Genomic DNA, 55,416 nt, shown 5'->3' with positions numbered 1-55,416 from the left:
ATGTATGTACATAACAGCATTACCATCAGCTACCACATAAGTCTTATAGCGGGTGTGTGTGCAAAGGGGAAACAACTTTATGTACTTCTCGTGTGTGACGAATAAAGAGTATTTCGCGAAGGGAGAGAAAATCATTTGAACCGTAAATGTTGTTGGCTGTGGGACACAAACGTACCATAGGAATGTTATACCTTATAAAAATATGAAAAGAAAAAATTGATTTTTAGCCACCTCCCTTGTTACACATTTTACTTATCGCATTAGCGCAAATGGGCAGCCTACATATTTTTCTCCCCTCGCGTGACAATGTCCACAAATAAATTATAAGTACTATAATATACCATCCCCCTCGCGCAGTATTTAATTACAATTTATATGGGTCAATTCTAAAAAAAAAAAATAAAACTGTGTATATTTCCTGAAAATTCCTCAAGAAAGTCGCCTTGGAATAACGCTATACTCGGCACGTCACCGTTTAAAGAAAGCGAAGAAAGTGATTGAAACTATTGTTCCGACAAATTCTAATAATAATATAATAAAAACGTACTTGCTACAATGCTTGATGATAAATTTATAAAAAAAAAAAATTCAAGTCAAAGATCAAAACTACTTGTTTTATAGACTTTTAATTAGGGCCGTATTTATAGTCAGTTATTAAGCAATGCTTATTCTTAAGAATTGACTATAAATACGGCCCTTAATGTGGTTTTCTTAACACTAAAAAATCTATAAACGTATACCTACATTGCAGAGTTACCTGTGTACCTGTATTATATATATCTGTATTAATTTAATAGCATTAAAAAGACCAGGAAATATATTACCTAATGTTGCCTTAGTAGTATATAATTATATACTACTTGCCTTTTTTTTCGAGAAAATAAAAATATCAGTGTACAAAAAACCTATGTTATTGAGCCCAGCCAAACATTTTTTTATCACTTTGTTTTTTTTTTTTATTTAACCTGTTGTGGTTAGTAATTGTATATCATGTTATTGTTAAATGTATCGTAGTTTTCAACCGTGTTAAAAGCAATAAAAACCATTTTTTTTTTGTTTACAAAATAAAAAAAAAGTGTATTTTAATTTTACAAAAATATTTAAGAGCTCAACATTTTATGTCTTATACATTTTTTTTTGTTTTCAATAATTAAGCAAATGCGGAAGAAAGTAAGTAAGCTCAAGCTCAATGAGATAAATTTTAAAACACTTAAAGCAAAATCACCGAAGCGAAACTAAGTTATATGGTTAATTAGGGCCCAATTATTATTGTATTAAAATTATACAAACTTGAAGTGTTTGAATAAGACTGTAAAGCGATGGGATTTCGAGTGAAGCGAAAATAACGGGACTTTTTTATTATTATTATTATTTACAACCTTTAAAAGGAACGGTATTGATTTTATTAAAAATGTGTTAATAGCAAGCCTTTGCCGTGTTTATTGAGTTGCCTAAACATTAAACCGTTAGGGGATTATTAAAACGTGTGACTCAAAATAATTATGAGCTTATAAAGGCTCGTTAAAAAAATACCATACCGTTTTGAACAAAAAAGTAATGACTGAGTATTTAGTGAATTTCAAATATTTAAATATATTTTATCCGATACATATATTTTTGCACGTTGAGTTAAAGCGATTGTTAGTATTTTTTTTTCACGAATGCGTTTCGAAATTATTCGGAAAACGTTACAAAACAATTTCAATTCAAACCAAACGATGGTTATCCTATTCGGGTCCTCGCTTTGTATAATGTTGTATACTTTATATTACATTTAACGCTATTGTAAAAGTTTTTGAATGGCATTACCGAAAACTGACAAAAATATATTATTGAAACGAAATTGCGTAACGTTTGTCAACTGTGAAAATAATGAATAATTCTTTACAAAACACACACACCAAAAGTAATGAAAAGTCATTTTGTTATGTAAAATACAGCGTGGGTTATATTATTACTGCCTGCTGGAATAATAAACATCTCTAGTGTACCTAAACCACTGGCCGATTTATCAACAAAACGAAAATCTCTTGTTTCAATGAGTCAGTATATTATTATTATTATTTTTGTCTGGCGCGTTTCGTTTAACACTCAAACAATGGTAATAAGACTCTCAAAATATTTTTCAAAAAAGTACTTTGTGCCCAAGTGTTCGAGTCAAATTAACAAAATAATATAATGTTTATTGTTGTGGTAAAAATAGCGCATAAAAGGAAAATTGCTAAATCTTGTGTAACCCATGTAACTACCTAGTTAAGTTGGCACTTACTTAGTTGTCGGATACCAATGTAAGCGTGTGCCCCTGCTAAGAATAATATTATAGGTACCTACCTCCTATTTTTTAACACCTCAGTAGGTCAAACATATTTTATCATTTAATTAATGACGCAGTTGAGTTTGATGAAAATCCAAAGTTTACTAAGGTAAAAGCACACTTGTTTTGTCTAAGGGTTTCATTTGAACCGTAAAAACTTGCAAACGAAATCATACAAACCATAAAAAAACTTACTTACAAATTAAAAACAAAACATCCCTTAAACTTGACAACAAACCGAAACCAACCGTTCGTTGTAAAATTCCAATCACAATTTAAAACCAAATGATGTTTAAACTATTTCCAGTAAATTTGATTACCCATGTGACTTGACTAAACTTCAAACAAGTCACATGGTGGCTAAACGGTCTCTTGTCAAGGATACAACTTAAACTGTATTAAATGAACAGAGAAAAAAGTGATAAAACATATTTTTTAAATAATTTTTTACATACTTACGCATAACGGATTTGTTCTTTTTATACCGTTCTACAAATCGAATAAAGATAAAACGTTTTTATATAAAAATTCACTTAGAAGTTAAAATTAAATAAAAAAACTTGATTTTAGAATCAATTAATTGTATATTGATTAATGGCAACAAGAAAATAACTAGCTAAGTTTAAAATTAAAAATCAACTCCACTTTTATACTTATTAGCGCGCTCAAGCCCAAACTTGTAGATATAGAATAAAAAATATAGGATATATTATCCAAAAATGACAAGTCTAAGTATAAGTTTATAAAAACAAAATCTAGAAACAATGTTTTAAGAACTTGGTCAATGTGTGTTACAACGTTGAATCAATTAAAAATAATATATGGTTAATTACATTGAAATATGTAATTAACCATATATTATTTTTATAATCATTTTTAATGAATCATTTCACTTTAATTTTGAATTCAGGGATTTTAATATTGTTTCACAGTATTCTAGTATAATGTTGGATAAGATATGAAAAATATTGATAATTTTTTTAGGCACTTTCTTGAAACAGCTACAAAATAAAATATTAATTAAATTAAATTAAAAAATAAATAAAGACCAAACAAATTGATGACTATAACTGTTAGTATTCTGGTCGTGTGCTTATGTTTTTAACTATCATGAAAAGTCGAAAACACTTGACACGTTAAAAAAAATTACACAACAACTGTTAGCAAAAATGATGAACAACAATACATTTGAGTACCTACTTAACTGTACTTAACATTTGCACTAGGCACAATACCGTGTTTTAGTTTTACAATCAGAGATTTGCACCTCGCTTGTTAAAAACGATTAAATAACGCAATAATATAGATAACAGTCATGTGATTACCCAGCAGGTTTATGTAAACAAAGCCTAGTCTATCTTTACTATTCAAATAATTAGATATGTTTGTTAAAAATCAAAAGCACTTTTTATTATTTTTAATTAACGCACCTATTAATATTTGCTCATCAAAAAATCATTTTCTTTAAATAATAATAATCATTTATTATTCAAATGATAAGAAGGCCGGTTATAACAGAGTATAAGCAAGTAAAATAAAACTTCAACTTATAAACAAAATTTACAATTTATTTTTTATTTCAATGAAGTTTTGTAATTTATACAAATTGCCCGTGCCGATAGTATTTTATAAATTACTTAAATAGATTGTTATGATTCGTTTTAATATAATTTTCAGATAAAAACTGTTCCACAGTTTAAATAAGTTTAAATTGTGTTAATTAAAAAAAAAATGCAAAGTTACTTATTGTAAAATGATAACCAAATTAACGAAGATTATTTTTAAGTAGTTTGAAAAATAATTATATATTTTCAGTTTTAAAGTCATTGCATATTTCTTTTATTATGAAATAACAAAATTTTTATGCCGACCATAATATCATTTTTTATTATTTTTGTTTACCATTTTGAAAATATTTAATTAAGAACATTTTTTTTGTCCGGGAACTTAATTATGGAGTTTTTTTTTTATAAGCGGTACACAATTAGTATAACATATGCAAACCTGATATTTGGAAGAATTGTATTGTGTACTTTTTAATGGAAATACAATTTTCAATGTAACTTTGATATATTTTTTAAAAAAACTAGTCGAGTTGAGAATGCAAATCAAAAACTGTCTGTTAGCGTCTGATAATCTTCGCTAAACTCTACCATTCAATGTGATACCTACTCAAAATGTATTTTAAAGATTATTAGGAGCTTGTTGTATCAATAGACAACCCTTTTTAATCCTTTTACTAGATTATAACATAGGCGGTAGGTACACAGATAGGTAATATTATAGGTAATAATCAAAACTAAAAACGCACATACAATCGTCCGACCAATCGAGTGGAAGTTTAATAATGGTTTTTTTATTTCTGTAATTTAAATTTGACGGTTATTACAAAATAAGTACTTAACTCCAAACTAAAGGAAACATTAGCCGTTTGTGTAGCATTAACAAAATGTTTGTTCGTAAAAACAAAACAAATATTAATCAATTTTTTAAAAAAAATTTTTTTTTACAAAAGTGTTTCCGTTCACAATATTTGTTATTACATTGATAAAATAGTTTAGTACATAATAATATAATAATTAGGTATTACATCATTGATAGTTCATACAGACATAATAGTATCAGATAATAATTGTATAGGTCTAATGTATTAACAAATGCTTTTTTTTTTCACAGTATAGTTACTGTAAAAATTATTAGTAAGTTTTTTTGACCGTTAAATACGTTTTTGATTAAGATGGGCTAGTACATAAATATAACACATTACATTTGAGCATTATCCTTTTGGGTGAACGTGAATTACATTACTAATACTATAATTGTTATTATAATATTAGATAAATTGATTTCAATTGAAAATGAATAAGTAAGCGAAGAGATTTGATTTAATTGTAGGTGCTGCAGCAATAGGGAATTATTTAAAAAAAAATGTAAAATATCGGTTTCCTTAATTTAAAACTGTATTATATAAATATTTTTTTTTTGTAATTTTATTATGACACATATATATTTTAGATTAAGTAATTAAAATTATTGTGCGTTTCATTATGCAACAACAAAGTGTTGTTGATCGGTATAAGTATACTCTATATAAGACGAGATCACAGATCTATAAAAAAAAAAAAAAAAAGGAGAATAAAAATAAACAACTCATCTTGTAAACGTTATAATAATATTATTCCACAGCAGATACAGACAGAGGTAATTGGCCAGGCCGTCATAAGATTATCACACTTGAAACGGTTCTACCCAGTTGCTTAATGGTTTACAGTTATTTTATGGCACCCTGTTTTCTAAATGTATTTTTTTTTCTCTTGCTCGGTTTTATAACAAAAAACAAATCAAAATCAATACGTCGTGACAGTAGGGAAATAATAATATAAACTGTTTATGATGATCCGAGTGCCATTTTTAAAACGTCACGTGGATGACGGTTGTGTAGGTATACATATTTTTTCATTCTGGTGAGACATACTTAAAAAGAACAAAAAAAAAAGAATGATAATCGATTAAACGTATTGGGTTAGCGTATCGGCCAAGAGGCCTAAGAGTAACTCTAAAGATATTTAACTACAGTAAATAATTGCACTAATTACACGAAGAAAAAAAAATTGGGTACGGACTACGTTGAACAAACTACTATAGTATAATATTATTTAACTTAATGATAATAATCTATAATTAATTATTATGCAACAAACATGGGCACAATAAACTGTTCAATAATATATGGTATGATTTACACAACTACCATGATAGTTAATAGCAATAATAATAATATCATTATTATTTGGGGGTTTCAATGTGATATGATTCAACACGTATACGTTGGATATGTCCTTGAAAATTACCGACAAAACGGTATGGATAACAATGAGATTCTGAGGGTAGAGTAGAATCTCAAAGTAATATTGTAAGTTATAATAAGTTTTGTAATAACATTGTATTATATCACGGTGACTTTTACAGGTGTTTTTAAATAAATAGGTTCCAGCAATCCACGTGGACACGTTCATTACTTTATCAGTGAAAAATGTGCAAAACGTGAACGGTCAACATAAATGAAAATAAAATAGTAATAACACTAAAAAAAAAAAAAAAACGTTTTCGAACGATCTATACGACTATAAATAGAATATATAATAATATATTTTGATCGATATTTCAAAAAGCTTGCCGAACTTATACTCAGTCGTTTGATCACACAAAAAAAAAAATTCAATAAAATAATATTATATCGTTCGGCTCGTAAACAAAACAGAATCCGATTTGATTTGATTGATTGATTATTATTATTTTTTGGGTTGGACACACTGATTAATGTGTCAAACATCACGCAGGTGGCGGCCATATTGGGGGAAAAAATGCTTTTCCGTGTTGGGAAATACCAGACCGGGTTATAAGAATTGGCCGATTTGAATATTTTTAGAGATGACATTTTAATATATTTTATCGTGGAAAATTAACGTAGGATTTCTATTTCCCACGAATTTGCAAACAACATGACTTGAGTTCAGTGGGTTGGACACACTGAAAATGCAGTCGATTTCTATGACTTTCTAGTGACAGTGTACACATTTCCGGCGGTTGACTAGCTTGAGACCAACGAAAAATAATACAAAAAAAAAAACTATGTATTACAATATTAAAATATTAATAATTATTAAAAAAAAAAAAACAACATCCAAAGCGGTTGGTATCCGTGTGTATACAATATACGTATATAAGTCGAAATCAGACATGAGTGTGTACACAATGCATGTGGCGATGGTATAAGTAGGTAGGTATAATAATTAGGTATTATATGAGGCGCTCAGATGCCAAACCGATTAACTCCACTTAGCATGGTTGGATAAAAAAAAGTGTATAATTTTCAGTGGCCAAGATAAAAATAACTCCATAGTTGGATGTTTCACCACTAGAGTGCGCCAAGAAAATTGGCAATTGTACTTACATACATTGTTTCAAATAACTTTAACTGCCTGTCCTGATCAAAAAGTTGCATTTTATGGAGATAATCAGTTTGGCTTCTGAGCGGCTCATATTATCGAAATATTAACAGTATTCACAGTATAGATAGCGCAGAAGTAAAAAGAAACAACAAACGATACGTTAATAATAATAATAATAGAAATTAAAAACTAAGAGTAATAATGCTCGGTTTGAAATAAATCAGGCAATACAATTATTAAATATTATGCGTTTGAGCAAATCCAAATAGTAGAACTGGTCGTCTCGACGTGGGGCGATCGCCGGCGACTTTTGGTTTCGCCCTTTTGTGCGCCTTTTTCAGTATGAAAAACAAATCAGCAAAACACACACTGTACAATATTGACATGATGCAAACATCAAACGATGATCCTCTTCAAGTCGATAATATTCGTGTTTTTATACTTGACAACGTCCACTCTCGACGACGGTTCGTTTTTCTTCGTCTGCGTGTGCCACACCAATATCTGTAAATATAAAAAAAAAAATACATTTAAATAAGTTATAATTAAGTTTTGACACGAAATTTAAATGTTTTATACAACATAAAGTTTACATAAAAATGAAAAACTAAAACTTTTGCTGGGAGAGCACTGTTCGCCTCGCTCATCGTTATTAGCACTGTCGTCTCTCTCGTCGATTTGACCCAATCACTTACAATATAGGGTGTCTCAAAAAGAACGCCGGATTTAAATCTGCTATAAATGAAATTGATTTCTCTTAAAAAAACACAACAAATATATCATTCTCTTCAGGAGAAGTTTAGGTTTAACAGTGAAAAACAATATCGGGCATATGACCCCCTACTAGCCCTACAGGCGGTTATTCTTTCCATAAAATTTACCGTCACTCGATCACACATTGCCCCATCAAGTTCGTTGAGGACACTACGAATTTGTTGCTTAAGTTCCAAAAAATTTCGGACTTTGTTCTGGTAAACTCGCGACTTAGTGTATCCCCATAAGAAAAAATCAAAGGCCAAAGAAAATTACTGAGCATAGCACGGTAACGAACCCCATTCACTGCAACAGCATTTCCTTCTTCGTTTCCGAAATAGTAAGGACCGATCAAAACCCCTACTCCAAACCGTAACTCTTTGAGGATGCATTTCTTTTTCTTGGATCACTCTTGGGCTCTCAGATCCCCATATTCGACAAACCTGCTTGTTTACGAACCCGTTTAAATGGAAATGAGCTTCGGTGAAAATAATGCGCTTTGCATCGAGTGATGGTAAATTGTATGGAAAGAATAATCGCCTGTAGGACTAGTAAGGGGCTCATATGCTCGATATTGTTTTTCACTGTTAAACTTGAACTTCTCCTGAAGAGAATGATATACTTGTTTTGTGTTTTTTTAAGAGAAATCAATTTCATTTATAGCAGATTTAAATCCAGCGTTCTTTTTGAGACACCTTATACTTTGTGACACTTTTTTTATATCAACTGATTTCCCTCATTTCCATTTATTGTGTCGCTTTGTCAAAGCAATCTTTTTCGGGGGAATACGATGGCCATAACGAATTATATGTTAAAATAAACTACCCTAAATATTGCTCATTACATTACGAATAAAACATGCTAAATTTTAGTTCCAAGTTAGGTTTTATACCCGAAATTGCCTACAACGAATGTCTTAATAAATAGGACGTGTGGCCTACTCTTTAAAAAATCATCCCTTTTCGATAAATCATCCTTTAACACCTGACCCTCATCAATCAGCCAATGAAGGTCTTTTTCCCGAAAACACAGAACATATTATTATAGTCTACTTTATAATGCGAGAGTAACTTTTGGAATATTTGTATACGGTGAAAACAACACAAAGAGATAAATACAAAAACTCAGGTTCTATAAGTAAATCAATGATACAAAAAAAAAAAATAGATATTATTTGAATTATGCATATTGAATGCAATATAATACAGAAGTGAGTGAAACATGTTGTTTTGTAAATTATCTTATTATAATAATGAAAGTATTAGGGAAATTTTATCTAAAAAAAATTGACTCAACGTTATGATTTGAAGTCACTCTATACTTTAACCTGTATAACACACAGTATCTATACATTATCTAATACATAGTGATCTGGAAGTACTTAACACTTGTTGAAACATTTTTTTCAATTAGATTTTTGGCTTTTTGTAAATATAACATTTTACACGGAGGAGGATTATGGAGGTGAATTAATAGAGATAGTGGATTAGAGAAAATAGATTAGAGATACTAGATTGCAGGATATATCCACGTATTGATGTATCTGCATGAAGTGTGGATACTCTTAATTTTTTTTTATTATAAAATTCCAAATTGCTTAAGCGTAATGGACTGTTTCCACAACGCGTTTGACGACGTTTTTAAAAATGTTTATAACATTTTTTAGATAGATTGTCTAAAATAAATAGTACTAGAAAAATCACAAGCTCATTTTAGATCTTTTAAAAAAAAAACTATGTTTAATTGTTTAAGATTGACTGTTTTTGATTTTTCATATAAAATGTTTCAAGCATATAATTTGCAAAATGTTGTATGAATACTTTGAACATCTTTTCAGTGTTTAAACAACGTTTTTGAAACAATACATTTCGTTTTATGTAGTTATATAATATACATATCGTTAACTCGAGCAAATCGACTCGAATAATTGGATATATTGTAATAAAACAATTAAAATGTTTTACAATAGTGATCATCATATAAGTATTACATCGGTGTGGTACTTAAATGAGACATGGATGGCCGTCATTCTGCTCCAAATAGGCATTTCTTTATTTTTTTGCAGGTTATTATTTCATCCTCCAAGTCTTTTTGTTTGCATATCAAGTTTTTATTCATAACTGGACAATATTGAGTGTACTATACTAGGATAATAATTATTATTCACAATATGTTTGGTTTTGTCCCACATTTCACACTGGTAGTAAGCTTAATTATGTGGAACTTGTGCCAAGTTGTATATTTGTCTACAATAATATAACTATTGGATGTGGGAATTTGACAAAAATCCAACCAATATAAGGACCGCCTTAATGCAGTATAATATAACGTAATCAATGTTTGTAATGTGTAACTAATAAGAATTAATGACTTCGATACTTATGGGATACATACAAAAACAATAAAGCAAATATGATTACATTCAAATGAAGTAATATCGACTACTCTTGCCGGTTTCACTTGGCACCTTTGGATTTCATACTATCAGAGTTCATTTCGACCGTCTCCGGTTCCAACCACTCGGTATGGTTTCTTTGATTTGAACAAAATATGTTGTCGGACTGCGTTTTCACTCAGCAAAGCCGTCAAGCAAACTTTACACGTCCATATAGATTCGTAGCCGCTCACGTTGACGTACCTGACCATGGTTCGTGGACACAACGGTTTAGACTTTCGGGCCCCATCCGAGACCTTTGACCTTTTCGGTTTCTTCTTCTTGGGCGATTTGGATGATGCAATTGGATTCTTTGGCATAGCGATCAAACGAAGCTCAGACAAACAAATCTCACTCCAGTTGGTGTACAACACGGACGCAAAAGTAAGTGATGTTTATCAAACTACAGCTGTTGACAGCAAATTAATATTTTGGCCAGAAATGCAATGATGTCTTACATATACCAATTGTTTGGAAAAAATGTGTTTAAACAATTGATGAACACTGTATGAGTGTGTCGAAGCTTTCATGGATGTCTTCTGTTCTCACAAATCTGACCACGTGCAATCCCCTTAATTGTAGCATGTAAAATGTCTGGTAAAACAATACTGTATAGTATTCTGTTGGCAATTATACAAATACTTTGCAAATATTGTAATACTGTACAACACTTTAGAATCAATGTAACGTATTGTCTAGATAATTATTGGGGAGATACACTTGGCAACGAACAAGCGACTATCACCGAAAATAACGTCTGAAAGTACCTATTGCAAGAGCTGTTGTTTACAGGTATTCGTTGAAAACTTACTTTGGTACAATTGTCCGCTTTCAGTTCTATTTCTCTGGGCTCGAAAGGACTTAGGCTCCTCAAAAATCCGTCTTCTTCGAACCCCGGTTTGTACGGCATCCTAGCGTGTGGTCTCTAAAAAATATTTTCAAAAAAACAAACAAACATAAATTACCATGCAAATACAATATTCTGTTCGGTTACGTTTTTGGAAATGTTCAACTAGTGAACGGACAAAAAAAAAACCATTCGCAAATACCACCGTTCCTAATGCTGCTGGCAATAAATTCAAAACCAAATCTCCCCGTCAACGCTTTTAAAAATTTCAGAGCCGTTTATTATATCACAAGATAACAGTAAGGTTCAAAGCGTTTACCCGCGGCAAATAACACTAGCGCCTGCGGTAAATATAATTGAAATGCAAATAGCTTTATCTAATTATTTATTGTTTGCATAGTTTCTCAGTGATCAAACACGGTTTATATTACACATTACCGTTTGACTGTGCCAGCACTATCTGCGTTTAAACTTCCACTCTTGGAATTCCATTAAGGTGTGTGTCGGGTGTAAACAAAAACGGTGGTAATGGCTTTGGCCGGGAAACAACATTGAGTGTGCGATGCGTGAATTTATTCACTAAAAAAGTTACACCACCGTACTATAGAAAAATGCAGTTTAGAACGGTTCGAGTAGAATTTAAACGTTAAAAAAAAAAAAATGTTTAATCGAACAAATGAATAAAGTTAAAAAAATTGTGCCTGGGCGATTAATAACTATAAGTAAAACACAATCAATATCTCTTCTTAAAATGATAGCGATTTTCCAGTGTTTCTTTGTGAAGAAAAAATGTGTGTTTATGTTATTTAAAAGTATCATAAAACTACTAAATAACCCTCCTTTTTCAGTATTTTTCACAGCTCTATTGACTTTTAAAGCTTAAAAAATATAATAACGCATCTAGGTTAATATTTGCTTTTAAATTAAGAATAATTTGTTGATCATATTCATTGGTCGATAGCCAACTCTTGGATAGTTACTTTAAAAGTTATTTAAGTTCACCATTTAAGACATTTTCTGCGAGGAATTTTATTTATGAGATGAATAAAAATTTATGTTCTATTTTTTTTACTCATAAAACGGTATAGCTTGTTTTGTCCGCTCTTATCGCCACTCTCTCTGTTGTTTGTACATCTTTAATATATAAAGTAAGCATAACGGTATAAAAAAAAAACAAAAAATTGCGGATTCTGGGGTTTTTTTATTTTTATTTTTGCACACCACTTTGAAACGTTTTGAACCAACAACAGATATAAATCGTATCGAAAACCTTTTTTTTTGTTCACCGCAATAAAAAACTGCCAGCTTTAAATCCTCTTATCCTCTTTTCTCTCCTGACCGAATTTCGAGGAATGAATTGTAGTAAAAAAAAAAAAACACTCAAGTTTCAAGATAAACGATTATATTTTTTATTTGCCTCTTTTGGAAAAACGTCAAAGGAATATTACACGTGAATATTTATTTATACTTATTCGGTAAATATTGAAAAAAATAGTATTGTAAAGCATTATAATTATTCATTAGATGGGTCAAAAGGATTTGTCAACAGATTCAAAAAAATTAATAGTATCATTCGAACGACTTTTTCTTGTTTACCTAAAGAGATAAAACTATTCGTTTACCTAGTGACCTAGTATTAGTCATGTTTTTCTAGAGCTGAGATTTTTTAAACTATACATTTGAAAATTTTTTTTAGTATCTAAAGTACGACACATAATTCAAAGTTAGATTTGATCTTTACAATAATCGAAGCGAATAAATTATTTAAAATAATCTAGAAAAATCTTTAAGCAACTTATGGTCGAGAGTGGCAGTATATTCATTTATTTACTATTAAAAATAATTTTTTTTTAAAAAGTGTTATACATATAGATGCAAATTATGTAATAGTTTTGTTGAAAAACAAAAAGTTATTTGCCTATACTTAAAGTATATATTTTGTAATTTTCTTTTTTTTCAACAACATTTTTTCCAATTTTTAACAAAATATATAGTATTTTTATCGACTTTATCGTTTTCATGAAATTTAAAATTACAAAATACATTTTTTTTCTCTACAATTGTAATTGCAGGTGTAGTAGTGATAAATAAAAGATGCAACACCTCATATCTCATTTTTTTTTTACCAGATCAAGTTGGCCATTTGGATTTTGTACAATAATATGTATAGGTAATAATTCATGCGGATACACTGATATGGTCGCGAGACCATAATCAGTATTTTTATAGTTTTTCTATCTGTTTTCATATAGTCTGTGGTTATAATATTTATTTGGATGGTAATTTTATTGATTTTTATCCTGCAAAGTTGAGATATGTGCTGCGGCATCTTAATAGCTACGTTATAACTTATGATATGCACTTACTTCCTGCAAGAACTTTACACTGACTGCGAACCCTGCCATGTCGACCGGGAACTTCCGGCCGGCTATCCAACCGTCGTAGAAACCGACCAGGTTGCCGTTTTCCACGATTGGCGTGCTCAGTCCAGTCTTGGTGCACAGTCCCACTGGCCACATGGATACCTTCTGCGTGTAACGCATCTATATTGAACAACAAAAAAAAAAAACACCGGAATTAGATGGACATATAAAAAGGCAAAGGAGACGATTACTAATGGTCTGGGCGCAAAGCCCGCCCCAGTGGTGTGGGCTTTTCGAAAACAGTACACGGTGATCGACTCAACTCGATACACTCTGACTTTAAAAGGAAAAAAATCTCACGGGCAAATCCAAAGATTTGCATTGAAACGATGTTAAGTAAGCTAAAAAAAAGTCAAGTAAAAAATATTAACTTGACGGGTGGTTTGCAAATGGTAATTGGGTTAAAGCATAGTGTAGCAGCATAGATAAAATTTTAATATGTTATCTATTGAAAGCAGAACGGGGGAATGAAAATAATGACTGGTCGATAGCCATTTTTGAATGAATACGTTTTGAGTAATTAGCGTTTGAAATTTGGACGAGGGAGTGCAGGTGAGTGGTACTCGTGAATATGTACTATACCATTACAGTCTACCAGATAGACTTTATACGCATTTACATTTAAATGGAAATAACTCAAATATTCTTCTAAAACTGGTGAACTATCAGTCGAATGAAAATGTTTTTTCAAAATGAAAAAGCTACAAAGTTTCGATTATTTTCCCAGACGTTCTTTGGACGTACCTATCACGTTAAATTGATCACTGTGTATACAATCTATATATTGTGTGTGTGTGTGTGTGTACACACAAGAGTGCGTTTGACGGATTGCATTTCTTATAATACACAACGGGAGACGCGTTCAGTTCAAAGGAAAATCGTTTTCTTCCTGTTAAGGCAGACGGAAAAATAACATAATGCTCTTACGACGTATTGTGTGTGTTTTTTTTTATTAAGCCAATTTATCCTGGTTATGTCGTATCGCCATCATCTGTCACTGTGAGAGACTATTGGGTATATTCCTTTTTTTTTTTTTTTTAGGTGTAGCTATATCCTTGCCGGTGATGGATTCTGAACGAAATAAAAACATATTGCATCTACATAAAAATAAATAGCTCTCATAAAAAGTAAAAAATAACCGAGAAAAAATATACTATATTATAATAATTATATATTGTATTATAATATATATTTTCGAAACGGAGGCTTACAATAGTTGATTTTGGTCAGATTTTTTTTGAGGAGTCAATCACAATTTTTGTATTCTAATAGAAACAAAATCTTAGGGCATATTAGGTAACATACTTTTGCATGCAATTATTTTGGTAATTAGCATTTTTTTTTTCAATCTGAACTAATGGTACTAATGTTGACAAGGTAATTTTGTGAGTTGTTATTCATCCTAACCGAAAATATGTATAGTGTCATGTAGAGTGATTGACGATTCATAATATCGACGGGTACAGAGTACAATATTTATTTTCAGATAGAAATATTCAACTGTTTTGTTCGGATGGCCAAAAATTTGAAAACCAATTAATCATTTGTTTTTTGTCTAGAATCTAGTCTAATTTATTGACAACATAAAATCATAGATAAATAAAAACTATTCTATAACAGTATTAATAAGAAAATTAATTAAAATTATAAACGTATAATTAACTCAAAACTCAAAAGTTACACGACACTATTCACTATTGGTAAAAAGACTGATGAAGATACTAGCTTTTGTTTCAAATCCATTTTGGATTATTATTAAAAATCGAAATTACGTTAAAAATACCAATAAAACATTGCCTTTTGCATTAAATACAGAATAAAGTAATACTTAAAAGTATCCATTAAGTACAAACGTTTGGAGATTTATTAAACTTAACTGGGCGCACCACATTCATGCCAAAATAATAAGTGTGAACCAACGTCTTAGAACACTCCAACCTCTACTCCATAAAAATGCCTAAACTAACTTGCACACTAAACTCGTAATATACAAAAGCTTTATCAAACCAATGTGGTCTTATGGTATTGAGCTATGGGGTGCAGCAAAAAAATTAAACATTAAAAAAATTCAAGTTCTCCAATCAAAGTGCCTTCACTGAATTCTTAACACCCCACCTTATATCTCAAACGAAACAATACACAAAGACCTTCGCCTTCCTCCTGTAAAACAAACTGCTATCTCCAGATAACCCTCCACGTCGCCTAAAAAGATCCTGGTGTAGAGACCTTTTTCAATAATAAATAATAAGTGTAAATATGTCTGTAATTGTAATTTTCCCAACAATTTAATATAAAATATGTAATTGTAATTTAGTTCAAGTACTCATGTCAATAGGAGTTCCGCCACTGGGCGGTCTCTCCCCAAGTTATTCAAGTTTTGTATATATGAGTTTTTTTTTCAAATACTTATTGTATATTTTATACAGATTGTATTTTATTTTAATTAAAAAAATCTGAATCTGGATAAATATATTAAATTTATTTCAAAACAAGTTAACTGACTGTTCGACTTCGCGTTAAACGCGTTATTTTTTTTTTATCTCGTTTTCTACGGTTCGTTTATGATTTTTATCAAGCAAATACGGTAAATTTGTTCAACGATAACGTAAACCTTAGTTCATTAACCTAATGTCAATCCCCTTACAGCCTACAGCGATTAAACGCGAGCCGGGCCCGACATATTTTCAGAGACAATCGCCGTGACCGTATGTCAAAAGATAAAGAAATAAATGGGCAGGAAAAGAAAAAGAAAAACGCTTACCTCGTTGAAAAGCCTGACGTCGTATGTGTTGTCGTCGTCAGCGAAATACATGATACCGTCGTTGGCGTTCTCGCGTATCCAGCTTAGAGCTCGGTTACGGTTGGCCACTCCTTTGGGCTTAGCTCCCTTGGTTGTCTTGTATCGTTTCGGCATTGGAGCTGGAAAAAAACCACACAGTAACCGTGTAATCAAAAGAGGCTGCTGAGTCAATAATAATAATAATAAAAAAAAAAAGGGACAAAGGAAAAATCTACAACGTTAGCAAAAAATATACATCCCTAAGCCACACTCGTTTGTCACAAACGGGGGAATGATTGTGTATTCAAATTATTGTTTTAATCGAATCTGTTTCGGATTTGCCCAAATCCGATCTCACTCGCAATCACAATGGTTCTAAATAAAAAATAGCCAACGCGATCCCATAGTAGACCCCAATAGTGCGGACGGAGCTTATTGTAGTCAAAAAGATCGAAAGTCTTCAGGAATCATTACAGCTAAAAGTTATAAAAACAAACGTTCAACTGTAAATGGTAAAAATGATTGAACACAAATCATTTTTTCACATAGATGTGCTTATAATCGCGTCATTTGAACTTTGGAGTGTTCTTCAGTTAAACGGTAACATACCTAGGTATTTAAGTATATTTTTAAGCGCATAAAAATCTACTGAACACTTGACTGGTAGATTGAAATTTTTTAAATATTGTAACAAACTTATATGAATATTCCCAAACAAAAAAAAAAAATGTTAAATTTGTCATGGAAAAATATATGAATACTAACAAATAGAAAATAAAAACAAGAGTCGATTTATGTGGATGAATTTTTTTCACATTTTACCTTATACTTTTGGACAATATTTCTGATCTATAAACTGCAGATAAACAAATAAAATAAAAAACAAAACGCATCGTTGTGAGAAAAATACCTACTCGGATACGCATCGAAACTAAAAACAAATAGGTTATGCTCAATCGCTCCCGGACCAACGTTAAGCCAATGCTCATTGTTTGTAATTGACACTTTGACAAGCATTGCCATAGTACGGTACTGATTAAATTAAATGAATCGAACCAACTTTGGATGACTCGACAACATTACAACGAGAACCGTGAAAATCCGGCGTCGCCTAATGCTCACAAAAACGCGGAGAGGATCGAAAAATGTACAAGCGGATTTAGAAGAAGAAAAGAACTCGTTTAAATCGTTCCTCGCAACCCATAGTTCGCGTTGCTTGATGTGTTAATACTTATTCAGAGATGGGTAAATTATTTTTTTAAACCTAGGTAACTTGAAAATTACAAAGTCACCGAATCGGTTGCTGCCATTCACCCAACAACATAGCTACAGCTGAAGATTGTTTTGACTATGATAACACCACCAGTCCACTGAGATGATTAGGATCTCTTTCCGGACTTGTCAGTTTCATAGCGGATCGAATTTCAATTTTGCGTGCCGATTTCAAAAGGGTGTGTTGTCAAGGAACGAGATAAGATTTCAATATAAACTCCACCGCGTTCGCCTCGCAAACTTGATACGGTCAGACACGGGCAAAAACAACAATTTATATTTATTAGTTTCAATTTATCTCGACGTTCCCTTCGGGTGAATATAATCTAGTGTGCCGAGAAAACCGTATTGACCTGATCCTTTTGTGTGCATAAAATACAAATATGCTGCTCCGGAGGGGGGGGGAGGGGTGACAAAAAATCAATGTTTCCAAAAGCGATAATTCAAAGAGGCAATATCCTTCTACTCCTTCGGTCCCAAAGCATACTTGTACAGCTAAGGATGCGGTTGGAAATGCCAACGACGCATACCTCTAACTTCTGGGACGTGCGGAAAACAAAAGGAGACCACAAAAAGAAAAGAAACGGCAACAAAAAAATCCTTTACAGAAACGATAGACCATGAATAATAATTATTATCGTTGTCTACGCCACCAAGCCGTCTCAAAAGAAACAACCCTAGTACAGTGGGGTCGAGGGTGGGTAGTGGGGATGGAAAGGTCTACACAGGTCTACAGAAATTTATAATATAACCGAAAGTGATAAACCACACATAGCAATCTAAAAACCGACTTCGGTCAAAGTGTAATATTTCCCTATTTTTTGGTTTAATAAAAAAAAATGTTTGACTACAGATTTTCGAGGAAATTGTATATTATGTTATAGCCCCATTTTAGATCTGCCTTTGATCTAATTTTCATACCTAAACCTCAAAATAAACTTTGCATGAAAAAGCGAAAGAAATAAAAAAAGTACCTTACAGGTACGATTTCTGATCTTAAGAGCTGCAGCACAGAAGAAATCGGTTCAGTGGCTTTAAAGATATCGTGGGCACAGACACAAAAATAAAAACACATCATTGCAAATACAATACCTTCTCATCGAAGCTAAAAATGTCTCATGACGCCATTGACTCTATATCACAGATTATATGAAAACAGATAACTTATTAGTCGTGTAAACAAAAACCGTGACCCAAAAGGAAATCAGTGTGACCGCACATTCGAGGATAAAATTTCATAATTATACCACAGATTAGATTTAAAAAAAAAAATCGTCCATTCTGTGATAATGCAGTCAGTTATCATTTGAATCGTATCGTTGATAAGGAGTTTGTACAATAATAATATTGTAAAATATCTGCACGATAATTCATACTAATTTATGTGGCTACACTGTCGGCGTTATACTTTTTTTGTTGAGTGCTTTGCAGTATGTTACTTGAGCTTTTGGCGATATTACTACCCGGTTTGGACAAGTCAATCGATTTGATCATAAGGGTTACAATTTATATGAAAATTACTCATTGTTTATGAGAAACGTAAATGAAAGACGGTTACAGTTCCTTTTTAAATGTTATTATTTCTTTTTAGTTGCATTTTGAAATAATTTTTTTGTATATCGATAACAATGTGAGATCAAGTGTGGTAAGTTTAACAATTTTTTTTTTTAGTGTTTTAACATCTTGTAATTAAAATTCAAAATTTTTGGTTATGATAAATGAAAAAATGTCATTTACCTTTAGCCAGCTCGGCGCAGTATTTATGATAGTATATTGTATTTAGTAAAATAATCGGCTAATTTTAAAAGTAGACAATTCTCGACAATGGCTCGAGATGAGAATGTTCACCGAGTACCATTAGTTCAAACACATTCCGCCGTGATTTCTTAATCCACCTATAATGATCCTTATGTACTTTGTTCTACGTTAGTATACGATTGGTAATATTATGTTCATTGGGTTTAGGTTTTAAACGTTGAGCTTTGAAAATCGGTCGTTTTGTGCATGACCTGCCCTGAATTTTTAATGAAATTGAGCTGTTAAATATGAAACGATACATAATATTATACACCGCAACCAGCGGAGCAGATACTTAAGGCTAAGCCGCTTAAAGCTACTTAAGATTTTGGGTGTCTTGTTTGAACGCAATCCGGTCTCTGGGGAAAAATCGATTTGTTTTCTTTCATTTTTTTTTTGTTTACCGCTTAACCGACCACTTTAATATAATATAATAATTGTCCGGGCAAACCTCGGTTGCTCTGGAAAATCAATAAATCCACTAATAAAACAATGCTGTGTTTATACGGTTGTTTCAAACGTTCCCCGAGAACCATTCATTCCGGTCGACAGACGTTCTGTACATTTCTATTAACAACCCGTCGTAGACAACTAATAGCCATAAATTGTCATTGCCAATTTTACACTTGTACTCCGATTGCCATAGTTTTCGGAAAATTGTTCTCAGGCTAGAAAGGCTAGAAATAAAAAAAAGATACAAATTTGGATATCGTCTTAAAGGTCAAACTACAAAATTGCTATTATTTAGGGAGAAAACGAGTGTTTTTTCCCCTTAATGCTACACCCTGTATAGATGTTAAACTTAAACGGTGTTCAAAGTTTGTCGTGTTTGGTTAAATGTAAAATACCAATCTTAGTAATGAAATTCCAAGTTGCAGTCATCAACCGTGGCGTCCGTCCTGTTGCAAGTTATTTCGAGTTAGTTACACAAGTAATAACAACTTTGCTACAACTTTGGTTACCGTTTAATAAATTATATTATGGTAATTAGTTTGTTTTCATAAGTACAAATTGTCCTATATAATTAGTGTACTGACACCAGGGACCAACGAATAATCAGAATCTGAATAATAGCTTAATTATTATGTATTTACACGAAGATTACAGTGAAATTGTATCTAATGACTTGTAAAAAAGAAAGTTAATAATTGTTATGTCGGTATTTCTCTTAAGTATATTAATAGGACTAATAAAAGTTTTGAATCTGGTTACAATGCAGTGCCCCATTCGACATTGGACTAAGCAATATCAAATAAAACTTTATACAAATATCAATCAGCCTAAATCGATTGATTACCTAACATATCAATGTAAATTTTATCAATAAATATTGTTTTATTATAAATGATCATATTAATGTGCTCGAAATGATCAACAGTGGTAACCCTTGTGGCAACGACGGTTATATAAACGCGGTAGCTGAAATTGGAAACCTTGGAAATTTGTTTGTTATCGCACATTAATATTATCATATTACTTATTATTATTGTTATCTAAGTGAACATAATATAATGACCACGGTTTAACCATTGCGGTATCCAGGTTTTTTTTTTAATGTCAAAACCGTTCTGTTGTATTTATTATGGCGGGTACTGTTAACGTTCACAGAGTAGGTCGGGTTTTAATAAATAAAAGTTTTATTTATCTATTTAAAGTTTAAAATCATCATACGATTTTTTTTCTGTTGAGAAATTTGACGTTATCTTTTTTTTTTTTATGATAACATCCGAAATAAGCACATAACTCAGGTTATGTTATCAACCAGGATTTGTATCATTTTTTTTTTTAAACTTGGAATAACGTTCGTCACTTGCCACATGTTATTCAAGACAATTCATATCGACTTACAAGAAAATATGTTAGTCGCGTTAAGCCCAATGAAATATTAGAATTGAAACCAATTTGTATTGCTTCCGATATTGCGATATTAGCTTAACATAATAATTGCCTTGTTATTGTTATTGTTCAGTCGCAGTTTCTAAAGATGATACCGGCTGAATGGTTTTTTACAACGCGGTTCGAAGTTTTTTCTTTTCATACCACACTGACAATGGACTCCATAAGTACATAGGTACCACAAAAGGTTCCTTTAAAAGTCGGGACTGAGAGTAAACCAATACTTGTAGTTGGCACACTGTGCTTTTAAAAACCGTCGTTGGCTGGGCTCCGAATTTGCGATTCATTCCTACGGATTTTATATGGTGGTAAACATTTGACTTTTTCTCGGTATACAAAACCCTAGTTCACTCCGGTCAGGTTAGGTTGGGTTGTCGTTGAACTGTTTGTGATTTCAATGTTGCCAGACATAAGTGTAGGCGTTTTTAGTTGGTTTAGATAAAAGAAATTATTAAAAAATAGAGCTACTAATACGGTCGACGAAATCTGTTAATAATATCGAGAAAAATATATTATATACATAAATACTACCGGTTATTTGATGAATGACAGCCCATTGATAATGATTTTAGTTGTTGGCTTTGAACTAAAATACACTCACGCTTACACTATTATCTTCTGTAATAAAACGCACGCGATAATGGTCGTAAAAAATGAAAAAAAAAAAGACATTGGACGGACACAAGAACATGCTCTCACGGTATTCCGTTTAAATATGTAATATATGTATGTATATATTTTTATAAATACTGTTGCGGAAGTGCAATTGTATTTTATAATAGAAAATGTAGTGTTATTCTTATTGTTGTTATTGAGCGGCACACGACGTCTGAGAAAATAATAATATATTCAAAAGACAAAAACAACCGGTACACGTCGTGAACTTGAATTAATAAAGCGTACCGTTACAGCGTGTGGTTTGTAATTTATGTACAAAAAGCTAAGTGACGAGACGGTGAATGGTGTACTTAACGGTTAACACAATATGGAAACGAATGAGCATTTCAAATCCATTCAGGACGCAAGCCAGTGTAATTCTTCGTCTTTGACTGTCTCCAAAATGTATTTAAGTGGATACACCATACCGTTTTTGCAAGAGAAACACGGAAAATCAGTAATATTTGAAATATTTTTCGGTTTCTGGTTTCTACGCGGTAAATAAAAAAAATAACCCTAAAAATTCCAAAAATGGTCTCCCATAATCGTAGGAAAAGAGTTGGGAAATTTGGTTTCTATCGATTTCAAATATTGTGATCAAAAGTAGACTTTGAGCTGCTATATTAAAATCAGGTCTACTGGCCTTTTACACTAAGTGATCATATTTTATCGTGAACCACTCAATGTCTCATTGAGTTTAATTAATAATTGACATTTGATTTTTTCATAGTGTTTTTATATAATGTGATCCCCCTTTCAAATTAATAATGGTAACGCATACATTTCATTAAATTTTTAAATTGAAAATAATTTACTGAAAATGTTGAATGGTCGATAACCAATTTTGGATAACTATTCTTGAAGTTATTGAAGTTTCAAGTCTAACCCCGTGTTGCATGAAAGTTCACTAAATATTTCCCTAAAGATTGGTTTTATAGAACCATTAAACAACTTTATTGAGCCATTTGTGTTGCATGAACAGTAAAATATAAATGGTTTACAAATAATTCCAAGGTTATGTGTTCGACTGCGAATGTTATCACAACAAAATAATATATGATAATGAGATTGACTCGACAGTTGACTCTTGTGTTCTTGTAATGAATAATATTGTCTTCGTTTATTAGTAATTAGCGTGTTTTACATTGTTATTTGTGATTCGTGTGAGTCGATAAAAACACTAAACAATTTACATAGTATGTTTAAACTTAAAATTATGGCCTGTATGAAAATAGTCGAATGCGCGCTCTAAATTTGTACGGAAAATACAGCAGATATGATTTTCTTAAAAATCAGTTTATTTTCGTGTCATTTTATTCACACAATATAATAATATCTACTTTACGCTTAAAGTAATATTATTATTAACCTGCTGTTTATATGGGACGGAAAATAAATGGTGCTTAAGAAAAGATGAATATCTTATTCTTAAGGTGGGTTATTAGGCCGCATTGAGTCTTCTTTTACAGCGATTTGTTTTCGAGCATTGTGCGTGAGTGTACAATCGGTCGGCAAACAATAACATCTTAATATTCTGAGAAAACGACAACTGAATTTCGTTCATCGATAACAATGCAACATGGCGATCCCGCAAGAACCACGTGTGACTGCCGACGGGGAAAACCCAATAGGGCAACGAGAGCACTTAGAATCGCATAACAGCTCATTTGTGTTTTATAAAAAAAACAAAAATGTAAAAAACAATCGCTACCTATTTTGTAACGACCGAACACAGCAGAGTAATTATTTTATTCCTTGCCTAAGCATCGATATTGTGTTACAAGCGGTTTTCATAAAATGACACTGCAAAATATATACTACCACGTGCACGATACAACATGTAAATATATTGTATTAATATGTGCTATTATGGAACAGACGTGTCAATGTGACAATTTTATTAAAATACGTTTTGATTTTCGGATACGGTTTTAAGTATGAAAATGATTAATTGCAATATTAAAGCCGACAGTATTTCATTTTGATTTCAACGATGCTTTTAACTAGACCAGCGGTTTCCAAACTGTTTTCCTACAAGCCCACCTAACATAACAAGAAATTTTCCTCTAGCCTTATTCCACGAACAGCCTAACTTAACCTAACCTAACCTACGGGGACACGAGTAACAGTAATTAATTAATTCTTTATTATTCAAGTTGTCATGATTATTGTATGTGAAACAACTTAAGTGTCTTGGTGCATTGTCTTATTTAATTTTAATTTTTTTTTTAAGCGGATTTACAGCAAGATTTCCATCGTCATAGAGAGTATATTATCTAAATTGCTTCAGAACACTTGTCTGATTAAGAACACTGGATGTTTGTTTTGTCTATTTTTTGAAGTTGTTTTACAAAATAAAATGCATTGTTCTAATATTTTACGATTTAACCAGATATCGAATAGTAGTTCTTAAAATACAAAGTCGTGTATAATATTATGTTAATGATAATTATTCATAACTAAAAATTAACAGAAGCAGAAGAATTAAATTAACCTAAATTTTTATAGTAAAAAATTACACATAAGTGCATTGTGCAATCTTAAAAATTCTAAAATAATATTCTTTTCTTCTACATAATAACGGAGTCTGTGGACCAAGACTATTACAACTAAATAATATTACCTAATATTATTTCGATTATTTTAAACTTTATTATAGGAGTTCATTATTTTGCCGTTTCATGCGTAGTACAGGACTAAAGTCAGAAAAAAAATACTAAAAACACATCTGCTGTAACCCTATTACAATAACAAGCTCATCGGAAATCGTAAACAAATTTTAGAACAGATACCATGAAAAAAAAAATAATAACTAATAAAATACAATTTTATATTTTACTTTAAAAGGCATACACCATCTAAACTATGCTATAGGTTTATTTAAAAAAAAAAAGTGTTTGCGCTTGTTTAAGCTTGCTTTGTGCTGGCATATGGTGGTTAAGATTATGAGTCTCGAATTACTCTACTTTGCCATTCCATAAATTTTTTTTTTAAGATAATCCTACAATACCCAACTCCACTTTTACGAAATTGTCACTTACACCACAATAGTTTCAACTGCTTTAGTTAGTAATTAACAAATGGCAAAAACAGAGCCATTACAGTGAGCAGGTGCACAGTAGAAACGGATCATGGAAGCTGAGGGGACAAGGGTCGTTAGGAATAAGTATTGTTCTAGTTCCATTCTAGAATTACATTCGGTCTAACTTTCAGACCTATGACGCTAAAACTCCTAAAGCTAAAGACACCTAAACTAAAAAATAAGCTTATTAAAAAAACAAGATGTGTTTTCATCATTCGCATCTAAAATATAAACATGTCAGTACAGATGGGTCGAGGGATAGAGGGGAGGAGAGGTCACAGGTCTTCAAGAATTAGCATAACTGAAAGTGATAAAATCACTTTCAAATAAACGTTTCTAGAGCCTGCGGACACTGCACCTTACTTGAATACTAACTTCATGTGCTTGGATTAGACTGTGCTGGTTTGAACTTACTATCCTCAGCCTCGTATCTCTGTCTCCATATTGGGATCCGTCCCAAATTTGCCACTACTCACTGTGCTGATTCTGTTTTCATTTGTTAATTACTACCAAATGGAGTTAAAACCATAATAAAATTGTTAACAAAACATAAAAAATTAAAGCATCCGACTACTGCTACAATCAATTTTAAAACATTCTCTCTAATGATGGAAATCATAAAAACCGGATTTTCACAAAAATCCTTATTTGAGCCACTTAAAGAATTTAAAAGTATTAAATATTATTGAAATATAAAGCTTTTTACCTAAGATAAATGTTTTCGATGAAAATTTAAAATTAAAACAACACCAAAAAGATTAGGTTTACTTAAGGTACACAGCTGACAGAATTATACTGTAGTGATATTTAATAATTATACGATTTTTAAGTGAACTAAATAGTGTTTTTTTTCTAAATCAAGAATTGTAGATTCCTATCATACATTCTAACATATTTTAACATGTTTTAATTATATTTTTATTTCCGGAGTTTACAATCGAGATTATTTTTAATTTAATTAAAAGTTTTATTTATACATTTCGAAGACCACTTCAAAAGCAAGTTTAAATATATCATCATATAGTTTTAACTAGAGTTTGATTATGAGTGTTTTCCACGGCTCTATATAGGAACTAAGATAAAATAATAGCAAATAATTCATATTAATTTATAGTGATTATTTTAACAAAATTGGTCGAATGTGTGTGGATTTTACCTGATTTTAAATAAAATTACTTTTTATCGTTCCCTTAAAAATGTTTTATGTTGTGAAATTCAGGCCAACCTAGTACAGTTAAAGAATTAGAGTTCCATATTGAAATTGAAAATGTGTTAATAAAACGATAAATCTTGTTAAACGTTGTGTGCAGCACAACTTACGTGTATGAAAAACAAAAAAAATTGTTTACCACGCATACCGTACTGAAATATATATATGCTTTTATAACAAAAGTGTAACAGATATTTCAAAGAATAGTTTGTTACTAGAGTTTATAATATACTAACGTAACCTTTACAATAAAATCGTTCACCCAGAAGAAGTTTATTTTTCCAATCAGTATGAAATTATTTTTGCTGTTGATTTTATTGTGGATTGGTTGGTGTGATTTTACGTTCGCCGAACGTGGAACGAGAAAGGTTTGTGATCTTATAAACAATAAATACTGGATGAAGTACCTGCTCGTGCAAACGTATGACGAGAACTTGTCCATGTGCATTATGTCGAGCAAAGTGGGTTGCCTAGATACATCTAAGTTCAATAGTGCTAAATTAAGTAACGCGCTAATTAAAAAGGCACCTTAAAATGTACAGTGGCTCTTGGAGTGCATTAAATCGAGTATAAAAAAATAATCATTTGGTTATGTACAATGTTGTTAGAAATATTTATTAGTAAATAAACATTAACAATTATTTTATATAAGTCGAGTTTGTTTATAACCATAGAACTATTGATACATATGTATGCCAGATTGTACGGGTTTTAACAAATTAGTAATTTTTACAAAAAAATATGAAACGTAAATTTGTGTGTGTTTATACAAAATTTTTTTAGAAATATTTATTAGTAAATAAACGTTAACAATTATTTTATGTAAGTCGTACAGGTTTTAACAAATTAGTATTTTTACAAAAAAATATGAAACGTAAATTTCTGTGTGTTTATACAATATTCTTTTAAAGGGCCATGATAACTATTCTGACCGCCAAATACAACAACCCAGTGGAGAATATAAATTTCACAGTATTTCGACTAACTTCATGATGTAACCCATCGAAAACTGCAAACATTCCGTAGGGTTCTTTGATCTCTTCTTCCTCAACAATAGTTACACTATATGCCATGACGTCCAGCAAATCGTCTAACACCAAACCCACGTTCTTTTTGCTGACCGGTATTGGGTGAATTTCAACTTCCAAAATATTTCTTAACGTGGCCAAATATATGTCCACCATACATTTTAAATCATATACCCATAAGGTTCCGGCGTTTTTCGGGGGTTCTTCAATGCGTTCGTGTATGTTGTAAATGTTATTCAGAGCACTATTCCTCAAGAAATATGTCATTTTGGCGATCATCAATCGGACACCCAACAAAGGAGCGAATTCCTTTTTGATTTTCTTTGTGAAACGTTCGTTCTCGTTAACCATAACGTATTGTACATAAATCTGCAAGAACTGAGACAAATAAGAAAAAAACGTAACTACGACGGTTCTAACGCTCAACGCGTAGTACATTCGGGCAGTATCGTCACGGTATTCTTTCTGAATCTCATTGTATACTTGGAACACGTCCGTTTTGACTCCGTTCCACAACCACTTGACAATCGTGCCGGGCTTGACAAAGTCAAATGGTTGTATGTTCAATTCGACAAAGATAGCTTGCGGTTGGTATGCCTGTTCGGGATGATCCCTGTCGTGCTGAGCTAGATTTATTTTCAAGACAATATCCTTAAGCGTGGTAATTACCGACTTCGTCCTTCGCCTAATAGCCGTTCTCGCCGATTCTGGTCCCTGGCCGTCCTCGGGCGGCCACATTGATTTCATCCATTCTGCTTGTTGACACTTACTATTCTTGTAGTACGTGTACAACGTGTGTTGTAAAGTAGCGTGGACAAGTGAGACCCTCGTGTAGGCCTCGTGATCGGTAGCTGGTGGTTCTGTGGGCTGCAGCGCTTTGCCGTTCAAATACAAGTTAAATGATTCTATGGCGTCCCATAAGTTCTCGAAGTCTCGATATACTTTCAACCTCGTTTCGAGCAGCTGGTGTAGTCTACGAAACGTACCGGTCCACATTGCTATAATCGGCCTCATCTTGAATAACAATGGTAAAGCTTCGAATCGCCATGTTTGCCAAAAATCACTACTCTGTTGAACGAACCCATTGTCGTTCTGATCATTCTTTAGCCGATCGTACACGTCCACTGCCAATGTATCTAACATAACCATAAACTCCAGTAAATGACCGACGAACTGGCAGTTGAGAATGTTTGCTACACCTCTCAGCGCATCACTCAATTTAGCATTATCGAGCTTAGATGTATCTAGGCAAACTACTTTGCTCGGCATAATGCTCATGGATAAGTTTTCGCCATTCACTTGCTCTTGGAGGTACTTCATCCAATATTTGTTGTTTATAAGATCACAAACCTCTCTTGTTCCACATTCGGCGATCGTAAAATCATGCCAACTTATCCACAATAAAATCAACAGCAAAAAGAATTTCATACCGATTGGAAAAATAAACTTCTTCTGGCCGAACGGTTTTGTTTTAATGGTTACGTACGTATATTATAAACTCTAGTAACAAACTAGTCTTCGAAATATCTGTCACAGTATTATTATTAAAACATAAATTTCAGTACGATATGTATGGTAAACAATTGTTTTTGTTTTCCATGCACTCAAGTGCCGCACACAAGTGTAACATAATTTATAGTTTTTTTAGCACCTTTTAACATATTTTAAATTTTGAACATACAACCATTTGGCTTTGTCAAGCCCGGCACGATTGTCAAGTGGTTGTGGAACGGAGTCAAAACGGACGTGTTCCAAGTATACAATGAGATTCAGAAAGATTACCGTGACGATACTGCCCGAATGTACTACGCGTTGAGCGTTAGAACCGTCGTAGTTACGTTTTTTTCTTATTTGTCTCAGTTCTTGCAGACTTATGTACAATACGTTATGGTTAACGAGAACGAACGTTTCACAAAGAAAATCAAAAAGGAATTCGCTCCTTTGTTGGGTGTCCGATTGATGATCGCCAAAATGACATATTTCTTGAGGAACACTGCTCTGAATAACATTTACAACATACACGAACCCATTGAAGAACCCCCGAAAAACGCCGGAACCTTATCGGTACATGATTTACAATGTATGGTGAACATATACTTGGCCACGTTAAGAAATATTTTGGAAGTGGAAATTCACCCAATACCGGTCAGCAAAAAGAACGTGGGTTTGGTGTTGGACGAGTTGCTGGAAGTCATGGCGTACAGTGAAACTATTGTTGAGAAAGACATAAAGGATAAACCACCCAAAACCTCAGCAGTGTTCAATGGATTACATCATAAAGCTACTGCGATGCGATCTAATGAAGATATTGCGACATTTATATTCGCCGTTGGGATTTTGTATTTGGCGGCCAGAGTTCTTATCCTGGTAATTAAAAATAATATTATGTGAATACACACAAATTTTCATTTGATATTTTTTTGTTAAAGAACGAATTTGTTAAAACCCATACAATCTGGCATAAATATCATGATACGTGTATCAATAGTTCTATGGTTATATGAATGTAACAAGAGCAACTTACCCATATTAAAATATAAGTTAATGTTTGTGTAAAAATAAATATTTCCAACAACTCTGTAAACAACCAAATGATTATTATTCTCATACTTTGATTTAATGCACTCCAAGGGCCACAGTACAATTTAAAGTGGCTTTTTTCTGATTAATTCATTTGTTTTTGGTATTTTATTATGAATTCCGTGATACGCTATCAAAGACAATTTTATAAATTATGTGAATACTATAAAAATGTTGTTCTTTTTATTTCGTGATCATAAGCATATACCGAGCAATTTATTCATACACTATCTAAAAATCGGCGGTGTAAATAGTATAGGCATTCATCATTTATAGTACTGCCGCTAATGGTGAATTACGAAATTCAACAAAATTTTACTCACTTAGTAAATCTAAGTGAATCTTTTCATTAAAAAATTAATGAAATAATTAATTTTTTGATCTCTCTTACAATATTATCACATTTTCACACGTGTGCTGGCTATAATAAATAATAACCAAACTCTGGGCTTAGTAACTGTGATAAATATATATATATATTTCATTATTAAAACATATTTAATCTGGTAAAGCAGTAACAAAAAATCAACGGCATGTAGCTAAACATAATGTTGTGTTGTACAAATATAAGAAGTCAGGTGTTCAGCTTGAAAATGAGTGTAGTACTAGAATTCCTATAATTCATTATTTTGCCTTTTTATGCGTAGTACAGGACTAAAGTCGGAAAATAAATACTTAAAACACATCTGCTGAGACCCTATTACAATAACAAGCTCTTCGGAAATCGTAAAAAAATTTTGGAACAGATACCACGAAAAAAAAAAAAATAATAACCAACCAAATACAGTTGTATATTTTTCTTTAAAAGGCATACACCATCTAAACTATGCTATAAGCTTATTCGAAGAAAAAACACAAAATGTGATTGCGCTTGTTTGTAATATAAGCTTGCAGGGTGCTAAAGATCATGGTGGTAAAGATTATGAGTCTCAAATTACTCTACTTTGCCATTCTCTAAATTTTTTTTTTAAGATATCCCTACAATACCTAACTCCACTTTTACGAAATTGTCACTTACACCACAATGGTTTTAACTGCCTTAATTAGTAATTGACAAAAGGCTAAAACAGAGCCATTACAGTGAGCAGGTGCACAGTAGAAACGGATCATGGAGACAGCGGAGCAAGGGTCGTTAAGAATAATCATTCTAGTTCCATTCTAGAATTACATTCGGTCTAACTTTCCGACCTATGACGCTAAAACTCCTAAAGCTAAAGACACCTAAACTAAAAAATAAGCTAATTAAAAAATTAACAAGATGTGTTTTCATCATTCGCATCTAAAATATAAACATGTCAGTACAGATGGGTCGAGGGATAGAGGGGAGGAGAGGTCACAGGTCTTCAAGAACTAGCATAACTGAAAGTGATAAAATCACTTTCAAATAAACGTTTCTAGAGCCTGCGGACTCTGCACCTTACTTGAATACTAACTTCATGTGCTTGGATTGGACTGTGCTGGTTTGAACGCACTATCCTCAGATTCGAATCGAAGTTTTTATTTGAAAGTTATTTTATCACATTCAGGTATAATGATTATTCTTAAAGACCCTTGATATCTCAGTCTCCATATTGCAATTCGTCCCAACTTTGCCACTAATATCTGTGCTGGTTCTGTTTCCATTTGTTAATTACTATCTAATGGAGTTAAAACCATAATAAAATTGTTAACAAAACATAAAAAACTAGAGCATCCAACGACTGCTACATTCAATTTTTAAAACATTCTATCTAATGATGGGACTTATAAAAAAAAGGATTTTTACAAAAATCCTTATTTGAACCACCTAAACATTTTAAAAGCATTAAATATTATTACAACTAAGCTACATCTAAGTTCAATAGTGCTAAATTTAGTAACGCGCTAATTAAAAAAGCACCTTAAAATGTACAGTGGCTCTTGGAGTACATTTAATCGAGTATGAAAAAAATAATCATTTGTTTATGTACAGTGTTGTTAGAAATATTTATTAGTAAATAAACGTTAACAATTATTTTATGTAAGTCGTACAGATTTTAACAAATTAGTATTTTTACAAAAAAATATGAAACGTAAATTTGTGTGTGTTTATACAATATTCTTTTAAAGGGCCATGATAACTATTCTGACCGCCAAATACAACACCATAGTGGAGAATATAAATTTCGCAGTATTTCGACTGACACTAAAATGTAATCCATCGAAAACTGCAAACATTCCGTAGGGTTCTTTGATCTCTTCTTCCTCAACAATAGTTACACTATATGCCATGACGTCCAGCAACTCGTCCAACACCAAACCCACGTTCTTTTTGTTGACCGGTATTGGGTGAATTTCCACTTCCAAAATATTCGTTAACGTGGCCAAGTATATGTTCACCATACATTGTAAATCATGTACCGATAAGGTTCCGGCGTTTTTCGGGGGTTCTTCAATGCGTTCGTGTATGATGTAAATGTTATTCAGAGCACTGTTCCTCAAGAAATATGTCATTTTGGCGATCATCAATCGGACACCCAACAAAGGAGCGAATTCCTTTTTGATTTTCTTTGCGAAACGTTCGTTCTCGTTAACCATAACGTATTGTACATAAATCTGCAAGAACTGAGACAAATAAGAAAAAAACGTAACTACGACGGTTCTAACGCTCAACGCGTAGTACATTCGGGCAGTATCGTCACGGTATTCTTTCTGAATCTCATTGTATACTTGGAACACGTCCGTTTTGACTCCGTTCCACAACCACTTGACAATCGTGCCGGGCTTGACAAAGCCAAATGGTTGTATGTTCAATTCGACAAAGATAGCTTGCGGTTGGTATGCCTGTTCGGGATGATCCCTGTCGTGCTGAGCTAGATTTATTTTCAAGACAATATCCTTAAGCGTGGTAATTACCGACTTCGTCCTTCGCCTAATAGCCGTTCTCGCCGATTCTGGTCCCTGGCCATCCTCGGGCGGCCACATTGATTTCATCCATTCTGCTTGTTGACACTTACTATTCTTGTAGTACGTGTACAACGTGTGTTGTAAAGTAGCGTGGACAAGTGAGACCCTCGTGTAGGCCTCGTGATCGGTAGCTGGTGGTTTCGTGGGCTGCAGCGCTTTGCCGTTCAAATACAAGTTAAATGATTCAACGGCGGTCCATAAGTTCTCGAAGTCTCGATATACTTTTAATCTCGCTTCGAGCAGTTGGTGTAGTCTACGAAACGTACCGGTCCACATTGCTATAATTGGCCTCATCTTGAGTAACAATGGTAAAGCTTCGAATCGCCATGTTCGCCAAAAATCACTACTCTGTTGAACGAACCCATTGTCGTTCTGATCATTCTTTAGTCGATCGTACACGTCCACTGCCAATGTATCTAACATAACCATAAACTCCAGTAAATGACCGACGAACTGGCAATTGAGAATGTTTGCTACACATCTCAGCGCATCACTCAATTTAGCATTATCGAGCTTAGATGTATCTAGGCAACCTACTTTGCTCGGCATAATGCTCATGGATAAGTTTTCGCCATTCACTTGCTCTTGGAGGTACTTCATCCAATATTTGTTGTTTATAAGATCACAAACCTCTCTCGTTCCACGTTCGGCGAACGTAAAATCACACCAACCAATCCTCAATAAAATCAACAGCGAAAAGAATTTCATAATGATTGAAAAAATGTCTTTTAGAAAAAAAACTTCTTCTGGCTGAACGATTTTGTTGTAAAGGTTACGTTCGTATATTATAAACTCTAGTAACAAACTTTTCTTTGAAATGTCTGTTACACTTTTATTATTATTATTAAAGCATATATTTCAGTACGGCATGCGTGGTAAACAATTTTTCACATTTCGATTTTAATATGATGAAATGGAGACGAGAAGTTGTTGTTGCTATTTTCTTGTTTACCTACCTAAGCAGAACGTTTGAAATCGGCGTGTGCGTCTGATACAAACAAATTTGAACAACCTACTTTTTAACACACCTCTTTATTGACTGTACCTAAACATATAGTTTTAAGAAAAAATACCCCCAACAATTAACCCCGCCAAAAGAAGGAGCAGGGAATAAATAAAATATATACCTGTAAATATAATTGTTTAGCTTAGATTGTGATGTACTTTAGAGCATTGATACCATAACTTTAGATTTTAGTGAGTAAATTTAAATACAATCGGTTTATAGATTGGAAAAGGGGGAGAGAACCTCTATTTTTTTATGTTTTTTGTTGTTTTGGTATTTTTGATACTAATAATTTAGTGGTTTTGATGGTTAGTAGTTGGTGGCTATAGCTGTTGTAAAACGGATTTTTAAAAGTACAAGAGACAACTAGTTATTAGACAACTAATTATTAGGAAAAAATATAATATATATTCAACAACAAAAATTTCACAAATAGCATCATTGCATTGTAAAGTCAATTATTTCCCTCTGCTGTAATAATGTTATTGTTGTTGTTTTCTGCGGGAATTACTACTTTTGAATACTGTTATTGTGAAAACTGAATAATTGTTATTTTACTTCCGCGTTTATAAAAAAAATTTACCACAATATTATTGCATTGCCAAAAAAGCATTTGTTTGGATTAGATGATGCTACAATATATCCGCAAAAACAATTTAACAACAATCAAACAAGGTTAAAATTGCAATGTGTTATTAAATATGTATCTTTGTACTTGTTAAAATTGTTATGGTTTCACTTGTTGGTTTCGAATAATACAGCTAATCATCAGTGTTAACATTTAACTGTAAGCAATAGTTTCCTTCTAAGAATAGAAGACAATGATTATATTATTACGTTTGTAAGGTGTTTTGTTTGTTGTTGTATACATTTTAAGAACACAAATAAATAGTACTTGTGTCCAGTAATATTATTTTTTCCTTAATCCCACACAAGCGGAGCAGGTTACACCTCCACGTTATTTTTCGTTTGCTTTAATAACTCAACCGGTTTATTTAAAACCTACTACTTTGTCCAATAGGATGGTCAATTTGGATTAACCGCTCTTCCCGGTTTGGGATCATGGGACATGCGAGAGGGGCAAAAAGTTTAGGTCAGTAAATATAGCCGGCTGACCCCATTTGTATGGAATAAGAAGAAGATTAGGTTAGGCGGAGTTGGGACCATATTCCACAATTTTCTCATAGGTTTAGCACATAGCTAATAAAGTAATTCATTAGCAGGCTAGACAGTCTATTGAAAGATTCAGTTTTTGACAGTTGAGAGATTTTTGTTTCGGTCACAACCGACTTAAAGATTCGATCCGTCGGACCAAATCCTTGAAAAACTCTGCCAAGACGTCTCTGCTCCCTTAACGTTTATGGTTTTTACTGGAAATTGAAATATGACTAACCTGTGAGATGAGTGAATCTGATGCCGAAAGAATGGAGCAACGAGGAGAGCAACTGCGACTTGGCCTCCGAGTCCTCGACGACCAGCCAATGGATGTCCCGGACCAGCATGAGCGTCTGCGCCATCCTAGTGAGGTCTGCTATCTGTTCGGGTCGCCTGTACGTCGGGGTGATGATGTATATGGTGCTGGGCGACGGGCTGCCGTTTACCGGCGACACGTTGCACCCGGAACTGTACACCACGTACCTGGCAATCTGTCTGGTGATTCCCAACAACACTTCCTTGGACAGCGTCATGTCGTCGTCAATGACCACCTTGGACAGGGCCAAGGAGACCAGGTCCTCGGCGACCGGGTCCAGCCGGTTGCTCAGCTGGCTCTGCTGTTGCGGCCACACGTTGGACGACTGGTACTGGACCAAAAGCACGAACACCGTGCCCATGGCCAGCGTCCACAGGATGCGCATCTGAATGGATATGGGCAAAGCGATCATCGTACCCGGCGGGTGCCATCAATGCGAATTCCACGTTTGCATACTGAAAAACAACAACACGGTTCAATGTATTAGTTGGCATCGTGGCTGAGATTAGTGACTTCCGGGAAGTCGGAAAGCTAACGGGAAGTTATCCCGCGGGTATATGACATACGAATACAACAAGAGTAATCGTGGTCATAACGTGGTCTTGGAAATCTAAAGTAACTGTACCAGAAGAGCACGCCGTCGGGTAGTCGTGACTAATTACAGAATAATAATAATAGCAAAGGTAATTAAGTACTGGGATCACATTTTCTTTGTCACGACTAGATGTGGTATTTTCAACGTGTTCTGTATTGCTCTGCTGAACTCTACTGAAATTTGAAAATTCTTGTTGCCTGAGGATGACTTCGTAAACCGACTCGTTAGAAGGAATGGGATAGTGATAGGACAGAATCAGCATCCCATTCAAACAAAATTAGCTGTCAGAAATTTAGCCGATTATAAGACATATTATATTTTATGATCCAACGTGGATCATGATAAATCCAAAGATTTATCATCTATTCTACCCTTCCGAGTGTCTGGTGGAGATTCGTGTCGGATACTGGTGAGACCATTGTGAATTAATAACTCTAGCGTTTAGGTTAATCTCTCGGCTTGGCCAGGTCTTGCTTGGATTTAATTTAAGACCGCAATTCGAGCAATTAGTAGTGGGTTCGACACGAAGGGCTCGAGGACCGGTGTAATCTATTTAACCGGATCAAGAACTGTTTTGATCATGCATTTTGGTGGGTTTACACTAAACTTTTTGGAACTCCTCGCGGACGACGGTGTGACAATTAATGTCTCTCGAGGGTGGATCGTGTGTAACATTAATAATAATAATAATAATAATTGTTATTGTCTTCCTCGTGGCGCAATTTGATAGCCATTTAACCGTTATGGCGGTTGAGAAGACATTACAGGATTACTTTGTGTATAATATATATATAGGTATATAATATGCGGTAGATGGGGGCGATATTTATGTGGAATCGCACACGAGACCGGCGGTAGCGCCGCTGTCACTGTTGTTGTTGTTGTTATTATTACCATTATTTACCGTAACCATGGTTACGGTCCGATCTGCTTTTGGTATATTATAATATAAATTAGCATACGACACGGCCCCGTCCATTAATCTTGTGCCCACCGCACATCACGGTAATAATCCGTATTTTATTATACGGTTTCCCGTGGATTCTAGGCAAGTATGATGGTAATAATAATAATAATATATGCGGAAATCAAGTCGAATTATAAACGTTCAACGACCGGAAACCGACTGTATCCTTTTGGAAAACGACAGATTCACGGAATGCATAATAAAACACCACTTCTTTATATTATAATATAACATATATTTTGTCATAGTCGTTACCGCCTCCCATGGCGAATTACAGGGACTAGCTGTTGATCCGAACACAAAAATAAAATACTAACAGCACCACACCAAACAAATCATTATGTTTCAAAAAACATTTCCCAAGTATTATAAATCGGAATAGTCGAAACTGTTTGCTGGAACTTTATCTAAAAATAACATTTCAATAGCCGTTTAATAACTTTTATAAAAAAGTTCTAATTGCAAAAGTTTTCAACAAAATTTAGAGTTTAATCTGAGAACTTGCATGCCTACGAAAAAGTTTTGTAAGTTTTTGCTTACTTGAGTAGCACAATAATCAACCACAAACCTTATTTGCAAGGTAAATTTAATAAACCAACACTTGCCAAACTTCTCTCCTACTGAGAGCATAATAATATTAAATATATTAAAATACACGTAGATTTAATCAAACAAAAAAAAGTTTTATTTTTTAAAGCGAAACAGTTTTAAAATAATAAAATATATATTATTGTATGTATAAAAAAATACTTTTTATTTCAATTAACTTAAATGATATTATTTTATTAATCGCAACTCGTGACGAATTTTGTAACAATTGATTAAACTTGAAAACCTTCATACACACCGTTAATTGACCCGACCTTGAGCAGATGATATTTTATTAGTTTAAGTTTTCCTCTTAAAAAAAAAACTGGGTCGAACAGAAAATACTCGTGTAAGGGACCAGGAAAATTATTTATAACATAAATAAAAATGATAATAATTTAGTCATTTTCCTTTTGTTTTATCATAACAACCAGAATGATAATTTATACAATTTTTGTCGTTGTATACTACTCTACTGTTTACCATCGCATAGCAAAAATGTACTAGAATTAAAATCTTGTGTGCAACATAATAAAAACTATTTATGAAACGGTTTATGAAATAAGTACCAATACAATGATATTTTTTTTTATAGGTTTTCTTTAATAATACACAGCTCGACAATAAAAAAAACCGATAAATATGCTATTTAATTAAATTTAATAAAAACTTGTGCCAAACTAATAAGTACTAATAATTGAACATAAAACACAATATAGATACTTTCTAATTATTTTTGTTTGGTTCGGTTGAAAATATTATAACTATAATAATAATCAATAAAGCTGTTATTGTTTGTTGTGTCGAGAATAGTATAAGACTTGTGTATAATTTATTATTTTTTTGATAGTATTTAGAAAATATTAAAAGTGTATTCTGTATTATTGTAATATCATTCGAATGAAATTGTATTAAAACATTTTATTGCTGTGTACAAAAATGTACATAATATAATATAACAGACTTAACAATAGGTACCTATAATTTATGCAATATTTGACTAAATTGTTTTTGAATAATTTTCCATCATGTCAACTTGTCATCAAATCAATTTGTGGGTCGGACTTAGAGTATATTTTTAAAGATTCCATTTTTTTTTACAAACGTCAGAGGTCGTTTTGGAGAAAAAAAAAAAATAATGACCCTAAAGAGGTAGACATGATATTTTTAGTTATAAATAAGTTTTCTCATAATTTCTAAACTGTAATATTTCCTAAATATTTGCACATATTTTTTTAAGTATAATTAAATTTTGCCCAAAAAAACCCAAACGCGTATTGTAGTTATAATACTTTTCTATATTTTAATAAAAAACATAATGAAATTGAAACATATTGAAATTAACATAAAAAATTGCCACGTGCAATTGATTATTTAAAAAAAGAAAAATGTCAACAAAAAAGTAAAGCCATCTGACCAACGCGTGTGAATTTAACGCGTTAGACGTACATCAATTAAATGGCTTAAAAAAATATATGCCTATTAATTAACAATTTTTATCGCTTAATCCGGCCCGTCAATCATGTCTGAAATTTTTTCCAAGGAAATTACCACAGTCGATTAACAACATCCGTTGATAACGTTATAATACCTATTATTTTGCGCATCGGTTAATTGAAAAATCACACGTATTATTACCCATTGGAATAACCTCTCCCGTTAGTTCAATATGAGAAGTTCGGTGAATTTCAATTTAATAATCGTTAAAAAAAAAAAAAATAGAATAATAAAATAACGTATAAAAAATAATATGTAAGATAAAAAATGTTTCGAATAAAATGTGTGCATTAATATTATATTTAAGGAAAAACAAATTAAAACAATTTAAACAAATTTTTCAAGCATTTGGCTTTAATTAAAAACAAATGATTGCTTTGGATAAATACATTTTTGGCTTATAACCGTTTAGAGTTTAGACGAGGTACCCACTTCTTAGTGCACACTTGTTTAAAAGTCCACTTTTCGATGAATTGAATGCTCTTCATTTATTTGTTCTTATAAAACTTAAAGCTTCAAATCTCAAATGTATACTGGTTGTGATGTTTACAATGTAAACTTTGTGGCACAATCTTATTAAAAGCAAACAAAACCAATTTGCTCTCCACCTGAACACTTTCAATGTTACTTATAATAACAAGTGTGTGCGCTAAGCCAGTGGGTCGTTTATTGTAAAAGTGGAGTAACACCCAATTGTTTAATAGACAAATATTTTTGCTTGACGGAGTCAAATTTTTTGTCATATCTTGACTCCGAGAAATGAAAAAAAACCAATAAAAAAATTAAAAAACTAAACGAGTACTAACTGTATATTTTGTTTTCCTACACATTAACTTACAAAATGCACATGTTATTTCAAGGTGATAAAAATCACTTTTACTAGGCTTTCAAAAGTCGCCCCTTTTTTTATTTACCTTTTAAAACAATATGTTTAACTCGAGTATTGAAGTATAAAAATTTGTAACATTTTTTTTTTTTTATCTAAAACGAACAATTTTATGTATTTCACGGGGGAAAAAACCACTGTAACGCGAAATTCTAATAACCTTGTTTTTTTTTTTGTCCTATTTAAACGGCTAAACGGTCACTATACCTTTATATTGTATTATAATAAACCAGTCATTGAGATATTATGCCACCGGAAGGCGTTTATGAACACTGCATTAGCTGTAAACTGTAAACAGCTCCAAACGACCGTTGCAAACGTCAGTGCCAAATGCAATTAAACGTGTCCAAGGGCGCGACAAGCGCAGCTGATAATTTTGCACTTCCGATGTCGTTTATCAAAGTTTTTTTTTTTTTTTGTTCAGTTTAGTATCAGTTTTAACGACTTCACTTCCGACACAGTATCCGTTCTCCGAATCGCACCGATATCTGTAATTATTGTTAGTCGCGTTGACCGGCCAACGCGACTACAATGAAGAACTAAAAAAAAATATTGAGCGGACAGTGTTGTAAAAAAAATTTTTTTTTTCTATTGATAATATAATTTGTCACTTCCTGTATTAAAAAAAAAAATCCCGGTGTACCTATAGGTACTTAGTACTAATAATAATAATTGTTCAAACAATACAGATGTGTTGAAACGCTGTACGAACCGTACCGAGACGGCTAAAATCGTTAAACGAATAATATAGTTCATATTTTATAGGCCAAGAACTATAACGAAAAAAAATATGCATTAATAGTGAAAAAGAAATTAATTCACAATAAAAAAAAAAACCCCATCGATTGTTACAAGAGCACGCGAGGTCACGGTCAACGTTTTGTTCCAATGAATATCGATATTAAAAATCTGATTTCTTAAGTATATTGTAAAAAAAAAACAACAACCTAACCTAACCAACCCCCCATTTGGGAATTCATATTTTTGGATAATAGCTAATAAAATAAGGAAAAGTACAATAACTTTGCGTGTGCCAATAATTTCCAATAAATAAAGGTTTAAACGAAAGTATGAAAAATTACAATTTAACACAACCATGTTATGTAAGTATAAAACGAATTTCCATAAAACCTCACATACAGGGTGATCGACTTGACTCATTTTTATTGATGTTATTTTACAATAATAAAAAAATTACTAAGCATATATCACCAGTACAGGGTGATTCATTATGGATAATACACTCAATATATTATCATAAAATAATTGTTATTGCCATTTGATAGCGTTTCTTCTCGGCAACAACTTAATGGTAATGTGTAAATGTATGTATAGATGACTTTTTAAATTAACAACACTTTGATGCAATTAGGTACTTTAAAGGAAAACGTGTGTGTTACCTAAATTGTTCACGCTGTAACCTGACCAGACACTGAAACAGTGCAGTAGCACTTTGTTTTGTAAAAGGTATCAGGTGCGCTACACTTAAGTAAGTATAAGTATCGTTTTAAAAAAAAAAACTGTGCTTGTTCAGTCCTGTTGAACGGAAGCCATAAAAACCCATATAATAGCCTATTTGATCTTTTTTTTTACTGGTGGTCCAATAGCTTTACAGTTTGGAGAATAAAGTTCCATGGTGATTGGGCTTGAGTTCAGGGCTTGGATCCATTTGATTTTAATAGGGGGAGGGGGTGGGGGGAGTCCCAACAGGTTCGTCGAATTTTCTGTATTTTTTTTTTTTATTATTGGATTCTGCTAACACTGCACGGTAAATCTCCTCCAAACTTCCTTTGTGACAAGATGTACAATGGAACCGGATTTCCCGAGCTTCAACGGCCGTTTCCTTTTTGTTTATTGATTATGTTATGTGTTTTGTAATTATATATTCTGAACACGCCATTGTCGGGCACAAAAGTACAGTCGACACGAACGTTTACCAAAGTTTACCTATGTACACGAATTGCTTTGAATTTGTTCAATCTACAACAGCTGTTGTTTTTCAATGTTCAATTGGTTTTTTTTTTTCGATTTAATGTTTTGTTTCTTCGTGTTAATTCGTGATTTGATTAAAAACCCTAATTAATTATACAACAGGCATTGTTCCCGGAGTTGACAACTACCCGAGAGATTTATTTTCATAAGAAACAATAGAATAATCGACATGAGTAAAGTGCCGTCAGAGGCGTTTTATAATTAATCCAACTCTCGACTCTGTAAGTCAACAAAGTCACCTTTATTAGATTGATAAATCCAACAAGACTATATTTTATTATTAGGCTTTCAAATTAATTAATACATAATTTCTGCATGATCAATAATTTTGATAATACAACTTTTTTTGTTTTACTTAAGTTTTAGCCAATTTTTAAAATTTTTTTTTGGAAAATTCAATTGTTATTGGTTTAGGTACACGGGTGACTGGTGTATAAATAACGTTTTCTATATTTTTTTCACATTCATTCCAGACTAGTCTCTATTGGATTCACGATCAACCTAATTCGCTTTGGCCTTTGTCCGTGGACCGTGTCAAACCTATATCGATAATTATTATTATTATTTTAATCTAACGTTAAAAAAATGGCGCCAAACATTCTAGACCGTGCGCAATAGTAGGTATAATAATATTATTATTACAATGTTGGTAAACTAATACTGATATTATACCTACCTAATCAATACGGCCACTTGCCGGGTTATATAATCTTAAACTCGCCGGAGACCTGACCTTATCGCAGTTTATATATTTTTTTTTTATCGGTTAGCCGCGTTTGACACACAAACGGAAAACACATTGCCGGTCTATAAACGACAAACCGTATCGCACAACATTGTTTGCACATATCTGTATATTATTATATTAGTAATTCTAATTTGGACGTACGGTTCATCCTGTTTTCTGACCTGACAAAGTTTAAACAATTTAAAAAAAAAAAAAAAACACTGAATTAATATTATTGGATTCAAAAATATTCAAACACGGGTTGAATTTTGAAAGTCAAAAGTTCGTCGATCTTGTTGACTCATCAATGACAAGGACAAACACTATTACATAAACACAGTACCTACCTATAACCGATAGGTCAGGTTTAAGAAATATTATATTGTTATACAACGTGTGTAGAGTAACTAAAGTGTTACGTTACTGTAATGTTGTTTTGTATAAAATAATCGTTTAAATCATTATTTTCAAAGGTCAAAAATTATGTTTCATACATTCGAATCGAAAATGCCATTTTGTTAGTGGGTATTGTCGAGGAACGACTTTCAAATGTCAAATATATATTATATTATGTTTACCAGTGAAAAACACAAAGATGTGATGAAAACAATGACTGGTCGATTACCAGTTTTTGGATAAATATAATTCCCCAAATTATTTGTATTTAAATGTATAGACTGGGAGCGAGGTAGACAGTAGTTATACAAAATTTCCAAAAAAAATCATTATTACCCATATTTAACAAACAAAAACTATTTTTAATATTGCTGTTAAAAACATTTATATAATAAAGGTTACCACTGAGGGTTAACGTTTAAAATTAAAATAGCAATACTCATTCCGCTTTCAATATAGGTTATTTTAACTATTTACGTTTCGACAATAATATCCTTTATTAATCACCCATAAATTAATTATATACCAAACATTGAAATATATTACACAAGGGTTTTATTGAGAACTAGTTAGTTATTGGAAAAAATATTTGTAACTCGAAATTTCGACAGCCATATCTGTGTTTTTGTTTTGAGTGTGTTAAGTGTTTTTTTTTCTCATGTCAAGTATTCGGCATTGCACGTATTGTTGTTGAATTATCTAAATGCTTTAGGTTTTGTTTTTTTTTTAATATTCGATAACGTCCGGAGCACGCGTTCCTATTGCACAACACAATATCATACGAGTCACTATCACTTAACCCGAAACGGTAATAAATAATAATCATCGTTATTAGTATTATTACTATTACAAACAGGTGTACTGCTATGATTAGTCATTATATTATGTATGTACCAACTATCAACAACATATATTTAACAAATATTACACACAATGTTGACTGACTAGCATAGTATTTGAAGTGTGCGTTAGAAATACTTTTAGAATAATAATTGTACTAAAAAAGAGATAAAAAAAAAAGTTAATCTTTGTAAACAAAATGCTTCAAGTACATATTATTTGAATAAATTAACGACTAACAACAATAATATCACATTTGGTCAATTTTTACTAAAATAACAATTTGTATTTTTATGATTTATTTCGTTGGATAAGTATTTAGGTGCTTTTAGCCTATTTTAATTTTTTATTAAGCAATTTTTTTTCTATAATTTTTTCAGTGTTGAATTTGAAAGCAATAAACGCACAAAGCACAACATTGGTGGCGTAAAAAAGTTTGTATTAAATGAAATTCCTATCAGAGTATATCTATTTTAATAATAATTTTTTATCGCCTTGTCTACCTTGTCTTCAATGTAATAGTATCACCATCGTAAACGGAGTAAAATAAAGTCTACTGGTCGAAAAAGGCTGTCTGTGATCAAAGTGTAAGGTATAAAAAAGACAAAAAACGCCTAATAATAATTGACTTATGCACTTATTTTTCCTCTCAGGCGATGGCAAGGGTTCGATTGCCATTTTTATTTCTTTTTATTACCACCATAAAAAACAGAAGATTTATAAAAAAAAAAATATATGCTCCATTTATGCAAATAAAATATTATTTCAGCCCGGTTTTTTTTTTATTAGATTTTGAAATTAAAACGCATAATGCTTGTAAAGAAGTATGCCCTCGAGTTACTATTAAAGCATGCCGCTTTAGGCCAAGGCAGCGTTAAGTCCAAAGAGAGAGAGAGAGAGAGAGAGAAGAAAACATTTTAGAATTTTATATATAAAATTTCATTTAATAAAATAAGTCTGCTTGGATATTTAATATAACGTTTGGGCATTAAAGGAAATTTTAACGACGCCCCACGCCGTGTCGAACCGTCAAAGGTAGACACGTGGCGGCCTTTTTGATTTCAAAGGCGACGGTTAGAGTTATTCAAACGATTACAGTTCTAATTTGAATACAAGGTTCCTAAGAATTACCGTCCCCCGTTAATGCGATTATAGCACTCACAATCAGTCGCGGCGTAAATGCTTTTCCAAGACCCGCGTTTCCCTTTCAAGTGTTTTTAGTTAAAGTTTACACAGTTCGACGAACAGCGATTTCAAAGACTTCCCCGCATACTTCCGGCTTTGGCGCCTCACAAAGAAAACTCGGCGGGAAACCTTTGATAAAAACATCAAACTCGAGTAGGTAGGTAGGAGACTACACGTAACAGTTAGTTTTTTTTTTTAGTTTGCTTAAACTTCCTAAACGACACAAAACCGTAATAGTTTAACGTTCAAGTTTCAACGGCTCGTTAATGATCAACAACAGAGGGAAAGTGATTAATTTCGCCAAACGAGGATAATTTTGTGTTTACGTCTATTATTAGGAAAAAAAAAATAATCGTTAGAACAACTGGACACTGCTGTGTTATCACTATAACATCTGCTATAATATTTAATATCATAAACGTTTCGGTACGGTGAAAATATATAAATATTTATTTGCATTAATAATAAATTTAATGGATTTGTTAAACAATGAAAAACTAAAAATTACAATGCCTACTTTGGAATGTCAGAATAAGTGCGAAAAAATTCTACATAGGTCAATCAATTAGGAAACAGTAAACAGATTATTTTTTTCCAACCGTTTATTATTAATTCATATTTACCATGATTTTTTTTACTCAATTATTACTGTACTAGTGTCATCGAAGCAATTTGATAGTGATTTATTGCAGACGCAATTTATCGGCAACGAGGATTTAATTTTAATTCGGTGTTTTCCACCACCTTTTTGTATCCAACCTCTACTTTGGAACATTTATAATATTGTGCGTTTTCCGGACTAAAACGATTCGTTTTCAATTCCGAGTGTCTTTGTGTGCGTTTTCCAGACATAAATAATTCATACAGAAAACTACTATATCTGCATTTATAGACTATGCGAGACGTTTTCAGCTAAGAGCGCTTAAAGCAAAAGTCAGTGATCCGTAAACTGGTGTACATATTATACAGAGGGGTTAACTGAGTTTACCTACTCGGTTGATTGTATACACGGCATTGTCGGCAGGCAATCGCTCGGGCAGAATGTAGCAGAATTAATCCGACTGAAAGAGCATCGTGCCCATTTGATTTGGCACCCCCCCCCCCGCGCTCGCGTTTTGGAAACTCGTTAAACCTGAAGATAATATAATACTGTTTTAGACGGATCTCATCGCACGTTTACGATTATTGCCGGACCCACCCAATGTGTAAATGTGCAGGTACCTAGGTGTGCTATTAAATCCAGGAGGAAACGACAACAACAAACAAAGGTCGTTGCCGGAAAGACCGAACCGGCGAAAGGTCAACTCGAGGGTTTGGACGCGTGACCGCAACTCGTTAAGTCGATTCGCCCTCCCCGCCAATAGTGTATAGAGGATGACTCAATCTTGCGCCCGGTCACTGAGAAAAAGGTTAAATGAATTTTACAACCCTTTCTGCAAACGCTATTACGAGAAAAAAGAAAAAAAAGCCAGCACTAGGTAGGTCACAAGCGGAAAGTGATAAAAATCACACGTTCGATTAAACTCTGTTCGATTCGAATCCGGTAGAAATACAACCAAACACCGTTGTGATGACGAATAACAATATGCATAAAAATTGTTTTTTTTATAGTACCTACTAGATAGGATACGATTGGCGTCGGTGCACAATAAACCGATTGTTTTTTCCATACTTCGTCACGATGAAACTATTTTTCAGTTACCTGTCGACTGTTGGCGCCGCCGCACTCACGCCTAGAGATTTTCTCTACCTAATAAAAAATAAGTTTGATTACAGATTTTCAAGAAAATTGTACATCATGTGTAACATTGCCACTGTAGATCTATAAATCACACCTAAAAAAGTACAAAAAAGAAAAAATTGACCACCCTTTTTTTGGTTTGTTGATTCGACAATTTTTAAAAAAGTTCATTTTAAATGTGCAAATTGTTTTGGGTATTTTTCTAGATTTTGAATGGGAAGAGGTAGTGTTTATTTTTTTAATTTTCGTTCCAATTGAGTTGGCCCTGTAACGAAGTGTGACAGTGCGACCACTTAAAATTAAAATAAATACTTTTTCTTATAGGTTGTTGGACACTGCAAATAATCAGATCATAGGCGAAACTAGAGTTTTACATTTGAGTGTGCCCTTTCATTTATGACCTATTGTGTTGTTAGTTTATTTTTGTAAAAAATGTTAAACACTATGCATTTTTGCTAAGCTAAAATATAAATTTGTCCATATTTCTTTATTCAAAAATTGGGTTTTCTTTTCTACTGTCCGAATGAAGCCCGACCCTTGTGGACCACGAGTTGTGGTACGAGTGAGTGTGTGTGTGTGTGAAATGCATTATGGACGATAAAGGCGGATAGGTCTCAAAGGCAGGCTGTCGAGATTGATGACCGCCGCACTTGGAAAACATTGTATTGTGTGCACAAAATCTTCTGGACGGCAACAATAACGTTGAATCGCCGTCCGGATTTTTTAATAACATTTCCAACGCCTTCGCAAGATGTTAATTTTCCGGCAAACGGTTCATCTGATTTGTTTGGAATTCACAAAGCATCGCCGGCAACGATGATTGCACTGCGCACACAATAGATAAATAAAAAAAACATCTGCGATTGGCAGCGAACAACAATGTTTGTACCGCGAAATAATATGTGAAAATACATTTTTCGTAAGGCGGAAAAATATTCGCAACGTGTGAAAATCCCCCAAAAAAAAGAAGGTTTAATAAATTGAGATTTGCCAAATTTCCTGTAATCATTTAAAATCACAAATAATCGAGGTGCTACAATTCAAAACGTACCTTTTCCATTTTTCTACGTTTTCAGCAGTAGAGCAAGTTTAATGTTTAGGAACATTTTAAATGGTCAAGATCATAACTCAAGATTTACAAAAAAAAAAAACTAAAAAATATTTTTAATTGATTCATAAACTCTTTTGTTTCCTTATTATTATTTTTTAGGAGATAAGACAAAAAAAACGGCCCTTTTCCGAAAACAGTACGTTTTGCATTAAATTTGGAAAAATTATGTATTGGAAAAAATTCGTTGGCAATTTTAAACAAAACGTGCTTTTTCCGGAAATAGACAATTATTTTGAAAAATATATTAATTAAAAGAAAAATAAATTAAAATATATTTTTTTCTTTTTTTGTCTTTAATTAACTCTGTGGAAATATCACAAAATTTGTTAACTTGTAATACTTGTTTTGTTTAATTTTTGTACATAAATACGCTATACGTCTTCATCGTATTGTTGACAAACATTTGGTTAGTTCTAGTTCTTTTCATAATAATTATCAAACATATATTATAATTGCAAAGATAAAAATCAACTACACTAGATATTCAAAAATATTAAAAACCTAACAGTACCTAAATACCTAAAGAACATAAAATGTTATGATGACTGGATATCATAACTGCAGTTTGATAAGATTTTGGAGGGAAATCGTATCACAAAGTCACATTGTAATGAAGACGGGAAAGAATGAATACATTTTACTAAAATTTAAATTATGTATAATTTTAATAGAACGCGTGTCATAAGATATTCATAAATTAAATATTATTAAACAATTGATTAAATAAAAAATACAAATCGTTCAAATAAAAAAACAAGTCCATTTTGGAAAAAAATATTCATCAATCACCCATTACTATTGTATAGGAAAAAAAGCGTTTTGAAGTAAAATGGAAATGGAACGTTTCGCAGTGAACGATGTAATGGAAAAAGGACGTTTTGAATTAATTGTTATTTTTCAATCATTTTTTTTCTTTAGGAAAAAGAGCGTTTCGCCTGAAAATAGACTCATCAGATGTGTTGGCGTTATTCAGATGTATGCTCAGCCAGAGGCTATCAAATTTTTGAATCGTCGAATTCAACGTCACATCTTGTCATTGAAAATCATTATGTTGTGAGTTTGGAAGACACAATTCCATGTGTACTATAGCTACACTTTTTGTGGGACAATACAACTATCTTGTGGTCCTGTTGAAATAGGGTTGCATTAGTTCGCGTCGGTCCAGATCCGGTCGGTCACTACTCTATTTCCGGCTAAAGCTCTGCCGAACGGAACTGATGGCAGCAAAGGCTTTGGTTTGTGCTCGCAACCGTCGGAGACGATTCAATTAAACCGACGTCAAGACCGAAGCACTCGAAAAACGGCACGTACGGTAGTGTATAGGTGTACACTATACCGTGTACCGTAGAAAGGTAAATGCAATTATTTTATTGTGCGGCCGACGTGATTAATGATGGTCGGGGCGAGGAAACCGAATATTGAAAGAAAGTCGATCAGACCGGATTGACGACGGTATTCGCTAAACGTTTGCTAATTAACACGTTTAATTCCGTTTTCCCAACGTCGTGTCGTGTGACGGATGTAACCGGTCGGTCGATGAGTCACACGCGTGTGTATTTGTTTGTCTATGCCTATGTGTCTGTCGCTCAGCCAGGCCGAATCATCCACGGTTTGCTGATTAATGACTGCTGCTGCTGCTGCTAAGGCCGGGCAAAAAAGGGAGCCGAGCCAACGGTAAACGTTCTGTGCAAGGAACAACAATATTATTATTATATACGAGCAGCCACTGCCCTTTGGTCGTCCGAGTTTAATTAGCAGCTCGTGCCAGGGTAAATCGAGTGACAGCGCACGGGGAAATGTTATTTCTGGGTTTTACATGGTTGTTGTCCACACCCCGATCCCTTTGGCCATTGGGGCGATGACCTAGTTTGACACAATATTACCGTTTATTTCACAGCGACCTATCCAAAAAAAAAATAGTCCATCACAAAAACGACTACTATTTATACCGTTATCAAAACTAAGTCGGGCAAAAGTAAACCAGACTCGGTTTTCGAATATTTTTTCGCAGGGAAAATATATATTTTTGCATTTGTACTTGTATTTCATTTTTTTTTATACTCATTCGTCCGAAAGGAGCTTAACGTTCTGTGAGAGGAGAAACGTCGATGATGCCCGGTGAATTCCCCGGAAAGACAGTTCCGGGGTTGTATTCGGAAGTTAAAAAAAAAAAACATTTAAATTAAAATAACGATCAAACGGGTTTTATCGGCTTATTTGAGATGTACATCGGCATTTTTTTTTTATTTATTCATTCGAATTTTAAGTATTTAAACAGAGGTTTAAAGCAAAAAAATGTATATTTTTTTAAATGCCTAAAAGGCAATCACCGGCGGTGGACGACGAGCGGCCAAAGGTTTTGTGTTATCGCTTGTCGTCCAGGCCGGCAAATCGGTTTGAATATTTCAAATTATTTTTTGGAAGTGCATTAAAAAATCAAAAAAAAAAAAATCCTACCTTGTTGCAGAGTTATACCATAGACCATATGAAAACTAACACACGTCATACCTAGCACACACACACACACACCCAGCTGGATGGCTATAATAATTGCACACTATACAAAACCCTATTAAACGCATTATAATAAAAAAAAATTACCATGTAAAACGATTACGACATGCCGAGATAACAAACAGAAAAAAATAACAATATTATCGTCGGGGTATGTTTTTTTTTTACCGGTTGATTTTCCTGTCAGGATAAAAAAATACCGCTTTTAATCATGTTCTATACTCGGCCAAGTATGACCGAGCTAAGTGTTGAGGTTAAGCACAACCGTAGGTCACGAGATAAGTACACTTGCTGCCTGAAGAAGTATACCTCTAATGTATAGTAAAATAATATCAACAGAATGATAATAATTCGTTTTAAACGGATTCGACCGTTTGACCCGATTATACACACCTGCCGGCGTTGCATAAGTCACTGGAATGAATTAGGTTTTTTTTTTAATACTAGTAAGCCGTCTGAAAAAATTTGCTTAGTAAACAAGACATTGACATTTTTTTTTAATCGGAGACGGCACGTAGTCTTTCTTGATTTTTAACGTCAGTGGAATTAATTAAAAATATTACATAATTTTATCGTTAAGCGATGAATTCAAAAAGTATGAAACATTTAGATGGGGAAAATGTGTTTTCGCTTTTCGCTGCACTTGTACAAGGTGCCAAGGTGTGATTCTGATAGGACCCTTTAAACAACAAAATCCGTCCATCGATCCCAAAGATCCATTCAATTACCGTTAAGTGTTTTTTTTTTGAAAAATCAAGAAAGTAAAATTCTCTGGCTTGTTGCCGGCAACATCTTTTTATTGCCAATCGCTCGCCACCGGTCGACTAGAACGGATTTGTCTCTTTCCACTTATACTGTACTTTACACCGAACAATTACCTACGTCACCTGAGCTCTGGTTATTTTTATCGTCGGATTCGTCTCAGTCCCTTTAGAAGACACCGACCGTGTAGTGACCGAAAAAATTTAATTCTTACTCGACAAAGTTCAAATTGAAAATATAATATTGTTAACTTGAGATAATTAAAGTTACCATTTTCCGCCCGTATTTGTCGTATTTAGAACATCATCACGTGAAATTATGTTTATAACAATTTTAAGTCAAGGTAAAAACACAGAATCACAGATATTTATCACCATTTGTATTATTTGTTATCATAGATAGCTGTTATCAACCTCACAGTAGCGAATGCTTATGATTACAGCAGGTTGATAACAGATAACACGAGTCGAGTAAAGAGTGAAATATTGTTATACTAAATTGTTAAAAGTTTATTGAGTTTATTTAAAATTAACGTTAACTACTAAGGATAAACTTAACACAGAATCAAAGGTATAATATTTATTATGTTATACACACATAATAAATCCCACAATAATGGCGGACGTCGACTTCCGTTGTTATCACAATCTAGTTAATAATATCTGTGGTCCGTTCTGACATTGCACACGATAACAAGTGAATATTTCAGTGTTGCCAACACAGTAAAACGGGGTGCATAATAATTCTCCATCTTATGACAGCAATCTTAAGTAGTTAATACCAATTATTGTTTTGGTTGGTCATAGAGTAATAGTAGCTAGTAATAGTGGTCATAGTAATAGTAGTGTTTGCGTTTACGCTTTTTTTAAAAATGTATTTTATGCGTTTCAAAAATAACGTTTCAATGACGTTGGCGACACTGTACAAAACATAGTGTCAACACTGTCGTTGTTCGAAAACCTCTCCCTAACGGTCACATCGCGTTTTGACAACTTTATTTTCAGCATTTTATTTGGCAACCACATTCGGCGGTCCTCTTTAATAACTCTCTCCACACCTATTGCCATTGAAAATCGCGCTCTGATTTTGGCAAACCTTGTCGTTTGCCGGATTTTGCGCCCACCCGAATGTGCATAATCCCAGTTAAACCACGGTCGGACAAAAACAATAAAAAAAAGCCATGAAAATAATAATACTATAATCTCTCAGAACGCAGATAATAATAACTCTGGACTTGTCGGCCACATCCTGGACAGGAAGATAACATGATAGCGTTATCGCGTTTCAACTAAAAACACAGTAGAGCTATCAGAGTCTTACCCTATACCGCCAGCATTCCACGTTGATCCCACAAGTTCCTCGTTTAAAAAAAAAAAAAAAATTGTTTTCAATCGAATTTAAACATATTTATTGACATTTACTTTCTGAAAACGTTTTTACGTTTATGTAATTCAAAAATACTATAAAATTACAAAATCATTTACCCTTTTAAATATTTTTAAACGAATATATTATTATATAATTAATTTGTTTAATGAAGAACATTTCGACCGGCCAATACCCGGTTTTGGATAATATTATTTTTAAACTTAAGCGGCTTTAACGAAATTTGATTATCGTCTAATGTTTTTTGAGACATAACAGAAAGCGTCTCGAAAAAGTAAAACTACAAAATGATCTGAATGATCGACACTACTGTTAGTTTGTAATATTTTATTGAAACTGACAACACCTTATTTATGTCGGATTATGTTATAACAATGTAGCTGATTTTTTTTTTGTTCCATTTGACATGTATCTCGAGTATTAATTTCCAACAGAAGTATGCATTGCTTATCGCTTACTTATATATTATTACAACACACCTAGGTACGCATTAAAATCAAATATTTTCTATTTTTTTATTTTTATTTAAATAATTACCTACATTTTTACCAAAGAAACACGTTGTTTCAAAGTGTTCAACATTTTAAACGTTTGTCACGCAAACGTTTTTTTTTTTAAAGTTTTTAATTTATACAATGACCATATTCAGCTGGAGAATATTTCCAAACTTTTTATAGTCCCCAAGTTGGATTAATGATTTAAAACAAAAAAAAAACTAATATTCTAAGAAAAGGGCCCTAAATCACACCTAACCTATCCTAACCTAGCCGGTCTTGCAAAGACTTCAACCTACTGGATTTGTGTGTGTGTGTGTGTGTGTGTGTGATAAGCACATAAGCATATTGTTATGAATATTTTAAAAAACTTCAAATAAAAAATTAAATTATAATTTTACCTGAGACGTCGGTCTGTCTGGATCAGTTGTGGACTATTGAAATAATAATTTTGGATGTTGCTTTGTTTTTTTTAATTACTTTTCTATGGCTGAATTTTTTATAACAGTCCGGTTTTGAGTGTTTTTTTAATTTTTTAAAAAAAATTTTACCGGCGGCAGACCGCGATCGATTTTCGACGCACGGAATATTATTACACGGACGACGGCGCGGACGTTATGGGACGCACCACCGCAGCTGATCACCACCGCGGGCCCGACTGGCCGACACGGTACGTCGCCGTGTCACGGGACGCTCCCGTTTCGATCCGAAAACGTAACACGCGTTTAGCGCCGGGGCGGCAGTGTCAAGGCGTGCGCGTTACAAAAGCCCGCGGCGGCGGCTCGGACGACGGCGGCCGGCGGGAAATATTTATATATTTTTTTTTCCCCACAACGGACAACACAATATTGTTGCGAACGAAATATTTATTTTAAAATATTGTTACGGTGTACGCGTGGCAGTGTCGTCCGCGCGCGTCTGCCGGTACGGGCGGAATGGCCGCGGGACGGCCGGCCGAAAATTCGCCTCGGCCGCCGCAACGGACGCGCGCCGCGGTGCCATAATACATAATTATTGCGTGCCGGATGCGCGAGCGGCGTTATGAATTTTGCCGCACCGCCGTCGGATTATTATCAACCTGACCAAACCTAACCGAACTTAACCTAAACGAAAAACCAAACCTAACCTAACCCAACCGAACCGAACCTAACCTAACTGTAATAGTTCAAATTCCAAAATATAGTTCATTTATGGTACAGCCATATTAAATATTCTGTACACATTGGGGAAAGTGTACCTAACTCAGTACAAAACAAATCTCACCACACAAATTAAAATTATGTTATAAGTTTTAAAAAAAAAGTGTTGGTTTCGAATGTATTTTTCATGCTATGATATTGTGTTTTTATTGTTCTATTTTTAAATATACCACAAACTCTTTCCCAGAAGGGATGAAAATGATTTATTTATTTTCGAACGTGTATTGAATAGTACTATAACATGTACAACTAAAATTAATTTGGGTCACCAAAAGTTGAAAAAGTCCAGCCGTTCTCAGTTTCTATTCTAAATCGAAAAAAAAAACACTTAATATTGAAATAGTTGTACAATACCTAGTATAATATTCGTTATTATGATTTAGCCCTTTGTTTTTTTTTTTTGCAAAAACACAACTGTGTGTAATTTTTCATGGCTCTAAACACAGCAAAAATTGTTTTTTGAAAATAATTAAAACTTTTGAAACGACCAAGCAATTGGCTTAACATTTGTATTTTCATTGCTTATGAGTTATTCAAATTTTAAATCTAATTTTTATTTTTTATTGAAAACTTTATTAACAATTAATTTCATGAATTATAATTGGTTGGCCTCTTAAACTGTAAAGTACCTATTCAAAATATACTACACCATGCCAATTAACAGCGCTACAGCTGAAAGAACATATTTTAATCGACCAACACTAATTAAGACCTTGGGTCTGGTATATGGAGAAAACATTTTCTAATTAATTTCGTTTTGAACACGCAAAACACTTTTTAGACTATTTTTTTTTTCCAAAATTGTCTTAATAAAACAAATCAAGCTTCTCATTTGTTTTTCAACAGTACTTTAGTTATAACAGGTATATAAATTATAACATTATTACATACTTTATTTCGGCAATTTCGGGAAAAGTTGTTTGTTTCCATTGTAAAAATTAAAAAAAAAAACAATTAACACCATCAAATTGGCTGAAAAGGAATGAAACGTTTAAAATGGGCAATTTTTCTGGAACATAGTACTATGGGATAGGCGCAGTTGGGCGTTTTGTTGTTTTGAATTTGATTTGGGGTGAGTTTTTCCGATAGGGGAAACCCGTGTGTTCCACT

At 32.9% G+C, this 55,416-nt stretch overlaps 1 protein-coding gene across 4 annotated transcripts; it reads right to left on the bottom strand.

The window, feature by feature from the left end:
• Window positions 1–5,433: 5,433 nt before the first annotated feature.
• On the bottom strand, window positions 5,434–53,957 carry LOC126836365 (galactosylgalactosylxylosylprotein 3-beta-glucuronosyltransferase P-like). Of its 4 annotated transcripts, XM_050569645.1 has the most exons (7): window positions 53,509–53,957; window positions 46,802–46,849; window positions 35,349–35,881; window positions 16,485–16,642; window positions 13,667–13,843; window positions 11,265–11,378; window positions 5,434–7,770 (listed from the first exon to the last, which is right to left on the bottom strand). In XM_050569645.1, exons 3-7 carry the CDS (start codon window positions 35,836–35,838, stop codon window positions 7,663–7,665), a joined length of 1,047 nt encoding a protein of 348 aa, XP_050425602.1. In that variant the 5' UTR covers window positions 35,839–35,881; window positions 46,802–46,849; window positions 53,509–53,957; the 3' UTR covers window positions 5,434–7,662. The 4 variants fall into 4 exon arrangements, with proteins under 4 accessions (XP_050425602.1, XP_050425601.1, XP_050425603.1 ...); XM_050569644.1 differs by lacking the exon at window positions 46,802–46,849 and having other exon boundaries at window positions 53,509–53,956; XM_050569646.1 differs by lacking the exons at window positions 46,802–46,849; window positions 53,509–53,957 and adding an exon at window positions 46,718–46,800.
• Window positions 53,958–55,416: the final 1,459 nt, after the last annotated feature.

The sequence above is a fragment of the Adelges cooleyi genome, unplaced genomic scaffold (assembly GCF_023614345.1).
Source record: "Adelges cooleyi isolate 19-005CV unplaced genomic scaffold, UGA_ACOO_1.1 ACOO_flye_CR_arks_rails_tigmint_CR_PRNA_247, whole genome shotgun sequence".
NCBI lineage: Eukaryota > Metazoa > Arthropoda > Insecta > Hemiptera > Adelgidae > Adelges > Adelges cooleyi.
The sequence above is the reverse complement of the archived record's forward strand: the minus strand, read 5'-3'. Positions and strand labels throughout refer to the sequence as shown.

Bases quoted from the DNA above. Each gene is read 5' to 3' on its own strand.
- LOC126836365 (XM_050569645.1), bottom strand. From the start codon at position 35,838: ATGATCGCTTTGCCCATATCCATTCAGATGCGCATCCTGTGGACGCTG. The intron at 16,643-35,348 runs GTTAGTCATATT...GTTTTTTTCCAG, and splicing joins CAGATTCACTCATCTCACAG to CTCCAATGCCGAAACGATAC. The intron at 13,844-16,484 runs GTAAGCGTTTTT...TGTTCAATATAG, and splicing joins ACGTCAGGCTTTTCAACGAG to ATGCGTTACACGCAGAAGGT.